The sequence below is a fragment of the Pleuronectes platessa genome, chromosome 15 (genome assembly GCF_947347685.1).
Source record: "Pleuronectes platessa chromosome 15, fPlePla1.1, whole genome shotgun sequence".
In the NCBI taxonomy this organism is placed as follows: domain Eukaryota; kingdom Metazoa; phylum Chordata; class Actinopteri; order Pleuronectiformes; family Pleuronectidae; genus Pleuronectes; species Pleuronectes platessa.
Window position 1 is genome coordinate 740949 of NC_070640.1, and position 67936 is coordinate 808884.

Sequence of the window (67936 nt, forward strand, 5' to 3'; positions counted from 1 at the left end):
GAAACACGAAATTGCTGTAACTTCAGTGTTCATGATTCTATCTCTCTCAAACTACATGTGTGTAACAACAGCCCCCCCCTGAAGATATTCATATGGTTTTAAGAAATGGGCGTGGCAAAAAAAGTGACCAGCGCCCCCTATAGGGCAACCCCGGCACTACGATGGCCGACATTTATACAAATCTATCGGGACATGTGTCGTTTCATAACAAACAAAAAAATATCTTGGATAGGTATGCTTGACCAAACAGGGAGGCCGCCATTTTGGATTAAGTGGCCATTTTTTTTCCATATTCCACATTTTTACTTGATGTACTTGTCCCAGGGCTTTCATCAGATTAACTTCAAATTAAGATCAGTGCCATCACAACAAGATGGAGATAAAAAGTGATTAAGAGATTGACCTTTCGTCACACCGTGTGACCGTGGCGTGGCGTCTTGAGTTTGATTAAACGCCATCAAAACACGAGGTTCTGTATCTCGGACATACATTGTCCAATCGAGTCCAAACTAGACATGTAAGACAAGGGTGCCATCCTGATGACATCTACACAGAAATTATGACTTGAAATTACAGCGCCCCCTGGTGGCTACAGGAAGTGACATGTTTTATACTTTGATGAACTGCTCCTGGCTGATTTACAATATACAGCTCAAATCAGATCAGTCAAGTCATTAGATCATGGTCAGAATTGTGACGTTTCCTCAAACCGTGTAAACATTGATGTGCGGCGAAGGATTTTCCTTCACCAAAGGACACGATGTTATCATAACTCCACTGTGCATTGTCCTATCACTACCAAACTTCTGTCACATGATAAGAGTACAAGCCTGAACAGCTCTATGTGTCAATATTTCCTCAGTGTCATAGCGCCACCTACTGATTATCCATGAAACAGGAAGTACTTTGTTAATCCACACTGCCTTATCCAACCGGCTCCAAACTTCTGACCTATGATCACAATCCTGATCTGAACAGCTCCATATATAAACATTAGTTCAGGGTCATAGCGCCACCTACTGATCAGTGTGAAAATTACATTGTGGTAAAATTTTCCAATTGACACGAAACTGCTCACGCTACATCAGAGCGGCTACTTGAACAGATCTATAAGTCTGTGTGTAATAATAGTGATGGCGCCACCTACTGGCAAACCTACTGCCGCAGAGCGCAAAACGCATGCAACGTGGAGAAGTGCATGCTCGATCGATGATGTGCGCTTGGTCATCGATCGCTCTCTCCACCGACCGCAACAGGCTTCAACGTGCGGGTGCTCGGGCCCGCAAGTGCTACAACGTAGCCCTAGTTATTATTATTATTCAGGCAAACAAATTGGCTTTTTGAGGGCTTTAACATGCTCAAATTCTTACCAAGATTAGCAGAAAGTTAGAAAATGGTGAAAATGTACGTATTCTGAAGGAATTTTCAATGGGCGTCGCAAAATGTCTCAATGGTACCCCCCCCCCCCCGAGACCCCCGGAACGTGTTCACATTGACCGATCTAAACAAAAATCGGTACACAGGTGTATCATGAACATGAATCGTTTTAATTAATAATTGTTTATTATACGTTTATTATTTTAACAATCATATTTTATGATCATTATTAATAAGCCAACATCAAGTCTGCCTATTATTGCACAAAATGAGTGAAGCGGAGGAAGAAGAGGCAGATCCAGTGGATGGCTCTAGTTCCCCTTGACGGTGGTTGAGACTTTTATTCTGGGTTCTGATGTGAGCCTGCCAGAGAGGTGGCATCATGCACAGGATTTTCATATGGTCTCTTTTTCAATATTAATCCATGATTTACTGATCAGCAAATAAGAATAAGTGTCATATTCAGAGCTTCTCTATCGAAGCTAATTCTCGTCTGTGCTGATCTCTCTCTCTCTCTCTCTCTCTCTCTCTCTCTCTCTCTCTCTCTCTCTCTCTCTCTCATGTTTGTTATTCAAACAGAGGGAATCTGTCACAAGTCATTTGTCAAACTGAAATAGAAGCAGGAAATAAAACAACTACAAAGTGAAACGTTTTTCATCCAATAACTAAACAGTCTTTTGCTCACAGATAGTTTCTCATTGGTTTAGTTTCACACCTGGTTTGGTTCAGAGCTTCAGACTCTTCAGTTCAGTGTGAACCTGAACATCAGGTGTGAATGGTTCCTCACAGCAGAAGAGGAGTTTACAGGACAAGTTCAACATTAGAACAGGAAGCTTCTTTTAGCTTCAGTGTGTGAAGCCCAGAGCAGTGTGTGTGTGTGTGTGTGTGTGTGTGTGTGTGTGTGTGTTGGACATGATGTTATCTGCTGTGACATGCAGCTGTCAGTGGAGATAATGAACCAGCTGAGAGTCGGGTTAAAAATGAAACTGGTTTCATTTCAAACTGAAGGTCAGGAGGTTTACATCACACACATACACACATATTTGTATTTCTATAGCTGTGAGGACACTCACCCTCATGAACTGAAGTCTCCACATGCTCCTCACATGTTCCTCACATGTTCTGCAGGTTCTCTATGTGAGAACAAATGTCTGAGTCAGTGTCTCTGGACATGTTCTGGATCTTCTCCTGCAGCCTCCTGGTAACATGTGTGTAACATGTCAGAGTGAGTCCATGTGAGGAACCAGCAGGACAATGTGTGGAAGCTTCCCAGAGAGCGAGTGGACGTGTTGATGAGGTTTCTAACACGTGACGTGAAACCTGAAGAACACAAACATCTCAGGATGAAGAAGAGGAGTCGGACACGTAGAAGATGAAGACGTCCACTTGGAAACACGAGGAGATTCCAGATCTTCTGGTGATGAGGGCCGACTCCGGTGTGGATGAGCTGGAAACAACAACACTGATCTTTCCACAGCAGAGTTTATACGTCATGTCCCGCCTCCTGCTGCTCTACAGGCTCCGCCCCTGCTGCTCTACAAGCTCCGCCCCTCACCTGGATGTCCCCACATGTTCCTGTTTGAACGAGTCGGACCCGACAACCTGCTGCTGCTTCACAGACACTCACTACAGGAAATGAACAGATATGGTTTCACTGAGTTCATGTGTGAAAACAGATTCTTGTTCAACACCAACAACAAATCTTAACCCTAAAAAAATTTACTTGAATTGTCAAATCTGGTCAAGCGGTGGTCCTCATAACGATAGAAAGATGTACACACACACACACAGTGACCTTTGCCCTCTCAGCAGGTAACTTGTCTTCGTGACCTTTCTGTTCGTTCTCAGGATCCAGGATCAGCTTCGTGTTTCTGACGACGAGTCAATTCCGGTTGAAGAAAAACCAGAGAGAGCTGTGATGAGCTGAATACATAAAAAGCATCAGTTATAATAACTAAGGTTTTATTGAATATTAAAAGATGGTTGTTACCGTGTTAGAGTCCTGCAGGGGTCAGAGGTGGAAACGCTCTCAGCTCAGCAGGAAGTGAACATTTTGTGCCTGAAGGTGTTTTGGCTCAGAGAACTCCCATGACCCCCCCCCCCCCCCCCCCCCCCCCTTATTCAGTTATAAGGATTGTGTGATGTTGATCGTTGATCCTGATGATTTTTGTCACAGTAAACAGGAACTACTGACCATCTCCAATGTTGCTGTGGCAGAGTGCCCCCCCTCTCCGCCTCGCACCGCACCCCCCACCATGAAGGTCAAACACACACACACACACACACGCATACACACACATAATTTTAACTCAACATTAACCACACTTCTCTCTCTCTCTCTCTGTCCAGTCAGCTAATTTCTTTGACCAGATGGAGGTAAGAACTGTGTGTGTGTGTGTGTGTGTGTGTGTGTGTGTATGTGTGTGTGTGTGTGTGTGTGTGTGTGTGTTTAAAGAACTTCTAAACCCTGTCTGAGACGAGTGCGCAGCAGTTGCCCTGTTTCCTCCTTCCTTTGATCAAAACCTTTTATAAAAGTTATGATAATTGATTTGTGTCCTCAATGGAACGAACAGACTCTCTCAGTTCTGTCCTCTGTCCTCTGTCTCTGACCCTGATGCAGCAGGTACCAGAGGCTGCAGAGATGAAGGCCGTCCCTCAGAGACAGAAGGCACGTCTGTCCGTCTTCAAGTCCTCACGTCTGTCCGTCTTCAAGTCCTCACGTCTGTCCGTCTTCAAGTCCTCACGTCTGTCCGTCTTCAAGTCCTCATGTCTGTCCGTCTTCAAGTCCTCACGTCTGTCCGTCTTCAAGTCCTCATGTCTGTCCGTCTTCAAGTCCTCACGTCTGTCCGTCTTCAAGTCCTCATGTCTGTCCGTCTTCAAGTCCTCACGTCTGTCCGTCTTTAGGTTCTTTTCATTTATTTGCTCATAAAAAGCAGAGAAGACCTGAAATGAGATTTAACGTCGTGACTGAGACAGTGTCTGTGTCCTCATCAGGTTCATGTGTTTGTATGTGTGTTGAATACACGTGTGTGTCAGTGTGTTACCTCCTTGTCTTTGTCTTTCAGGACGACTACATTCCTTATCCCCGGATTGAGGAGGTGAGACTGAACATCGTCACGTCTGTTTCCTCTGAACACAGACGTCTGCAACGTTCTCACTAAGTCCTCTGTGTGTGTGTGTGTGTGTGTGTGTGTGTGTGTGTGTGTGTGTGGGGTGTGTGTGTGTGTGTGGGGTGTGTGTGTGTGTGTGTTGTGCAGGTGTTGGAGAGGGGGGGGCCGTACCCTCAGGTGATCCTGCCTGAGTTCGGAGGTTACTGGATCGAGGATGCTGAGGCTCCTCATGCTGCGGGGGAGGAGGGGGGAGCGCTGGGAGGAACAGAGGAGGAAGCAGAGACGCCTGCAGGGCATTATGGGTACCGACTGGAGGAGAGGGACGAGGCGGTGCGGGCGTACAGGAAGCACTTCCTAGGCCGGGTGAGGTCAGAGAACGTCAGGAACTTTAACTGAGCAGGAGTCAACGCGTGACATCACTTCCTGGTTCTGTTAGGAGACATGATGAGGTCACAGTCACACTTCCTGTTTGCTTTTGTAGTATATACGTGTTGTTTGTTTACATGTGACTATTTGTTTACAAGTGACTGTGTCTCTCAGGAACATCTCAACTTCTCATGTTCGCTGAGCATTCTGGGAAATCTGCTATTGTCAGTGAGACACGAGGAGGAGAGGGAGCAGGAGTACCTGCACGTTATCATCAGGTACACACACACAAACACACACACACACACACACACACACACACACACACACACACACACACAGTTTGTAAGATGTTCAAACGTGAATGTTTCTTTTGTAATAACTTTGATTTCACTCCCATGTTCCTCTGTTAAACTGTCTCGTCAGGTCTCGACTAAAAAGTGTTTATCAGAGACTGACACTGACCGAACTGACCGACATCCCCAGTGTCCCAGAGCTCGCCAAGGTACACACACACACACACACACACACACTCACACACATACACACACCCACACACACTCACACACATACACACACTCACACACATACACACACTCACACCTTTGTGAGTTTAAACTTCGTATTTATAACGTTGTCTTTGTGGAGAAGCTGTTGTGTGATGAAGCCACAGATCTGAGGTTCAGTCCCGTCCTCTACCCGAAGGTGAGGCTCCACCTCCTGCTCTTTCCTTCCCTGTCTGTCGTCCTCTGACGTCTTCATGTTGGACTGATTCTGTCAAACTGTCTCCAGGCGTCGCAGCTGATCTTAAACTATGACGAGCACCAGGTCAACAACACGTTCAAGTTCGGAGTCATTTTACAGAGATTTGGACAGGTACCATGTGACATCACACAGACATGTTATATCACAGTCAGTGACGTGTGATGAGGACATGTGAGCTGAGCCTGTGATGAGGTGAACATGTGATGAGGACATGTCATGGGGTCCCGTGTCCCTCAGGTGTCGGAGGAGGAGCTGTTCAGGAACACGGAGGAGACGTCAGCGTTCACAGAGTTCCTGCAGCTGCTCGGAGACACAGTCGAGCTGCAGGACTTCAAAGGGTCAGAGTCACAGCCAGATACCATGAAGCTTTAATTAGGATTATTTGATTAATCAGAGAGAATCGTCCTCCTCTCTCTGTACAGTTTCCGGGGGGGTCTGGACGTGTCCCATGGACAGACGGGTTCTCAGTCCGTCTACACTGTCCACAGACAACAGGAGATCATGTTCCACGTCTCCACCCGACTGCCTTTCACCGAGGGAGACGCACAACAGGTAGAAAACCAGCAGAGCGATCACACACAACACAAGTCATTGATGAACGTGACACTGTAACATGTGATACGACAGTGTGACACGGGATAATGTGAAAATAAAACTTCAGCTTCAGAGGAAACGCCACATAGGAAATGACATCGTGGCGATGGTGTTCCAAGAAGAAGCCACGCCGTTCGTCCCCGACATGATCGCCTCCAACTTCCTCCACGCCTTCGTCCTGGTGCAGCTGGACCCGCCCGGCTCGGGCAGCACCAGCTACAAGGTACAAACAATCTGATCAGAAACGGATCTGTTGACACGTAAACAGATACAAACTGAAACACAGTCAGTGACACACAATGACACCGGCTCAGAGGGGACGACAATATGATGTAAGAACACAGGTCTGGACGATTTCAGATTATTTAATGAGGAAAAGTTACAAACTGATTTTTTAATTAAAACATGTCACTGAGATTTTTGTTGATCAGAAACTGTTGTGATTGACAGGTGTCCGTCACAGCACGAGAAGACGTCCCTCCGTTTGGCCCTCCCCTCCCAAATCCAGCCGTCTTTGAGAAGGTGCCATGTGTTTTCATGGTTTTGGTCAAACCTGAAAAAAGATGTGAAACATTTAATAATGAGATGTTTTCCTTCAGGGTCCAGAGTTCAGAGAGTTTCTCCTCACGAAGCTCATCAACGCTGAGTTGGCCTGTTACCAGAGCGAGCGCTTCGCCCGACTGGAGGTGAAGCACCTGAGGACTCATCTGGAGACACTGAATCATTCCTGCAATGAACGTTTGTATTTGTTTTCAGGAGCGTACTCGCGCCGCCCTGCTGGACAGCCTCCACGACGAGCTGCAGAGACGCTCCCAGAGCATGCTGGGTATATCCTCAGGTCTGGAGGAGGACGCTCGAGCGGACAACGGACACCCCCACGGAGGACTGCTGGAGTCCATCAAGGTTTGTACTTTACAGTTTGGTACGTGTCCCATCGGCAAACACAGAGGAGGCAGGGTTTAGGACCTATACTGCATCCAGCCACCAGGGGCGATCCAGAGGATCTGGCTTCACTTTGAGGAGCCTTCACGTTGTTAGAGCTCAGAGAGGTTTGATGCCGGTGTGTCTCTCTCTCTCGTCCCAGAGGGCGATGCGAGGACGGAGCGTCTCCATGGAGACGATGTCACGCGGCGCGGCCGGTCTGCCCACCAGTCTGAGTGGGGGGGGTCTGCCCACCAGTCTGAGTGGGGGGGGTCTGGCACACATGAGCATGGAGGTGAGCAGAGGTCGAAGTCGTCTTCCTCATGATCATGAATGTTGTTGCTTAAGTGTCGGTGTGTGTTAACAGCTGGTGTGTGTGTGTGTGTGTGTGTGTGTGTCTGTGTGTGTCTGTCGTCAGTGTAACGTCCGGTCTCCTGTGAAGCGGCGCTCGGGGCTTTTTCCTCGTCTGCTGAGCATCGACAGCCAGACAGAGAAACACAACCAGCGAGGGTAAAGTTCTATTTGAGACAGAAGCTCCTCCTGAATCCAGGCGTGTCCAACATGTCTGTCCTGTCCCTCAGTGTCCTCAGCGAGCAGAGGAGCTTCGACAGCTGCCAGCCCGCCCCGGGGGGGGGCTCCGAGCTGCCGTCCAATCCCAGCTCTCCAGAGGCGGGACAACGGGACAGGTGAGTGAGAAGCAGGCTCCTCCTCGTTGGATCCTTTCTTCATTTTGAGCGTTTTCTTGCTCAGCAGCTTCATCAGAATCACAATAAGTTTTACTCTCACCTGACCTGCAAGTGGCGGTAGCACGACACATAACGAGCAATGTGCCAACAAAAGCAGTGAAGAAGAAGAAGAGCATCAGCTGGTGAACAAAAAATGGTTTTCCTGGATTTGACTCTAAACACGGTAAACACAAAGACTTCAATAAGGAATCTAAACTATCTTTGAGTTCCCTTTAATTTGTGAGATTAATGGAGGAAACTTTACATTATTGAAGTCATTATTTATTAATGAGAGAGCAAAAGCTACAAATTCAATATTGATTTGATCAACATTAAATTCACCTGTTTGCTCTGAAAGCAACTGCTCACTGACGTTTACACCTTCGAGTGACCGTGAACAGTTTGAGAAGCTTTCAGAATTTGAAAAATCATAAACAATGAGTCTGAGTCTTTGTTAAGGTAAAGTCAAGTTTACAAAATGCAGACAAAGTATTATCTGTAAGTTCCACAGGGCTTCATTTTAGATCCCCCGTTGTTTTCTGTGGACACGCGGCTCATGCTCTGATTGTTTGAGTTGAAGATAAGACGTTAAACTATGACAATAAGTTTATTTTAATGTTTAATTAATATTATTCTTACTGAAAATAAGAATTCCCAAACATGTAGAAATCCGGTCTGAATCCCCGGTGTGTGTTTCTTCCCGGTAGGATTCACGTGAAGGAGAGCAGTCGAATCTCCAGGTCAACGTCCAGCAGCTGCAGCTTCGGTCCAACAGCTGACGACCCCCCCCTGCTGAGGCCTCACAACACCACGCAGGTGAACCACACGGTGGCGCTAGAGTCACATGATCATTACAGCTCCTGTGAAACAGACGGTAGATATTTGATATCTCATGTTTAAGTGTGTCTGGTAAAAACATGAAGCTATGGAAGAACTGCTGTGGATATTGATTGGTCGTTTACATCAGTCAGAAGCTCTGAATGTGCGTCAGCGCCCCCATGTGGCAGAATCGACTGTAGCCAGCAGCTCAACATCTGCTCTCTGTTGTCTAGGACTCTCTTCACCAGCTTCGTGTGCGCCTGTACAAAGGGTTAGATGATGATTAACACGTTTGCATAACGTCCATTTTCACTTCCTGTTCCTCACAGTCAAGGTTCAGTTTTCTGCTCAACACATGAAGTATTTTCACATTAAAGGCCTCAGTATGCTTCTCCGAGTCCGTTGCGGACTGACGGACGGACGGACCCTTTTTGATTTATAGTTCTACGAGCCTTTTTGTTGAGAAAATAATTCACCGCCAGAACAGTAGATGGCGAAACGGAGGTCGAGCTTAGACAAGCCTACCTCATGAGGTATATAGAAGAAGTCCACGCTGGTTTATTTACGTCCTCCCGGCTCCTCACACACAGTGAACGATGGCAACTAACAGAAAAAGGATGTTGATGACGCGACAGTTTAAATAAAGTGACACCCAGCGAGTCAAAAGGCTTTTGTTATCGTGCCTTAGCGCAGCGGTTCCCCGGTCTTGTTTCCGAACTGCGTTGCTAATTCAACAGCTTGAAGCTACACGGAGGCAGCTAGCTCCCCCCCCCCCCGCCCCCCCCCCCAGCTTCCACACACAGTCAGCACGGACACCCGATACTAGCTACTACCAAGTGTTTGCTTCTAACCTGACGGTGTTTGAGAAACAGTGTCATGAGCCGTGGGATTAAAGTCAGCGGGTTGTTGCGCTGTTCCCACCGCAGTTAGCATGGTGGCTAGCCCGCTAGCCCCGTTATCAAAGTTCGTTATAACCTCATGTGACCGTACACACATGCTGTAAGTGCTCTAACCAGCCACCGTCAGCCGGACAACGCCGCTGGCTTAACACACTTGTCACATTAATCATAGAGTCGTAGTTGTGATTTTGGTTTATTGTGATGTAGGGAATGGAACAGGAAGTTTCCATTCCGAAATGCTGGCGTTAGCGGACCAATCACAGCCAAGTGCTATCCGTGGGCTGTCCGTCATTTCGACGTGTAGTTAGAAAAATGAGAGCTGCACGAAAAGCTCTGCGAGGAGCCGGAGAGGCACGGAGAGGGCGTTCCACGTTGGAGAGGGCGGTCCTATCTGTCCGTGTCCGTCAAAACGCAGAAGCATACATTGGCCTTAAGAGCCTGTTACAGTAATAAGAGACAGACTGGAGGGCTTTTAATGTGGAGTGTTCAAAAGTGAAATTACTATTGTTGAATTTTAATTTATTGTTTCTGAGGTGAATTTATTCACAGTACCTGAAACGTTTCAAATGTAAACAGAGAAGATGAAGTTTGTTCTGTTTCTGTCTTCAGGCTGCAGAGGGTCAAAGTTCAGGTCCCCTCATTGTCTGTCACAGCCCAATAGGTAACACACACAAGCACACACAACACTCACACACAAACGCACGCTCACACACTTACACACACCCACTACAAACACAAGCTCACACGCACACAGACACACTTTTCATATGTCTGTTAGTTATTGTGCTTGTGTGTTTTCAGAGACGAAAAACAAAAACTCTCCGAGATCAAATCTCAAGTTTCGATTTGACAAGCTGAGCCACTCTGCTACAGTGAGTGAGACCCCAACACACACACACACACACACACACACACACACACACACACACACACACACACACACACACACACACACACACACACACACACACACACACACACACCAATCATATTCGTACAAAAGGATTCAAACATTTCTCAGAGCTTGAATACAGCTTAGTGACTCATGGGTACAAGAAACATCTCCTACTCCAAACAGCAGGACGACCTAGAGCAGCTGATACAGAGCAGAACTTTGCTAGTTGTTTAGATCGTGTCTTACTAAGTCCTGCCAGTCGTAGTCCATTGACCGAAAGCTTATGGACATGCCCCAGACTTCCAAATATCAATACTACCAGCTTACATGTATAGCCTAGGTCTCTTATTTTAGCAGCAATGGGCTGGTATTTGGTCAACTTGTCAAGGAAGGCTATGTCCATATAGAGGTCATAGACACAGGCTACCTCCAGGACTACTACCTCCCTTTTAACCTTGTCCAAGAAAACAACATCAGGGGTGTTAGGGATGTTACAGAACACATCATCAGACCTGTTGAACCAATCTGGCATTAGTCGAGAGTGTTTGTACATTGACACATTTGGGGGGAATACTCCCTTAACAGTGCTTGAATACTCCATTAACAGTACTTGAATACTCCATTAACAGTACTAGAATACTCCCTTAACAGTACTTGAAATGAGGTCGACAATGCGGTCATGGCGTGCAATATAGAGTCCTTTGTACTTATTACAGCCATTAACAATATGAGCAATGGATTCTAAATGTTGGTTGGGATTAGAATGCATTATACAGTGTGGGTGATGATTATTAGGGTACCACAATGCAAGATTGTATTTAGTTGGCAACACCTGAAGTCTGGCTTTAACAGTAAAGCAGAGGATGTCCTCTCCCACAGAGGCGTTCCTGTACATTGTATGAGAGACAGAGGTCAGTGAAGTCAAGGCAGGCCACCTCTCCCTGCAGTCTCAGTCCAGTGTAGTTCTGTCTCTGCCTGTTTAATGTTCAGGAGGGACTTTCTTGCTGTTGTGTTGTGGAGTGTGTGTTGTGTCCCATTGTGTATACAGTAGCCTCCACATTGACCGCTGGCTCTGTGACAACTGCATCAGATGCGTCTGGTGCAGTGGGTGAATTTCCTTTCACCCATTTCAGTCGAAGTGCCGCTCTGTTGCACAGGTCATGAGGTCCGGCCAGTCTGACCGACAACCGTAACCAGCAGCTTGGGTATCCAGCTTGCCATTACCTTTCCTCCTGAAGCCCAGGAAGTTCTCCTGGCCAGTATTTGCCAAAGGGACCTTTCTCCTCCTGAGGTCCAGTAGGAGGGAGGCTCTGGCTAGCTCTCGAACGGCAGCATCGTCATTATTTAGCATCCTGATGAGGTGTGTCAGCCTTGTAGTGGTGTAGGTCCACTCCACATTAGGGACACCGAGCCCCCCCTCTTTGTGTGAGAGGAAGAGTATATCCCGAGTGGAGTGAGTGTTCAGTCCCAGCCATCTCCTGACAGCTTCCACTGTTTTATTGTTCATGTCTTGTCGGACATTCTGTGGGATGTGGACATTCACAAAGAGATGTTGTATCTTTGCCAGGGCCACTTCTCTGATGGCCTCCAGTTTCATGACTACAGGGAGGGGTGAGGAATCAATTAGATCAATTCTGTTCTTATAGTTACAGGATAGCTTCTGTATTTGCTCACCCCACTCGCCTGCAATGTTGAACTTATGGCCCAGATAGGTGTAAGTCTCGTGACGAGAGTAGACCCTGATTGGTTGACCCATTAGTGTGAAAGTGGGAGGTTTATCTGACTTCGCTTTGTACCAGCGGTTACCACCGCTGCGTCGTTCATAGAGTGTTTTACCTCCAGCTTTGACCAGAGCAGAAACTCATCTGCTCTGCCCAGCATGTTGGTAATAACACTCTCATCCCGAGAGGACATCTCCACATCATCAGCGTACCCCTGGACAGGGTTTGGGGATCTGATTTGTGGTGGTGCACACTGACAGAGCCATTTCAGCCACTGGTTGATGGCAAGAATGAAGTTATCAGCACTCCAGGGGAAGCCTGTTTTAATCCCTACCTGGAGGGGTACAGGCTCTGTGAGCTGGTCTCCACAGATGACTTGAAGATCCCTTGTACACGTCTGTGATGATGTCCACAAAGGGTTGAGGTAGATGGATTTCTTCCAGTGTGCGGAGCATCATATTGTGAGACAGTGTCCTAAAGGCATCTCTACAATCCAGGAATACAGTGTAGAATTTACATGATTCATGTTTGAAGTCATCAATTCCAGTTTTAAGGCAAAACACATGTTCATGCCTTGTCTGTCTATGTAGGCTTTTTGTTTAGGTGAGAGAGTGCCTGTGTCTATAAGCCATGGGAGGATGCGGGCAAGAAGACATTTCATGAGGACTTTGTAAAAAGTGGGGAGTAGAGAAATGTCTCTCCATGTAGATGGATCATTTGGAATATTGTCTTTCTTTGGTATTCTATGTATGAGGGCCCCCTTCCATGAACTAGGTGCCTTTCCATTAATTAGACAGATATTAAATATATTAGCGAGAGTTTGGGTGGACCAGGGTTTTGTGGCTTTAATGGTTTCGTATGTCATCCCATCATATCCACCAGCTGTGTTGTTTGGTAGCTAGGACACAACTTTGTCCACTTTATCAAAAGTGAAGTTAGCTGTGGATGGATAATAGTCTGGAGCAACTGACTCTATGCTATTGGCCCAGGGGGGCGGGGTCACTGATTCAGAAGGGGCTGATTGACATTTGGCCAAATAATGTTTATACACATCACTAGTATCATTAACAGTGGACGGGGGAGAAGGAAAGGTACTATTATTGAGAATTACACACACACACACACACACACACACACACACACACACACACACACACACACACACACACACACACACACACACACACACAGAGAGAAACCCACACTTAGAGGATGATGATGATTTTCTCTTTGTGTTGTCATCAGGGACACTAGACTCAGGAACCTCAGCAGTGGGTCACGAGCTCTGAGGTATAAACACTCTTATTCTGCACGGGAAAATGAAACATAAATTATTTATTTTTATTTGTATTATTATTTGTTCTTTTTGAAATATTTTCAATTTGCTCTGAATTATATAATCTGTCTCATTGCAGTTTCCATCACAACATCGAGGAGGAGGAGGAGGAGGAGGAGGAGGAGGAGGAGGAGAAGGAGGAGGAGGAGGAGGAGGAGAAGGAGGAGGAGGAGGAGGAGGAGGAGGAGGAGGAGAAATCTGATCACAAACGCACCTGTGTGCCGACTCATTCCTGAGCTCATCACATCAACAATAAATATCTGAACCCAACATGTCTTTACAAAGGAGGACAAAACTAAATGCGTCCAAACAGCAGAGAAAGACAGAGACTCAGTGTTTGACAGGAGGCCTGGTCCTGGTCCTGGTCCTGGTCCTGGTCCTGATTCACTTTTTCTTTTCACTGGATTGATTACAGTTGAATTCTAAAGTGTTGTTATTGATTAAGATTAAATTTATTTATCATGTTTAAATATTAATTCAGACGTGATTCTGAACGTATTTAATTCACGAGAATAGTTTTATACTTTTACTTGGGTATTTCTACACTGTGGTACTTTTCCTGAAGTAATCTGAGTACTTCCTTCATCACAGGTTGCAGTCAGTGTAAATACAATAGATTTGTATTAATCACGTTCTTTGTAAAAGTAAACACCTAATGTCCTGTGACATCCCTCACTTGACTTTATTTAAAATCCAGTTCACAACAGAAACAGTTCATACAGATGCAACACAGTGACATCACAGAGCTCCAGAGAACACAGTGACATCACAGAGCTCCAGAGAACACAGTGACATCACAGAGCTCCAGAGTAAACAGTGACATCACAGAGCGCCAGAGAACACAGTGACATCACAGAGCTCCAGAGTAAACAGTGACGTCACAGAGCTCCAGAGAACACAGTGACATCACAGAGCTCCAGAGAACACAGTGACATCACAGAGCGCCAGAGGACACAGTGACATCACAGAGCTCCAGAGTAAACAGTGACATCACAGAGCGCCAGAGAACACAGTGACATCACAGAGCTCCAGAGAACACAGTGACATCACAGAGCTCCAGAGTAAACAGTGACATCACAGAGCGCCAGAGGGCACAGTGACATCACAGAGCGCCAGAGAACACAGTGACATCACAGAGCTCCAGAGAACACAGTGACATCACAGAGCTCCAGAGTAAACAGTGACATCACAGAGCGCCAGAGAACACAGTGACATCACAGAGCTCCAGAGAACACAGTGACATCACAGAGCTCCAGAGTAAACAGTGACATCACAGAGCGCCAGAGGGCACAGTGACATCACAGAGCGCCAGAGAACACAGTGACATCACAGAGCTCCAGAGTAAACAGTGACATCACAGAGCGCCAGAGAACACAGTGACATCACAGAGCGCCAGAGGGCACAGTGACATCACAGAGCGCGTACAGTGAAGTTCACTTCATGATGCGAGGGGCCGAAACCGCTGGTGGTGTGTCACTCACTCTCTTCTCACACTGAGTCAAGATGTGATGTCACATAAGTGTCACACACATGATGTCATCTTCACATTGCTCTCTATCGTTCACTGGTTGTAGATGTTTTTTTCCGCTGGAACAGATTCACACGATGTCTGAACATTAAATGTCTTTGTCACATGTCGACTGAGACTGTGTGTTGTGTCATTACCAGGTTTGATCCACATTCAGAAAGCTGAAAAAAGAAACCGCAAAAAACTGATGTTTATTTGCACTAAAACGCTAAATACACACACACATACACACACACACACACACACACACACACACACACACACACACACACACACACACACACAATACAAAAATGTACAAACCTTTTGATTAAATTGTCTTTTGAAAGCACTAAAATCACAAACTATGTTTCTCTTCTGAATTGGGATCTGAAGTTAGAGTTTCTGCAGGACTTTGTTTCACTTACTGCGTGTGTGTGTGTCTGTGTGTGTCTGTGTGTGTCTGTGTGTGTGTGTAAAGGTCTGCTAGTATGTAGATGTGTATACTGAAATAATATTTAATAAATATACATGTCTAATACTTTATTACATAGTAGTTAAGTACGTTTGTGGTTGAGTACTTATACTCACCTGCAGCACTGAGTGGCGCTGCTGCTCCGAGGGGCCGGATCTCACCACCGCAGCACCGACGAAGAAGACTGTGGAGAGAGAACCGTTTCCGGGTTCAATCCACAGCTGCAGCCGTTGTTTGCAGCGCCATGGCGGCCGTACGCAGCCTACGGGTGTCGGTGAAGTCGGACAGTGGCTCGGAGCACTCGGACTCGGACTCCGAGTCGGACCGAGATGTTCGCGATGCGGAGCCGATGGAGGTGGAGGAGGGGGAGCTGGAGGACGTGTCGGTGAACCGCTCCCTGAAGGAGCTGCTGCCGGTGAGTGTCCGAACAAGGCCCCGCGGACCGGGGGCTGGCGTCTCCGGCGGCCGCCACATCCGCTGCAAGAGTCGGCGTGTGGCAGCTGTGCGTCCCGGCGGGGACCCGGAGGTCGCGGGGAGCTCCGCGGCTGCTCCGGCTGGTCACGCCGGGTTCAGCGCCTGTGACGCGGCTCGTGTGCGCGGTTCTGTCGCGGAGTTAGTTTCAGTCACTTGTTGAGCCTCACGCGCACTGACCGCACGAGACCCCGCTCGATAAACAGGAAGTAGAACCGAGGACCGACTGTTGATGTTCTGACCGGTTCATATTGAACTCTGCGCGAGAAATCAGCTGATTCCTTTGATTCCTTTGATTTAAATTAAACGCATCTGACTTACAGGGGTGGTCTCCATGACAACTCGGTGTCTGTGGGAAACTGTCTGTAGGTCAGTGATTGGTTGAAGTGGAGACTGACGTCACCGGGTCTGAGCTGTTTGTGTTATGAGGTTTTCTTAGTTTGACTTGAGGAGGTCGACAAACTGTGATGATCGATTTGTGTTTCACAGGACACGAGTCGCAGGTATGAGAACAAAGCTGGAGCCTTCATCACCGGGATCGACGTCAACTCCAAGGTACCACACACACACACACACACACACACACACACACACACACACACACACACACACACACTGTGGGAGCTGAACCTCTGGATGTTTTTAAATCAGGAGGCGATTGAGAGAAAAGAGAAGCGAGCGAGACGTTTTCATTTCCATGCAGAGGAGAGCGATGGACAGAGGAACCTTCTTCTCGACAAAGACATCCTGAAGAAAGGTAAGAGGTCACGTGACTGCTGGATGCAAACCCACTGATTGTGTCAGACCCAGTTGTGTGTTTGCTGACCCTGTCGTTGTGTTCCTCTGTGGCGCTCAGCCATCCCCGATCTACGCATGGAGGCGATCTATGTGACCGGCGTGGACGAAATGAGCACGCAGGACGTCTTTGGATATTTTAAGGAATATCCTCCGGCACACATCGAGTGGATCGACGATGCCTCCTGTGAGTACGACACACACACACACACACACACCTGTGTTTACCTGACGCAGGCGGTCAGTCTGATGGCGGGTTCAAGTCACACGTTTCAGTTTGATCAGACGAAGTCGATCGCAGCTCTAGTGTTGCTCAAGGCCAGCCCCTGTCTCCTAGGTAACGTGGTTTGGCTGGACGACAACACGCCCGTCAGAGCGCTCGTCCACGGCAGCCGGGCGCCAGGCGCCGAGGCCGTGACCACGGAGACACACGGCACCAAAGAGCCGGCCGAGCAGAGCGAAGGTCAGTGTGTGAACAAAGACACAAACTCACGCAGAAGGTGATTTGAAGAGAAACAGCTGACTTGTGTGTCACAGTTTGCCAGGGTCAGAGGTCAGATGAAGAGGAGGAGGAGGAAGGTGAGGTGGACGAAGACGAGACGGCGAAGAAGAGTGGCGAGGAGATCGAGGGGAAGGACAGTGACGGAGAGGTGGAGCAGAAGACAAAGGAGGAGGGCAGTCAGGTAGAGTCTCACAGGAACTGATCAGATCTATTGATCTGTCCCAGATACTCTGTGATCTGAGTGTGTGTGTGTGTCTCTCAGATAAAGGACCTATCAGGAGCAGAGAGAGAGTCTCTGCTGAGGAACGACCTGCGGCCGGCGATCAAACCGTTTAAAGGAAACAAAATCCTCCTGCGCTTCGCCACGCAAGGTCACTCACACAAACTCTGAGAAAAGCTTCATTCATATCATCTGAAAATACTAAACAAGATGAAAATATTCAGGTGATAACCTAACACAGATGTGACTGTAAATACATTTTTTGTTTGTAGAAGATAAGAAGGAGCTGGGCGCCGCTCGCCGCAGCAGGTACTACATGAAGTACGGAAACCCAAACTATGGAGGCATGAGGGGAATCCTGAGCAACTCCTGGTGAGCCTCAGACCAACGACCTCTGACCTGAACTCTGTCCTCAGAAGACGTCTTCAGAGGGTTTTCTTCTGTTTGTCTCTCGACAATTTGTAGCATCATGAGTCTCGTCTGTTTCAGGAAGCGGAGGTTTCACAACCGGCGAATCCAGCGAGACGTCATCAAGACCAAGAAGCCTCTGATCGGAGACAGCATGGGTCACACGCCGCCGTACACACACCGGCACTCAGGTGACCCTCGAGTTCAGAAACATGGCTCCAAGGTTTATGTCTCTTCAGTTCCGTCTGATAAAATCCGTTGGTAAAACTCCACGTCTCATCTTTTATGTGTTTTTGAAACCTAGAGTTTAAAACACAGGTTTATAAAGTGAACGTGAGTTGGAATCAGAGGACAGAGGTCGACTGACTCACGAGTTCAGTGACCAATCAGACGGAACTCTGTTTAAAATCTCTTGTCAGATTTTTACCTGTGTCGATTTGTGCTTGAAAAGAACGAAGGGTTTCATCTCTGATTTAGAGCTCGACCCATTTAGATCTGTACTTAAACACTAGCTTACTGGAAATCTGTATTTGTTCCTCAACTCTGACCGGAGTGAGAGCAGCTCTTTGTAAGATCTGTGATATAATCCAGTTGACTTTTCATGGAACCAGAGTGAAACCCACTTCATTACGTAAACTATTAGAACTGTGATTCAGGATCAGTTTATTAATCTGGATTGACCCCACCCCCTCAGCTGACCTGGTCAACCTGCCAGAGGAGCCAATCAAAGAAGAAGAAGAAGAAGAGGAGGAGGATGACTACGGCGGTGACGAGGACATGGACTCGGACGACAGGGTGGTGGAGTACAAGGAGCGAGGAGAAAAGAGCGCCGCCTCGCGCTCGCCGGGGGCGGGGCTTCGCAGCCGGGCGGAGCGCTCTCCGTCTCCCTGGTCGGAGTCGGACGAGATGGATTACGACCTGGAGCTGAAGATGATCTCCACGCCGTCGCCAAAGAAGAGCAAGAAGATGACGATGTATGCCGACGAGCTGGACACTCACCTGAAGAGCATCCGGTCAGAGCCGCCGCCATTTTACTCTCTTGTGTTTCACATCAACAATCTGATGTTTTCACAGAACGCCATTTTGACAGAAACCAAGAGATGAAGTCAGTTTCCTCCTCTCGCCCGATTCATTAACACAATCCGTTTGTCTTCTTCCTGTGAGCAGGAACCGTCTCGGGGAGACCGGGTCTCAAAGCAGGACCGAATCCCCGTCGCCCCCAAAACTGACGGACGTGCGACAGCTGCTGGAGGAGAAGAGACAGGGACAGAGACCGGGACAGAGACCGTCCCCCCCGGTGGCCAGCGCAGGAAAAACTGGTGGGACACATTGTTGTGTTCTTTTTTTGTTTCAGAGAAAATACAGTTTGTTAATAAAAACCTGTTCACAGATGTTCGACAGAGACTGGGCAAGAGACCACGCTCCCCCTCCCCCGTCTCCCCCAGGGAAACCCCACCAACCAGAGAACCAATCAGAGACATTCACCGCAGACTGGGCGTGGCCAGTCAAGAAACCAGAAGCCTGTTCTCTGACTCGTCCAAGGACAGGAAGACAAGTAGGACTCTCTCTCCCCCTCTGCCTGTCTCTCTCTCTCTGTCTGATACTGCATCATTAACGTGGCTCCGCCCCCTCTCATCAGGTGGCCTGTGGAGCAGACTCGGCTCCGCGGAGGATGACAGCGGCTCCGGACGTCACGACCACAAACCAAGCAGCCGCTCACCGGGCCTGTTCTCCTCGTCCTCTGGGCGGAGCGGCGATGGTGGTCAGGTGAGCCGAGGAGACGGAGGGAAGGAGGACAAGGAGGAGGTGGAAGAAGACGACACCACGCTGCAGAACGTGTGGGGCGCCATGATCAAACAGAAACAGGAGCGAGTGTCCCACAAGATGAAGAAGAGCCGACTGGACAACCTGCCGTCTCTGCAGATCGAGATTAGCCGTGACAGCAGCGACGACTCCGACGCCTGAACGGGGGGGGGGGGGACACCTTCTGAACTCTGTCTTTTGCGATCATCTAAAGACATGAAGCTGTGGTGGGTTTTTACTTTGAGGAGACGCTCGTACCGATGATGACTTATTTAGATTTTAAATTAAAGTCCCATTACGCTTTAGCGACAGAGCTCAGACTCGGCTCAGCTTCAAATTGTTCAGATGAACCAACGAGACCCTCTGGTTTTTGTTTTGAAATGTACATCATGTGCAGGTGAATATTAGAATCTGATCATCTAGTGATAATCAATAACCAGTTTCTTCCATCAGGATCGGGGCCAAAAACACTCGTCTGGAACATGTTTATTTGATGCCTGAGTTTGCAGCTGAAAAATATGAATTTCTTACAAAATGGTTTCCAGTGTTGAATAACAACCCAGATGATGCTGAGGCTCCGGTTGATGTTTAAATACGTGTGTTGATATTTAACTGGAAAACCCTGCATCCTCTGTCAGAATGTAACAAAGCATCATGGGAACGTCTGTTTTGTCAGTTAGTCATTGATGCATTACCGTGGAGATACCACACCCCCCCCCCCCACCCCCCCACACACACACACACACACACACTTGGGACCATTCTTCGTGACACACGAACTTAACAGGACAAAACTTCATTCCCCTGTTTATGTGTGTGTCTGTGAGTGTAAGGACATGTTTGTCAAGTTGGCTGATTATCCATTTTACTCAGAAACACGTGTCTTTTATCTGTAATACACAATCTTACCACATCCAATTCTGTGTGAAGGATTTAGTGACATCAGGTGTTGTACATGTGAAGACAAGTGGCCGTACACAAATATTCTATTTCCAGACATTTTCCTGCTGAATTCTTACATTCTACAGACATCTTACTTGGGGTCGGGGGGGGTCCTGAGACACTGACTCAGACTTTTGTCCTCACATACAGAACACGTCAGGAACATGTGCAGACTGCAGTTCAGGTCTGAAAATATCTATAAAATCCTGAACAGTCTTCTGCGGTGTCTGTCCTTTCTGGGCCTGTTTCTTTTCCCCACTGAACGACTTATTTATTTAACCTTTCATTATTAATCACATTTTATTGGGGCCCGAGCAGCGACAGTGCCAAAGCCCTATTGCTTTTCATTCGATTAGTCAGGAAAGAGCTTTGATCATGAGCTTTGATCATGAGCTTTGATCTTAACTCCTGGTAGATCAGAGCTGCCTCAAACTGAGCGCTCGTCACGGTTTGATGATTCTCCATCCCGACACGAGGTGGTTGTATCTCGGACATCAATGGTCCAATCTACTTCAAACTTGACATGTAAGACAAGAGTCCCGGACTGTTGACTTCTACACACAAATCCTGACTTAAAATGATTGCGCCCCCTGGTTGCAACAACAAGTAGCTCAATAGCGCCTCCTCAAGAGCAGCCCTAGCACCACGACTGACAGAAAACCGTCTTGGATCGAGATGCCAAACCAAACAGGAAGTTGGGCCTTTTGAATTAAGTCGCCCTTTTTGACCATTTACATTGTATTTAAACAAACTCCTAGAGCTTTCTTCTGATCATCTTTAAAGTGAGTGTCATCTCAACTTCATGGAGAATAAAAGTTGGTAAAAGTTTTAAAGTGTGTCACGTGGCGTCAAAGTTTGATGATTCATTACATTATTATAATACATGTTATTTGGCGGACGCTTTTATCCAAAGCGACTTACCTTTAGTGCATTCGACATCTATGAGGGGCAAAAAGGAGGTTTTATTTGAACTCCTCTGTAAATAGTCATCAGCATCGAACATCTTTCACACATCACAGTCCCGCCCTGAACAGATTCTTATGTGAATATATATAGTAGCCCCAGCGCCACCTGCTGGAAACAGGAAGTGACATGTTGTATACTTTGATGCACTGCTCAAATGAGCTGAGGTAAGTCATACGACTATGATCTGAACTGCGACGTTTCCTCAAACTGCAAACATTTAGGATGTCATTACTCCACGTTGCATTGTCCAATCAGCACCAAAGTTCTGTCACATGATCAGTGTCTCGGCCTGAACAGCTCCATATGTCAATATTATCTCAGGATCATAGCGCCATCTACTGATTTGACATGAAACACAAAGTATTTTGTAACTCCACTGTGCATTGTCCAATATGCGTCTATTAAGTATAAACTGATCTAGCTATGGCAAGCTAATCAGAAAAGAAGCTATCTAGTTAACACCTAGTCAGTATTGAACATATTCCTCTTTCTCACTAGTAATGGATTGTAAAACAAGACGTACATGCATCAGATGTGCAAAAGCAGCTGTGGAATGATTGAGATGTGTTCTGTAGTGAATTCATACTGTACGGGTCATTTTGACCTATGTGTGTAAACGTGATGTAGAAATACAAGGTGTAGGTTTGTTTATAAAGTACGAGAAGAAAGGGGACATTTTGATTTGTGGTATGAAAAATAAGATATTTAATGAATAATTAGTACATTAAATAATAAAATACATTTATTTAAATAAATATAGCAAACAAACATTCATGCATGAAATAACACAAGCAATTAATATGGGTCATGGTGCATTAGAAGGGTAGTAATAAAAAAAAACCAAAATTGTTCAAAAAGTAGAAAGAAAAATGGTAAATGGGGAATACCTGACAAACTGAATGAAGAAATTCATTCACTACAGAGATAAAGAAAATAAGTCGAAACTTCACCCAGACTTTATATTAATGAGCACGTCACTGGATTCATTAAGCAAAGCCTTCCTTTAGTTTGCTGTGATGTCAGACTGTCACGGTCATAGATGATGTGTTGTTGCAAAGATGACAGATTTATACGATCTGAAGAGAGACACCCTGAACACACAATTAGTCAATGTAGGGATGGCAATAGCGCCACCTACTGTCAAAAGGAGGTCAGCCTAGTTTTAAAACCTTAATTCGATTTACATTAAATGTTCACAGTGTGGTCTAAACGTAATGTTGTGGAGCGTAATGCCTGATTAGTGATCATGGTCCAGCTCCACGTGATGGAAGCAGGAGGTGACATGTTTATACTTCCCGCTTTGCACAAAAAGCACGCAACACGGAGCCGTTTCGACCCAGTTAGTGTGAACATGATGTGTAACATGTATGTAACTGATCACATGTGACACCTCATGTGTAAGTATGTTACATATCATGTGTAACATGTATGTAGCTGATCAGACGTGACACCTCACGTGTTAGTATGTTACACATGATGTGTAACATTTATGTAGCTGATCACACATGACACCTCATGTGTTAGTATGTTACACATGTGTTTTAGTATGTAGCTGATCACATGACACCTCATGTGTTAGTATGTTAAACATAATGAGTAACGTGTATGTAGCTGATCACATGTGACACCTCATGTGTTAGTATGTTACACATGTGTTTTAGTATGTAGCTGATCACATGACACCTCATGTGTTAGTATGTTAAACATAATGAGTAACGTGTATGTAGCTGATCACATGTGACACCTCATGTGTTAGTATGTTACACACAATGAGTAACATGTTAAAACCTCTAGAACACGCTTCAGCCTCATGTGCTCCTTTATGTAATCAGAAACTCACCCTGCTTTAAGCTGATTCGCTCATCCGTGAGTCTGTAACTCCACTCAACCAATCAAATTCAAAATCCCTGCCCATTCGTCTTGAAACCCGCCAATGGGGCTGTAATGACGTAGGGGCGGTTTAACGCGCTTCCTGTGACGTCGCGGGTCTTCAGTCACAGTCGCCATCTTGTCTTCGTCGAAAAAGCTCCGAGAACAGCGACGAGCCGCAACAGAGAAACAAACGTTCAGCCCGGTGTTGTGAGCGAGCTGCCCGGGGCGGAGGGTTGTGTGTTCGGGTTCATGAACTGTGTTGTCCCGGGGCTATGGTGCTGAGCCAGCCGCTGTAGGTTTCCCGGGTCTCCGAGCTCAAAGATGGAGGACAGCGCGGCCAGAGAAGACGCCTGCCGGGAGTACCAGTCCTCCCTGGAGGACCTGACGTTCAACAGCAAGCCGCACATCAACATGCTGACCATCCTGGCCGAGGAGAACCTGACCTTCGCCAAGGATATCGTCGCAATAATTGAAGCTCAAATCAGCAAGGTTTTTATAAATATAGATCCTTCACCTTTCAGATGCTTTCTGTGGATGTTAGTGGTGTCGCAGGCCCAGGAGGCGCTAACATGGCGGCCAGCGTCGTTACGACATGTCCGTGTCTCTAACCCCGGAGCTTCGTTAGGAAACGCCTCATTCTGATCGTGACTAATAAAGAGAAATGTTTTATTTCACACGCGTCCAAACTCGCATTGATTTAAAAAACAGATTTAATTCAAATTTAACGGAGTGAAAATCCACCGTAAAGTGATTTAAACACTGAAGTGAATGTGAACCAGTTAACTCAGGGTTAAAGTGTTTCTCTCCAGGTTAACTCAGGGTTAACATAGTTCATATCCATGTAATATCAACACCCAGGTTAACTCTGGTGAGAGGGTTATCTGAGGTGGTTTATAACAATGGATTTTAACTGGAGTCTGTGAAATCAGAAACAAACGTTGAGGTGAAAACCGGAAGTAACAGGAGATAGAATCAAACATTACGAACTAAGTTCAGAAAAGAAAAGTGACCGTCATCTTTTAATTAGACATAATAAATGATCTTCTGATTTTAATAGTTCCCTGACAGTTCTCCCTGTGGAACGTGTGAAGCACCAGCTGCTGAGACGCTGTGTAGACACTGTTATTAATAATCACATTTAGTCTCACTGTGTAAGTGATTTAAACAATAGAAGATGTTGGTCTGTCAGAATCTTAAATCTGCTGCACAACAGACTATTTACTGATCTGACCTCGTGCTCCAATCACTACACACACATGTAAATGGTTTCCACACACTGGACCAGTTACAGAAACTTGTATAACAAATGTGAGATGTCCACTGGTTACACAAACACTCCCACAGATCCCTGCGTCTCCCCTCCAGGTCAAAGAGACACCAGTGTACTTCACGCTGTAGGCAGCTGTGTTTCTGTGCTGGTTACTGAGAACATCTGGTTGGTGACTGGTCCACTCACTCTCGTGGCTGTGGGTCGTTGGTCTGTCCAGTCACTGCTCGGCTCAGACCACACGACTCTGATTGGTTTGATTGTTACAATTAAAGATTTGAGACCCTGCTGCCGTCATTCAGATCCTGTCTGTTAACCCGTCACACCACAGGATCACGTGACCAGATGATCTGTTCGGATCGGGGTCAGTGACAGTTAGTGAGCAACAGACATCACATTCTCACATTCACTTTGTTTACGGCGGGTTTTCACTCGACTGGCTCCGCCCGTCACGTCTCTGCTGATCGAGGCCGGCTCGCATCCCTGTGTTTAGAAGAGGTTCCAGTCTGACCTGTTGTTAATGTCTATCTGTCGGGTAGTTCTCCGCCGGCGCCGCGGCTCTATAGAAATGATTCTTACTCAGCTCCATGTTTCATCCTGGTCAACCAAAGAAGTTTATCTGCTTAAATTCACGAGTGAATCTTGAATCACTGAACTGTCATTGAATGGTTAAAATGTTTATAATAAAAAATGTGAAATGTGCTTTTTGTCATTTTTTTATTTCCAGTGTAATTTATTGGTGACTCATTTACTGACACTTGTGGACTTGGTTTAACAAACAAGTGTTTCACTTAGCTGACGCTGCAGTTCAGTAACGAGACTCGAGTGCAGAGTTCACATCTAAATGTTCTGGTTCCTCACTGGTTCTTCACTGGTTCCCAGTGTTCTGAACAACGAGGAGTAAAGCCGTCTCCGGGGTAAAACTTTGAAAGAGTGTAAAGCTCAGTGGGAGTGGAGGGAACCTCACGACTTTTCGGCAGGGTAATGTACAAAGAGTGGTTCGTGGAGAAAACCCTCTTTGGAGGTAAACCAGAGAACTTTTTAAACCCTGGTGCATCATGGGACTTGACATGAGACTGAACTGATTGACTTTTGAAGATGACCAATTTTTTTCTGCCTTTTTTTTTTTTTTTTTTTTTTTTTTTTTTTTTGATCAATCAGAACTTTATCAACTCGTTTCCCCCCCGATTGATCCAGACTGAAGAAACCACCTCATGAACTTTTATTTTTCGGACTCTTTTTGATTTTTCTTCACACGGCGGGGGGTGAAATGGGAGGGCTGTCATCCCCTGTTTTTTATATAAGTTGTGAATAATAATTTGTTCTGAATTGTTGCTTTAACCCCTGTTGTTTTTCTAAACTTGTTGAGTTCTCTATCGCTCCAGGCCCCCGCTGCGGAGAAGCTTCCAGTTTTGTACTTAGTGGATTCCATAGTGAAGAATGTTGGAGGAGAGTACCTTGCTGTGTTTGCTAAAAACCTAATCACTTCATTTATATGTGTCTTTGAAAAGGTACAGTTTTCTTTGCTGCTGTTACAAATTATTCATAGTTTTAGCAGCTCACTTCCTTCCTGTTTGACTTGTTGTGTTGCTTCTTATTGTGCGTTGTCAGGGGTTGTACATGTCGGGGACGGGTCCCTGGACTTACCTCTACGACATGTACAGTCCCTGCAAAAGCCACAACCTGGGTGACTGAGAATATTACTACTGATGCTTTAACATAATCCTGTTAATAAAGTGTGCATGGGAGGGTGAATGCTGAGCTTTAAGAACTTTTTTCACATTATCTATTACTTTTGCATTAAAGTGACATTTTTAGGAGTGTTGTGTGTTTGTAGCCATGGACCAAGTCATGTCCTCTGTTTGTAGGTGGAGGAAAACACCAGAAAGAGTCTGTTTAAGCTGCGCTCTACATGGGACGAGGTCTTCCCCCTGAAGAAGCTGTACGCGGTGGACGTGCGTGTCAACTCGGTGGACCCGGCGTGGCCTATCAAGCCTTTGCCGCCCACCGTTAACGCCAGCATTCATGTCAACCCCAAGTTTTTAAAGCAGGTGCGTACGGGCAGCGAACACCACACCTGACCTGGATTTAAATGTTTAGTTTTCTATACCTTAAGAAGTTATCTCAATGTCACACAGAGAAGGAAGTTCAGGGACGTTTCTGGAATTCGATCAAGTAGAAAAACATTTTAAGAAGCAGAAACCAAAGACTTAATAATCTTTTATATTCTCAATGTCTTTAATATTCAATACACAAGTATTTATAGATAAGGTGAGAGGTCTAGTCTACAACTCCAGTTGCAGATATTTATTTGAATTTTCTTGTCTTAGACAAAACAAAGATTAGCTGTTTTCAGACATGAAATCTTAACGTGTTCCTCACATGTTCCTGACATGTTCTTGTGGATCTGTCTGAGAACTAATGTCTGAGTCAGTGTCTGCGGACATGTTCTGGATCTTCTCCTGCAGCCTCCTGGTAAAGTGTGTGTAACATGTCAGAGTGAGTCCATGTGAGGAACCAGCAGGACAATGTGTGGAAGCTTCCCAGTGAGCGAGTTGACGTGTTGATGAGGTTTCTAACACGTGACGTGAAACTGGAAGAACACATACATCTCAGGATGAAGAAGAGGAGCCGGACACGTAGAAGACGAAGACGTCCACTTGGAAACACGAGGAGATTCCAGATCTTCTGGTGATGAGGGCCGATGTGTGGACGAGCTGTAAACAACAACACTGATCTTTCCACAGCAGAGTTTATACGTCTCCTGCTGCTCTACAGGCTCCGCCCCTCGCCTGGATGTTCCTCACATGTTCCTGTTTGAATGAGTCAACAACCTGCTGCTTCACAAACACTGACTACACAACATGTCAGGACAACATTCTACACAGTTCATGTCTGAAAACGGCTACAATAATAAATGCCTGTAATGAAAGGCCTCTCTGAGCAGGTTATTGATGTTTTCTCTCAGTCTGAAGCTTCATGTGTTTGTTTCTATCTGAACCGGCTGGTTTTGATTTCACGGCAAAAGTGTTTTCACTCTGCAAACAAACAGACCATGGTTCATCCAGACCACCGTGTCACAGCTGATATTTAGCTCCAGACTAAACGTAGAAGTCTGAAGGTCTGAATCAAACGAGGTGCAAAAGAATCCTATAACCCACAGATGATTTGTTCACTGTGACAGAAAACTAGTGTAAATCTGCATCCTCTGGGAAATCTTAATCAAATGATATGCTGCAGAGGATGTATTAATAATCAATAAAAAAAATATTTCGGCTTTAGACTGTCTTTCTTTGAATAATATCTAAACTTTCTTTGTTTCCTCCGTCCCTCCTGCGACCCTCTGTGACATCATCGTGTGTCCAGTCTGAGGAGGCCTCTTCTCCGCAGCCAGCTCCCTCCCAGCCCCCGGCGCCGCTGTCAGCCGCGGTGGTGGCGCCTGCTCCCCAGCCGGTCCCAGCGGTCAGCCAGTCCAGCGTGACCCAGGAGCAGCTCATCCGACAGCAGCTGCTGGCCAAACAGAAACAGCTTCTTGAGCTTCAGCAGAAGAAGATCGAGCTGGAGCTGGAACAGACGAAAGCTCAGCTGGTAGGACAAACACATTCAATCTGATCCCAGATCTGTCTGACACAGATATTCTGAGTTTCATATAAGAGTTTCTCTAGTCGCAGCTGCTCAGCGATCAGGGCAGAAGCTGTCGTTGGTTTGTTTCTGTGTCCTCCTCCACTCGGCTCTCACTGGAGCTGATACACACTCATTACTAGTTCTCAGGACCTGATCAGCACAGGAAGTCACAGAGTGTTGCTTTGTTTATCAGACTCATTCAAACATCATGAATATGACTCATCAACACAAGGCGCTCACACTCAGGACTCAGTGTTAAAACGAGCCACAAGCAGAAATGATCCGACTCGATCGATTCAGAACCAAACACAGGACCGGACGTTTGTCACCTGAGTCATAACCATCCTGTTTACAGCTGGTAACATGAACCCAAAGCCAAATGTCACTTATCATATCTGGGACAATATATCATCCAACAAAATGTCATGACAGGCTTACCTTACTATGTTAAATCAGAGGTTTCCTTCAGTTTACAGCTTTAATTCTCCATCCTTAACTAAATCTATTCAAGTTGAAAAGAATCCTTAAAGTAACAAATGTAAAGTGCAGAATAGCAAATTTTAGAATGATATGAAAGATTCTCAGTTACACGTTGCATCTCCGAGGTTTTCTAGTTTTACTCTTGAGGGTTAAGCACAGAGGATGTTGCACCTTGTTAAGATCTATGAGACAACAACACTTGTTTGTTATGTCTGCAGGCCGGAGGATTCACATTACCCACAGCGCCTCCAGCCTCCTCTCCAGCTGCCCCCACCATGACGCCAAAGGCCCTCAGCCAGAATGCCCCTGTGGTCCGACCCTGGATCCCTCCCCAGACTCAGTCTGACACCAAGACGACCACCAGGGACCCTCGTCTGAACCGCATCGGCCCCCCAGCTGCGTCCCAGACCAAAGAACAGCCTGCTGGGAAAAAAGACAGTCTCCAAAAAGGAAGTCCTGCCCTGACGCCTGAGAAACGGCAGCCGGAGAAATCCTTCAGACCGGAAAAGACCAGAACCCCAAGGAAAGAGACGTCAGAAGAGAAGATCAAGTCCAAGTCTCTGTCTCCGATGACCAAAAGCATCCAAAGCAAAAACAAACAGGCTGAGGCTGAAGGTCAGAAATCATCCGACGGCTCCAAAAAAGATCCACGGCTGAGGAAACGCACACAGGTCAAGAGCGGAGAGAGCAAAGACGAAGAGCTGAAGGAGAAGAAGAGATGCAACGACAAGAAGGAGAGAGAGGAGGCGGTACTGGGGGCGGAGCTGCAGAGGTTCAGCAAAGGGAAGCTGGCGAATGGGTTCGTCATCAAACACGAGCGCGAGGAGGCGGAGAAGGTCGAGTTCAAAAGTGGAGGCAACGCCAGAACACATGCCAGGAAGCGGACACGCTCCAGGTCTCGCTCGCCCACCTCCTCTCCGAAGAGGAAGGATAGGCGCTCGCCCAAAGGCAGAGCCAGGAGCAGCTCGCTGTCCCCGTCACCCTCTCACAAACCGGTGAAACCCCGGAGGGTCCGTGTAGATGAACCGCTGCATGGCAAGCCCGGCCGAGATGACCGGGTCACACTCAAGAAGAGCCAATCAGAGAGCAGGAGGTCGAAGAGACCACAGGACGATCGACACTCCGAGTCCAGAGACTCTCACTCGCCCCGAAGTCATGATGGAAGTGGGAAGGAGACGAAGGAGGCTCCTCATCGCTGGAGGAGCGGCTGGCAGGAGAACAAACAGTGAGTCTAACCAGTCGTCATCATATAGATTTGTATAGTTAATGTACTTTAATACTAATGAGTGATCATTGATAATAATATTCTATGTTAAACTGATGAACAGTGAGAACAGCAGCAGGATGTTGTTTTTATTCATTGATGACTTTGTTTCTGCTTCTTCAGTTTGAAGTTGCCAGACGACGCCTCCATGAAGCCTGGACCCCAGAGACACAAACCGTACAACCCCCCGACCCGCCCCCCCACCCCCCGAACCCTGAAGCACCGCCTCAGCGTGGACGCCAACCTGCAGATACCTGAAGCCCTCAACGCCGCCTCCAAGAAGGACCTGCTGAGGAGGGTACGTCACCAGGCTTCACCTGGAAAGCTGCAGATCAGCAACTGTTCGATCATTTATCTCTTTTAAAATCATCAGATCAGTTACAAGTGTTCATCTTTGCATTTGTCTGCAGGCCAGTAAACGTCTGGAGAGCGGGGAGATTTCTCAAGAGGAATTCCTCAATGTGGCGCACCAGCTCAAACATTTCTTCCAGTACCAGGAGGAGAAGCTGCAGCGCTCAGAGAGCTGGGACGGCTCTGGTAACTTTGCCAAGAAACAGCCGCTGCTGGCCCCCCCCGCCTCCGGGCCCCGCCCCGATGCCATGGACGCCGCAGAGCTGTCGTACTACGAGCACAAGTCCAAGCTCAGGAAGACGCAGGTCACCCACCGAGTGGCCGGAGAGGAGTGGGAGGGCGAGGAGAATGTGGAGGATGTCGATGTAACAGACGTAGGCGAGAAGACAGGTGGGGGCCGGAGCATTGGAGGACACCCACCGCCACATAAATACAGCCGAGCGCCACGAGACAGACAAGGTTAGGGGAGCTTGATGTAGGAAGAGAGAACTGAACACGATCAAACCACGGCTGCACTGATTCATGATTCATTTATCCATCATTGAATCATTTTAAATACATTTGACAGTTTAAAGGTTCATGACATTAGATTAAGATATAATTTGATGAATTGGTTCTTTTAATGTGAATCTGTGTTTCACTTCCTGTGTCACTGACTTGGTCCGCTGGTTTGTGACCTTCAGGTGAAAGACGGAGTAAAGAACGAGAAGAGTCGCGGCCTCCGCTCGGCCCCATGATCGAAGAGTACAACCACGGCAAAGAGTTCCCCACCCTCAAGTCTCTGCCGGGCCTTCGCTTCCGGAGACGAGCCGACCCCCGAGACTCCAGTAAGTCCTTCAGTCCTTCATGTGTCCCCCTGTGGCTGCCTCTACCGTCAGAGCTCCGGGTCGCTGAGTCTCTTTTAAATGAAAACACTTTTTGGTTTGTTGTTTCCAGGTGAGAGAGAGTGGAACTCGCCGCTGACCGAGCGCCAGCGCGAGGAGCAGAAGAGCGGATACGACGCTCCACGGAGGTACACGCCCTCTGTTGACCCCAGACATCCTGACCCCCGGAGGCCGGAGGGGCCCCTTCCCTCCGGCACAGTGGTTCACAGGAACTGTCCCAGTCCGACCGGTCCGGACGCCCCCATCCCGAGGTTCGAGCGTGAGCGCCTGTCACCTCTACACCAGAAGGACTCGGCTGAGATGAGCCCGGTCCCGCGCTTTGAGAGCCCCAACAGTGAACATTCTGATGAAGGGCCCCTCAAACCGGATGTCCCCCCTCCACAACCTCCCCTTCCCCCCATCCTCAAGGCCCCAGCGCGTGTTGGACCCCTGTCGTCTGTCCGACAGCAGAGCAGCTCGCCGGGACACACCCCTCCTCACGAAGCAGGGCATCCGCAGTCCAGGTATGATGGCCCAGAACACATAGCCCCCCCCAGACCCCACCCTCTCGGCTGGTACGATGACTCCTCACAGTTCGAAGGGCCTCAACCCCAGGGGCCAGTCAGGTTCGATGGCGGCAGACCACATCACAACATACCAGAGAGGTTTGATGGCCCAGACGGAACCCACCTGCCCCACGGTCCAATGAGAGGCGGAGACGGGATGGGGAGGTTTGATGTTCACCCCCACCCTCAAGGCCCCGGGAGGTTTGATGGTGCCATGGGCCAACAGCCCCCAGTGCGATTTGTGGGTCAGGGGCCGGGACATTTTGAGGGGCCAATGCAGCACTTTGAACCACCAAGACGCTTTGACAACAACATGGCCCCTGGACCAATGGGCTTCCAGCAGCAGCAGGCTTTGCGTTTTGAAGGCCCTCCAAACCAAATGGGCCCCATGAGGTTTGACGGCCCCAATCACGGGTATGACATGCCCAACGTACCCCATCAGGGTGGACACACACACTTTGAGGGCCCCCCTGGGCATCAGGGGCCCCCCAGGTTCCCTCCCCAACACAACATGCAACCACCCATGAGGCCGATAGCCCCGCCCATTTACGACAACCCAATGAACCCCCAGCAGAACTTCAACATGGGCCCTCAGTGTTTCCCAGAGCCCATGAACCCTCAGTTCCCTGCGGGGCCAATGGCGTTCCCGGCGCAGACGGTGAACTTTAACCTGCAGCCGCCATTCACCCAGCCGGGCCCCGCCCCCTTCTACAACCCTGCCAACCCCGCGATTGGCCTTCAGCAGCCGGTGAGTGACACCTGTCAATCAGGTTCCCTTAGTTCTATTATAATCAATGAAAGTAAATTTATCAGCGTAGACTTTTCTTTCTCTGTCATTTATTTGCTCCTGTTGTTTTCAGGTGAACTTGTTGGGGAACATGAATCAACCGTTCCTGCCTCAGAACTCGGTTCCATACAGACCTCAGAGTAAGAACTCACCGACGTCATTAGAACATGTTTCAAACATGTAAATATCTAAAGCCATGTCAGTGAACCTCAGACTGACCTTTAACCTTCCGTCTGTCTGCAGCGCCGCAGGTCGTCCCTCCAGAGAACCACTTCGGTCAGGTGGACGTCAACGAGCTGCTGACCAAGCTCCTCTCCACCGGCATCATCAAACCTTCACAGCCCGATGCTGCGCCGGCCGCCAGCACCGGTGAGCCTGCTGGGGCTTCATGCAGATGTTGTTATGGAAACATCACTCTCAAATAGTTAAAAATAATATGTTTGTTTTTCCAGAATCTTCGACCGTTGTGGCGCCGGCGGCTCCGCCAGCGGAGGAGGAGGAAGAGGAGGAGCAGGAGGTGGAGGAGGAGGAGGACATCCCGGACCTGACCAGCTTCACCGTGGATGACATGAAACCGTAAGTACAGTCGAGCCAATCAACTGCTCTCTCACCACTGGTCGCACACCCGTCTAACCCCCCCCGCCCCCCCGCAGGCGTTATGAGTGCGTGGTGATGAAGCTGTACTCGGGGAACCAGTGTTGTCTCTGCAGCATGAGGTTCACCACCATCCAGACGGACCTGTACGCCGACCATCTCGACTGGCACTTCAGACAGAACCACGCCGGGAAGGTCGCCAGCAAGAAGATCACACACCGCCGCTGGTACTACAACCTCAAGGTGAGCACACACACACACACACGCACACGCACACACACACACACACAGCTGCTGGTACTACTGCCCCATGGAGAAAACACACAAATACACATATTCACTGCAAACACTGTGTGTGTGTGTGTGTGTGTGACAGGACTGGATCGAGTTCGAGGAAATCGCCGACCTGGAGGAGCGAGCGAAGAGTCACTTCTTTGAGAAAGAGAACGAGGAGGAAGTTCAGAAGAGTCAGGCAGCGGCAAAAGAGAGAGAGGTCCAAATCGTCAGGGCGACCAAGGACCAAGTGGGAGAGGTGAGAGAGCGGCTGTTCATCAGCCAATCAGAAGCTAACTGACAGAGAATCTTGTAGTAGTCAGACACTGTCACCCTCACTGTGATTGGCTGGTACAGAGTACGGTGTAAATCAGCCTCACTGTGATTGGCTGGTACAGAGTACGGTGTAAATGACCCTCACTGTGATTGGCTGGTACAGAGTACGGTGTAAATCAGCCTCACTGTGATTGGCTGGTACAGAGTACGGTGTAAATCAGCCTCACTGTGATTGGCTGGTACAGAGTACGGTGTAAATCAGCCTCACTGTGATTGGCTGGTACAGAGTACGGTGTAAATCAGCCTCACTGTGATTGGCTGGTACAGAGTACGGTGTAAATCAGCCTCACTGTGATTGGCTGGTACAGAGTACGGTGTCCTGCAGGGACTAACAATTTGCTTTGTTCTGCAGTCATGTGAAATCTGTCAGGAGCCGTTTGAGACGTACTGGGTGGAGGAGGAGGAGGACTGGTTCCTGAAGGACGCTGTCAGAGTCGATGACAAGGTGACGCACAACTCAACCACACAACAAGACAGAAGTACACAATGACACAACAAAACACAACGTCCTGGTGACTGACATGTTTTTTTTCTTCCTCAGAATTTTCATCCAGCATGTTTTGAAGATTATAAAAATGTGAGTAATGGCCGACGATCAAAATGAAAATGAATCAAAAGTTGAATGTGTAATAACTCCACTGCTCTTTCTCCAGACGTCTTCGTATCTGGACGTCACGCCGTCGCCCAGCAAGCTGCTCACCGAGCACCCGCTCAGCACCTTCCTCGAGCCCAAGGAGGAGGAGGAGGAGGAGGAGGAGGAGACTTCCTGCTCCAACGCTGCCGCCTCGGTCAAACAGGAAGTGGAACCCGAGGCCGTGGAGCTACTCAACGTGAAACAAGAGGAGGCGGAGCTTTTAATTGACCAAGTGCAATCAGAAGAGAATGTGTGACACGCCTCCTCTGCCGCCGCTGCTCTCAGCCTCCGTCACTTTCTTCCTTTTTGGAGAAGGTGTTTTTAGCGAGCGGAGGTCGAGTCGTCAGCGACGCTCGTCAATACATTTTTGTATTCGGATCCAGCCCGACCCTTTAGGTCGTTTGTTTGTGAACGCCACGTCTGTTTGTTTGACTCAACGCTGTAAATGATTTAATTTATAATTAAAGTATTTTTTGAATCTCTGGTGTTAAAGTGATTGATGATCAGCTGTTGCTGTTAAAGTCTGTTATCGATCTTTGGGTTTATTGATCTGTTTATTGGTTGATGAGTAGTTTCAGGTGTTGAGTTGTTTCCCGCTGCATTAAAGGTAAGCCAGGTCTGATTGGACGACTGGAGGCCCCGCCCACTCTTCAGGATCGGTTCCCGTCAAGGATCGGAGTCGCTGTCTTTAGTTTTTTTATGATTTTCAATAAACGAGTGAAACTTGTTTGTTCTTGTGTGATTCTGATTTAATAAAGTTTTATTGTCGTTCAGTTCAAAAATAAAGTTCCAGTGAATTTAAATGTTTTCTCGTCTTATTACTTTACTAAGTATTTTTATGAGATTTTCTATATTTCAGAGAAATTAAAAAAAATTCTGACAACTTAATTGTTAGTTATTTTACAGAGACTAGTTCAAATTACATTACTAGTAACTTAGATTTCAGATGCTTAAAATACTGATTAAATGTTACAGCGCCCCCAAGTGTTAAGGTTGCAAATTATTTTTTTATATATATATTTTTTATTGAGCACTCATATCAAAGGAGTTGTCCATGATAAGAGCTTTAGACAAATGCTCATATCATTTTGTATTATAATTACCCCCCCCCCCCCCCCCTCCCAGAACATACATTCCAATGTAATAAAATTCTTCTACGTGCCAGCAGTGTTGTAAAAGCAATGATGTTTTTATATCTTTTCCTTATTGTACAGTATCTTCTATCAGTAGTACCAAATATGGACATTACTGCACTGGGCTGTAGATCAATATCAAGAGCCTCTGACTCTGTTTTAAAGATTGCAAACCAATAGGATGTTAAAACTGAGCACGACCAAAACACATGGGTTAAGTCTGCAGGAGTGTTTCCACACCTGTCGCAGCTTGCATCGTGTTAGGGTATATTTTAACAAGTCTGGCTTTGGAGTAGTGGAAGCGATGTAAGATCTTAAACTGTGTTATGCTTAATCTGGCACATGAAGAGCTGTCATTCACTCTTAGTAAAGCACTGTCCCAAATGTCTTCTTCCAAGTCCTCTCCCAGCTCATCCACCCAAGCTGCCTTGATCTTTGCAAGAGTTGTATTTTTAAAAGAGGATATACAGTTATTGATTCTTGAAATAAGTCCTTTAAAGCTGATGGTAGTTTCTAACAGATCATCTAAACCAGAAGGTGATGGTAAATATGGAAAGTTGGGGTCATGATGGTGAAGGATGTGGCGGACTTGGAAATAACGAAACAGGCTAGACCGAGGGAGGCCACATTTATGTGATAAGTTATCAAAGCTGGCAAAAATACTGTTTATATACATATCTTTAAATCTGTAAATGCCTTGTCTTTGCCAAAGAGTAAATTCAGAGTCTAATCTAGCTAAAAGAAATGCAAATCATTTTCCTCTAAAAAATAGTGATGTACATTTAATAAAAAATATTGTGAAAAAATACTTCACTATAAATAAAAGTACATGAAGCTGAGAGTGCTTGCGTACTTTCACTTTATTAAACCAGCTCCAGGTCTTCACCTCCACAGTCTGTAAAAGCCGAGCGCGAGGGCGAGACACGAGAACACGGTCGCTGAGGAGGAACAGGACAACTATTACTTACTGAAGTTACTCTGATTACTCTGATTACTCTGATTACTCTGTAAGTTACCTGCCAGGTAGGTGACCGTCTCCAGCTTCAGAGACTCCAGCAGAGTTTTGAGTGACGCCACCTGCAGGTCGATCTTCTTGTTGATCTCCATGTTGTCGTTTTCCAGGTCAACTTTCTGAAGAGTGACACGAGGAGACGTCCGGTCAAAGTAGTTTAGAGTATAACCGAAGTATTTCAGTATAATAGTCATATTACAGTAATATTACAGTTGTGTTATAATATTACAATCCGGTGGTTTCACCTTGTGGTGGAACTCTGACGTCGTCTCCATCAGTTTCTTCTCCTGTTCAGTGAACTGACACAAGAACACAGAGTTACACTCATGATGCGTTCACTGACTCGTGTACACGATGCGTTCACTGACCGACTCACCATGTCAGACATCCTGCTGCTCTCCAGGTTGATGTCCAGTTTGGTTTCAGCTCGGACTCTCAGCGTCTCCTCCTGAACAGAGAACAGGTTCATCAGAACAGACGTCTGCAGCTTCCAGATCAATCATCAAGAGTTTGTACCTTCAGTCGGTTCCACAGCTGCTCCAGCTCGCGCTTCATTTTCTGTCCAGCAGGGGTCGCACAGTGGAATTCAGAAAGTGTGTCCATTGTTAGAAATAACACAACAGTGGTGTACAGAGGGTTGTGTCACAGGATACGTTACGTGTTGTGTTACCATACGCTACAGTGTGGTTGAACGTGTTGTGTTACCATACGTTACAGTGTGGTTGTACGTGTTGTGTTACCATAAATCACAGTGTGGTTGTAAGTGTTGTGTTACCATACGTTACAGTGTGGTCGTATGTGTTACCATACGTTACAGTGTGGTTGTACGTGTTGTGTTACCATACGTTACAGTGTGGTTGTACGTGTTGTGTTACCATACATCAGTGTGGTTGTGGTGTTGTGTTACCATACGTCACAGTGTGTTGTGGTGTTGTGTTACCATACATCACAGTGTGGTTGTACGTGTTGTGTTACCATACATCAGTGTGGTTGTGGTGTTGTGTTACCATACGTCACAGTGTGTTGTGGTGTTGTGTTACCATGTTTTCAGAGCGCAGGTTGGCGAACTCGCTCTTCTCCAGGATCACCATGTCCTTCCTGATGGAGTCCAGATGAGCCACAATCTGCTGCAGAGCGATTTCCTGAAAGTCACACGCATGAGAAGATTGACTCTGTACCTGCTCTGACCTCTGACCTGTGACCTGTGACCTGTGACCTGCGTCCTACCTGGTGGGACTTGGTCACCATGTCTCTGTACACGATGTCGATGTTGGCCGTGGTCAGGGTCACCAGCGCGGAGACGATCAGCTCGGCCTGACGCTTCTCAAAACCTGGAACAAAGTTCAGCTCCATGTTAACTGGGATCAGATCCTGTCCTTCAAAATAAAAGCAGCTGAACTGACTGATTGGCTCTCGCTGCATCACTGTGATACATCATCTTTACATCACTAGGAAGTGATGTCACAACAGTGATGTACTTCCTGTCAGTGTGTCCTCACCGCTCTGCTCCAGCTCTGTCACCATGGTGTGGGAATCGAACGTGAGCTTTCGCTGCTCCAGAGGCGTCAGTTCAACTTTTCTCAGGTCAAAGGTCAATGCAGGGGCTGTCAAGTGGAAATCTGTCACACACACACACACACACACACACACACACACACACACACACACACACACACACACACACACACACACACACACACAAAGACACACACACACACACACACGGATATTATTATTTCAACGGAACAGTGTGTAAGTCTAACAGTAATAGATTACTCCAGTACTCCAAGAGAGCAATCAGCTGGAGTCGGACTCACGTCTCCGGGTTCGAAACCCCCACAGGTGGAACCTCCGCAGCGCGTGCATCCCGGAAGCTGCAGTGTTTACAAGTTTGAGCAAAGTGAGAAAAGTGACGATCAGCTGATCCTGGAACAGACCGGAAACACTGTGACGTAACAGGAGACGGTCAGGTCACCCTTCAGGAACACTCGGAATTCTCACTTCACTGCTCGAGCTAATGAGACAGCGTCCTCCAGTGGTTGAAGATATATCTACCCATGTACTGTAGTCGGCCCTTTAGAGTTTACCTAGTAGTAGATATACTACAGTTTATCTAGTAATAGTTATACTACAGTTTACCTAGTTGTAAATATACTACAGTTTATCTAGTAGTACTTAGACTACAGTTTACCTAGTAGTAGATATACTACAGTTTATCTAGTAGTAGTTATACTACAGTTTACCTAGTTGTAAATATACTACAGTTTATCTAGTAGTAGTTAGACTACAGTTTACCTAGTAGTAGATATACTACAGTTTATCTAGTAGTAGTTATACTACAGTTTACCTAGTAGTAGATATACTACAGTTTATCTAGTAGTAGTTATACTACAGTTTACCTAGTTGTAAATATACTACAGTTTATCTAGTAGTAGTTAGACTACAGTTTACCTAGTAGTAGATATACTACAGTTTATCTAGTAGTAGATATACTTTAGTTTACCTAGTAATAGTTATACTACAGTGTATCTAGTAGTAGATATACTACAGTGTATCTAGTAGTAGATATACTTTAGTTTATCTAGTAGTAGTTATACTACAGTTTACCTAGTAGTAGATATACTACAGTGTATCTAGTAGTAGTTATACTACAGTTTACCTAGTAGTAGATATACTACAGTGTATCTAGTAGTAGTTATACTACAGTTTACCTAGTTGTAAATATACTACAGTTTATCTAGTAGTAGTTAGACTACAGTTTACCTAGTAGTAGATATACTACAGTTTATCTAGTAGTAGATATACTTTAGTTTACCTAGTAATAGTTATACTACAGTGTATCTAGTAGTAGATATACTACAGTGTATCTAGTAGTAGATATACTTTAGTTTATCTAGTAGTAGTTATACTACAGTTTACCTAGTAGTAGATATACTACAGTGTATCTAGTAGTAGTTATACTACAGTTTACCTAGTAGTAGATATACTACAGTGTATCTAGTAGTAGTTATACTACAGTTTACCTAGTAGTAGATATACTACAGTTGCTTCTGTTTATTCTCTGAAATACTGTTGTGATTAATGACGTAACAAACATTTAACAGTTAACAGATTTGAACTGATTCAGATCAATTATAATTTAATGATTAATAAACAGGTGAAGTTAATTGACGAACACAGCAGTAGATGAAGGAACTTCAATTAACGACACATTTATCAGGTGCGATGTTAATGAATCAATAATTATTATCATAATTCAACTACATCATATAATGACATATATTGATTAAATGATAACCAATATTACCAATAATAATAAACCAATTTGATTAAATTGGTTAATTGATTCAATACTTAACCCTTCTCTTAACGTTACGTGTCAAAACCAACTGGAGCTAGGACCCAACAGCGGATTTATTGTCACTGTCCTGCACGGAGCTGTCAATAAAGTTGTTTTGAAAGGGAACCTTCCGGGTGTCATGGCGGCGGCGGAGTGTGTCAGCGGCCGCTGGTTTCCTGCTTTAGTGTTTGGAGTTTCTCTGATGAAGAGTGTGTTCATCAGTTCATAGTGAGTCACACACAGACACACACACACACACACACAGAGACACACACAGACACACACACACAAACAGAGACACACACACACACACAGAGACACACAGACACATACAGAGACGCACACAGAGACACACACACACACAGAGACACACAGACAGAGACACACTGATGCACAAAGACACATACACGCACACACAGTGACACACGCACGGACTGACAGAGTCACACAGACACACACACTGAGCAGACACACACACACACACTGAGCAGACACACACACACAGAGACAGTGTTTTATTTCTGATTAGCATCTGGCTAACTGTTCAAACGAAATCTTTATATTTAAATCTCGTTAACAGAGACGTGTGTTTAGATTCTAACAAACGTTAGAACTGTATTAATGTGTTTAGTGTATGTTTGTGTAGATGGAGTTTGATGTGTGTGTGTGTGTGTCAGTCACTCCACAGACTTTGAGGTGCACAGGAACTGGCTGGCGATCACACACAGCCGGCCGGTGTCCAGGTGGTACCATGAGGTCAGTGGATTCACGAGCCTCAGAACTCTTCACCGGCGTCCACGCCTCTTTGTTGTCGTGACGGATCTTGTGTGTTCTGCAGAACTCGTCGGCCTGGACCCTGGACTACCCCCCCCTGTTCGCCTGGTTCGAGTTCGGCCTCTCCCAGGTGGCGCAGCACTTTGACAGAGACATGCTGCAGGTGGAGAATCTGAACTACGCCAGCTCGTGCACGGTTCTCTTTCAGAGGCTGTCGGTCATCTTCACAGACCTGGTGTTTGCTCTCGGTGCCAGAGAGTGAGTAACATGACTTCATCTCTGGGTCCCGCCCACACACGAGCTAAACCAATCAGGAGGTAGTTCCAGCTGTCAATCCAATGATGACAACTACCTAAAATGACAGAAGCCATCTTTGAGAACCATTTATTTTGACTGTGATGTATAACTTCCGTTTGTTGTCCGTGTCCCATCTGCTAACATGGAGCAGGTTTTGATCTATTCTGCAGTAAGCCACCAGGGGGCGATCAGGAGGATTGATCTTAAATAGAATTAACTGTAACAGTAACAGTTTGAAACATTGATTCTGATTGGCTGTGCCTTCGTCCAGGTGCTGCAGGTGCGTTCAGGAGCAGAAAGTCTCTCGGGACGTTCTGAGCCGTCCGTCCTTCGTCCTCGCCGTCCTGCTGCTCTTCAACTTCGGCCTCCTCATCGTCGACCGTATCCTTCAGCTCAGCCGCTCGCTCCTCCCACTGCTCTCAAAGAGTTTGTTCTAAATGTAGAAGATGTTTGTTTATGTTTCTAGGTTTTTATATGTTCAATGTGAAACCTTTAATTTTCCATCGTCACATCCGTTTGTAGAAATGAACTTTGACCCGACACCTCAGACGTTCACTTCCAGTATAACGGCTTCCTGTTTGGTTTCCTGCTGCTGTCGCTGGCCAAACACCTGCAGGTCTGAACATCACGCTAACTAACTCTGTTCATGGTTTTCTGTCATTTTCATCTTTAATATTTTGTTGCAGATAAATCATCGTTTCACTTTGTGTGTTTTTTTATGTTGCAAAAGTCTCAGCACCTACAGGGGGCGCTACTTTTCTCCATCCTGCTCAACCTGAAGCACATCTACCTGTATGTGGCTCCAGCCTACGGCATCTTCCTGCTGAGGAGTTACTGCTTCACTGAGGACAACAAAGGTATGACGGACACACACACACACACAAACACACACACACACACACACAGACACACACACACACACACACACACACACACACACACACACACACACAGACACACACACAGAACCAACTGAAATGACAGAAACATCTTTACAAACATCTTTTTTAGTCTACTTTGATTTTTTTGGTTCGGTCCTTGTCCCCTCTGCTAACATGGAGGAGGTCCATGACGTGTACTGCAGTTAGCCACCAGGGGGCGGTCCAGAGCATTTGGCTTCACGTCATGTGATGTCGCTGAGTGTTTGATCAGGACATTAAAGAACGACTGAACTGAACCGTTTTGTCGTATAAGTAGTAAAGAGAAGTTAGCCTCAGTAAAGGTTACCAACTAGTTTTCACAACATTCAGACCTAAGCTGGATTTCCTGTTCTCCTCACTGGTGGTTCTGCTGTGGTTGATGTTTTTCAGACGGTTCTGTGAGGTGGACGAGCTTCAGCCTGCGGCGTCTGATCGGTCTGGGAACCATCGTGGCGAGCGTCTGCGCTCTGTCCTTCGGTCCGTTTGTTATGATGGTGAGAGTCTCTCAGCTCTCACTCCCTCTCTTCCTACTCTCTCTGCATTTCATCTGTTTGTGCTCGTCGGCTCCGGATCAAACACAAAGCAGCAGTACCAACGGATATCATGGGGGGGCAGTGTAGCCAATCGTTCAAGCGAGAACACCAAGAAATGTCACTGTCCCCATGAACATTTTACTTTGTCGACTTAAACTCCAGGAAGTGTGTGTGTATGACCAGGGATTGATGTGTCGTCACGTGACGTCTGTTCCAGGGTCAGCTGCCGCAGGTCCTGTCTCGTCTCTTCCCCTTCAAGCGGGGCCTCTGCCACGCCTACTGGGCCCCAAACGTCTGGGCCCTCTACAACGTGCTGGACAAGAGCCTGGCGACGCTCGGTGAGACTCCGCCTCCTCATGACGTCCTGTCTGATTGGGTCAGGGTCCGTCTCTCCGTCTTTTCTCTTCACGCTGTTGGATGCAATCAGAAATCCCCCCCGGTCTATAGATTCAGTCGGCCCCCGCTGCACTGGGACGTCCACTGTCCCGGTCTTTAAATCCACCGGCGCAGACTAAGTCCTTACCGGCAGAGAGCAGATTGTCGTGGTGACATCCTGTCAAGCTGCTTTTCACGGTCTCCTCTGCCACCGGGGGGCGCTGTGCACATTCAGAGCGTTTGGCTGCTGTCATCGACCAATCAACATCCACAACAGTTCCTCTACACACATCACGTCTGTTTCACACAGGAGGAAATAAAAGATGTGGAAAATGATTTTCACTAAATGTTTTCAGATGAAGGAAACATTGTTTTGTTTTGAGCTGAGTTTAGTTTGATTTGATTTTGGTTTTCAGGAGTTGGTCTGAAGCTGCTGGACGAGACGCAGCTTCCTCGAGCCTCCATGACGGGCGGGCTGGTTCAGGAGGTTCAACACTCGGTCCTTCCCTCCGTCTCTCCCTCCGTCACACTCGTCTGCACTCTTCTCTCCATCCTGGTGCGTGAGAACAAATGAACTGAGACAGGATTTAAAATCAAGTTTTCATCCGATTCCCCGATTAGTGTACTGTCTGTTCTCAGAGTGTCACGTTTATCTTTTCTTCTGTCCTCTGCCTCTCTGCAGCCGGCGGTAGCCTCCATCTGGTGGCGTCCTCGTGGGGCTCGAGGTTTTCTGCGCTGCCTGCTGCTCTGCGCTCTGGGCTCCTTCCTGTTCGGCTGGCACGTCCACGAGAAGGCTGTCCTCATCGCCATCCTGCCTCTGAGGTCGGCGCCGACTCGTTAGCTGAGATGTCAAACTGTTTTAGTTTGAGTTTTATTTAGTGTAAAGAAGTCAGCCAAACGGAATTTACCCTCGGCTTTAAAATCCCTTCCTACTTGGCCTGGTGTGACCCCCGGTAGACGTCACATGACCACGAGGTCACCGCCCTAAAGCGACGTCACGATGAGGAGACGAGAAGCTGATTGGCTGCCGGCCGGCAGACGCAGAGTTAAACAACTGTTAAACACAAATAGTAGATGAATGAAAACTGAAGTCATCGAAGTCTCGACCTTCGTTTGATCTTTTGTGTGTTTTCCTCCGAAGCATCCTGGCGGTTGAGAGCAGAGAGGATGCTGGGATCTTCCTGGTCCTGATGACCACAGGCCATTACTCGCTGTTCCCACTGCTCTTCACCCCCGCAGGTAAACACAGCCGCCACGCGGGTCACATGACACTTAGACCTAGTGTTGTTAATGGTACATGTTTCAGCTCGGTCAGATTGTGTGTTGCTGTGTGACTGTTGTGCGACTGGTGTGTTATGTCAGGTGACGCTGTTTCCTCCTGATTTTTGTCCGACTGTGATCAAACTGATGTCACTTCCTGTTTCAGAGCTGCCAATCAAAGTCCTTCTGATGCTGATTTTTACCATTTACTCTTTCACTGCTCTGAGGAAACTGCACAGGTAAACACACACACACACACACACAGGTAAACACACACACACACACAGGTAAACACACACACACACACACACACACACACACACACACAGGAACACACAAACACACACACACACACACACACAGGTACACACACACACACACACAGGAACACTCTACATTTGACTGATCAATCAATCAAGCAATGTAGCAGATTCAGTAATCAGATTACTCCCTGCCCCTCAGCGGTCGGGGCTCGGTGTTGCGCCCCCTGGAGGTGGTCTACTTGCTCGGTCTGGTTGCCGTGGCAATCGCCTGCGAAGTCCTCTTCCCTCTGTTACCGTGGCAACAGAAGCTGCCCTTCCTCCCCCTGCTGGTGACGTCGGTGTACTGCTCCCTGGGCGTCTGTTACTCCTTCCTGCGTCTGTACGTCAGTCTGCTGCGTCGGGAGAAGTCCAAACAGTTGTGAGACGGCGTTGTGTACCCGAGAGGTTGCTGGTTAGATTCCCAACACACCTACAAGACACTGACACCAGCTGCTGTCCATCAGTCAGAGGAGGAGACGCTCGTATTTACAAAAACACAAAAACTTGTCTTCCTCTGGAATTTGACCAAACATCATCAGACACGTCTTCAGTGGCTAAAGTGACAAACTTCACAATTCACATCAGCTGCAACTCGCACAATGACACCAAACTGTGTGTGAAGAGGCGTCACTCTGCTCCCCCCCGTAAACGTTCTGTCGTCACAAACTGCAGCAGAGTGAGACGTCTGTTCTCCAGAGGATCACATCGACTGCTCTGATTCGTCAGTCTCTGGATCAAACAGCTGATAATCAATAATAAAGGTCTGTCGGTTGGTCAGGGGTCAGAGGTCAGAGGTCAGGGGTCAGAGGTCAGAGAAAACTGAAACACACAAACGACTGACAACCGGTGACATCATCTGTGACGTCACATCAAGTGAATGAAACAACCTGTCCGTCATGTTTATAATAAGAAGCCACGTGAACCAAAGAGGAAGTGAAACACTGATGATGATGATGATGATGATGATATTTTTCTATATTTTAAATAAAGAAGAAAACTGTCACGTTTGTGTTTGTGATTATTTGTCGTTAGCATCCGATGACGTGTTTGAATGGTTTGTTTAGTTCGATGTCTCGGGTCAACGTTCAAATTAAAGACGCAGTTGGTTTAAAAACTTTATTGATAAGGCAACACAAGACATGATCAGTTAGAATGAACTATTGTACGAAGTGTTAGCGTTGATGCTAACCTGCATGTCCAATGCACACATCGTAAATAAAGATGGACGAAGTATTGGTATTGGTTATAAACCCCTCCTCCTCCATGTCAGCAGATGGGACATGGACCAAACGTTTATTCACTACCGCACAAAGATGGTGAGATGGTATAAGTTTGGAGGAAGTGAAGACGTGTCGTCCATCTTTACTTTGGGTCATTGATTCACAATCTATGCTCAGATCGGACTGTATTGTAACTATTATCAGTTCAGCAGCTGTAAGGACAAAGTGGCCTCGTCTCTTTTCCTCTTCTGTTCCATTAAGTGCGAGTTCTTCATCAGTTCTCACGCCCCCCCCCCCCTCCCCCCCCCCCCGTCCCGTCCCTGTCCCCCCCCCGTCCTGACCCTGTCCCCCTGGTCATCTGATAAAAGTAAGAAGGTCACACTCAAGTGACAGATGAAGGTTTTATCCGGAGGCAGCCAGCGGAGTCTCCTCCTCTTTCGAGCTGCTGGTTGGGGGAACTCCTTCAGACACAAAGTTTTAACTTCAGCTTTGAATTTCAAAGTCTTGGTTGAGTTTGACGACGCTAGGTTTTAAATGTAGAACTTTTATTTGATCAACTAACTGAGTTGAGTCAGAGTTTATCTATTTGTCAGACCTGAAACCATTCACCTAATAATTCAGCTGTTTCTTTAAACTCGTCTTCTTTATTAGGGCTCCCCTGGGCGGCCCTGGTGACCTGGTTTGGCCTGGTTTGGCCTGGTTTGGCCTGGTTTGGCCTGGTTTAGCCTGGTTTGGCCTGATTCCAGAGCAGGTTGTTGAGGATTATTCTGCCCTTGACTTCACTGCTCTGGAAACCAGAGATGAAAAGAGGATTTTCTGCTTATATATTTAAAATGGAGTAAATTATAAAATTAAAGAACTCCAGTTAGATTGTGTTTTGAGGTTCTCGTCCTCCTGCTGCTGCTCTTGAGATGCAAACCTGTGAGGGGCTGAAACTGACTGTAGATCTGCTCCATTACGGCTCAGGCTGCTGAACCTTTTACAGCATTAAGAGGATCAACGCCGACTCCCAGCATGCACTGCTCTTCACTGTGAGAAACACCAACAGCTCTCACAAAGACTCCGTCTGAAACTGATCTGGTCCCTGTGAGAGTCACAGCTCCAACTGTCACAACCAGCTGCAGTGGAAGAGTGAAGCTGAACTGAGATCAGTTAAAAAGACTCAGAAGTTATTAAACACCAGAGTTTATCTCCATTATTCAGCAGGAAACTTTAACACATGAAGACTTCTGAACAGAGGTGGTGGATGTGATACAGCTCTTCAGGTTCAGGAAGCAGAGGATCATGGGTAATATCCGGAGGGACGACACAGTGATTCACTTTGTTCTGATATGAAATCACGTGATCGGACGGTCGATCCCCGTGTGAGAAGCTAACAAGTGACCGAAACAGAACAAACTGAGGAGGCTGTTGTTTTATATCCAGAGACAGAAATTGGAATATTGTCTGCTGCTGAAAGATTTATATGTAGCATGCTGCTAATGCTAACATTAGCTACGTAGCGATAATGCAAACGTACAAATAGCTCCTTTTAAACAGGTTTCACTAAAATCCAGGCTGAAGATTGGGGTCTGGACAGGAAGGGTTCGATGCTGCTGCTCGACGACGGAACCAGAGATAGTTTGATGAATACGATGTTTTTCTACATAACCAAAGGTCTATAATCAAGCTGTTAGAAAAGAAGTTATTATGTATGAATGAAGTCTGGAGTCATGAGACCAGAGAATAACAAACCAATCTGAGAAACTGAGTTCAACTTCTATTCATTTGGACCATGTCCCAGAACGTGTCCGGGCTCTTTCATAACCACGAGAACTGTGAGAGGACAGACAGTTCAGATGGACACAGAGTCTTTAGATATCGTTGTTCCCTTTTCAACCTGACACCTGGGGACGATGAGGACGAGGAGGACGAGGAGGACGAGGAGGACGAAGAGGACGAGGGACAGTTGGATGTGCGGAGTCTGGACAACCACTTCTAGGCCGTCAAAAATGTTTGATATTTTCAGCACCTGTTGCTTCCTGCTGCCTCGTCCAGACCAGCAAACAGCAGAAAGGGGAGAACAAGTCTTTCTCTTCTCGAAGGGGTGAGGGTCCATGGATTCTTTTGGGGGAGGGGTTCTGCTTCAGTCTTTGTGGTCCTTCTGCAGCTCCGGCTCTCGATCTCAACCCGCCCGCCCCTCCACGATGATGAGTAACACTGGCGTCAGGTCCATTAGGTTCTTCAGCATGTCCATTATGTCCTCGTGGTCTCTGGCTCCTTCGATGAACTCCTCAAGCGTCAACTCACCTGGTCAGAGGGTGAAGACAGATGAGGGGTTTTAATGGGCCAGTTTGATTTTTATACTTTTATTTGACTTAGATTTCTTTACCTTCTCCTTTCACGTCTATCTTCTCAAATATGATCGAGACGATCTCCTCTGGGCCGATGTCTCTGTTCCGTGTGATGTCCTGGATGGCCTGCAGGGGGAGACACACAAACGAGACAACTGATCAGGAGGTCCGGCTCTACTTGGTGTTTAAGGTTTAAAACAACTTTTAAATCTCATAATCTGAACTTTATTTTGATGACTTGGGTTTATTGGATCGTTGGGCCAGAATCTCTATTGGACTAAGGAAAGAGAGAACATGACAAAGTCTGGATCCTGGTCCTCAGACCTGGATGACCTCCTCCTCTGGGTTGCAGCTCATTCAGCAGATTAGCGCTTGACTAATTTCGTCCTCAGACTGGACCTTGATCTTCCGACTGGACTCCAGCTCTCAGACTGGGATGACGTCCTCCTCTGGGCTGGAGTCGTTGACTCCTTCCTGAGCTCATTCAGCAGCTTAGCGCTCACCTAATTTCAGAGTTAATCCAGCCCAGTTTCCCGTGGGAGCCGCTTCATTACTGCTGATTCAGCGTGGCTTTACTCAGAGGAGTCGTTTCTGGAGAGAAGGTCAGGTTCAGGGGCGGGCCCTGTAATCTGAACGGACACCTCATCGGAATCAGAATCGGTAAAGTGCTGTGAAGAAGCCCCCCCCCTTTAGGAAATCAACCAAACCCCCGAATTGAAATGATAATTGGCTTCCCTGTGACACCTAGGCTGGATTACTGAGACCTGTTCAATCCAAACTGGACCCTGACAATGTGAAGTAGACTGAAGGTCAAGAAAAGCTTCAGATGAAGCTGCGAACTAAAGAGATTCAGAACAAAGTCCTCGGACAGGATCACACAGTCCCCACTGAGTCTCTGGGAACCAGTGAGAACCTTTTTCTACAAATGGAGAAAACAGTAGTGAACCTTATAGGATCAACCGGCCAAACCCCAGGTGAGCATCTAAGGATCTGGTGAAGGTTCCACAAGGAGAAAGACACTGGTCTCAAAAGGCCTCATGGGAGAGAAACACAACACAACGACTGGTCTCACATTAAAAACATCTGAGTGACCCACAAGACTTTTTGAAACCGTCAAGTTTGTTTGAATTAACGATTCTGCAATCGTTAATTACTATCGATAGAAACCCATGAACAAAGTACAACAAAGAGTTAGCTGAGGTGAAGTGATTATATCTGTTATTTTATCACTGACGTTAATGGTAAAACATGATTAAACAGATTACCTATTTATTTTCTAAAGTGAGAAAAGTGTTGGAAGTATCGTTCTCATGCATTTATATTTTAACAGTTACAACTTTAACCGGAGCCTGTTCTCGTTTGTGCGTTCTGCTCCGAGCCTCCTTACCGAGAAGATGGTCTCCAGCTCGTCCTTGTCGATCTTCCCGTTGCCGTCCTGGTCGAACAGTTTGAAGTACCACTTCAGTTTCTGGTTGATTTCTCCTTTCAGCATCAGACTGACGGCGGCGATGTATTCCACAAAGTCGATGTAACCGTCCTGCAGAGAACCAGGGACGGGGGTTACACTCTGATTCAGGATCAAGGTTCCATCATCGGCCCTGTCTCCAAATCCTAAATGTAATTCTGTCAGACAACTCACGTTTGATCATGTAATATATTTATTACAACAGATTTAGTGTTTGGCGTCTAGGCTCCAACTTAATCACTCCCCCATATGATTACACAGGAATGATGGGAGTGATGAGCAAATACTTGTAACCCCCCGTTGGAGCCTACAGGTGGATGCTGGGGGGGTGGAGGGACTGAAGCAACAGGTAGCCATACTGCAGCAGCAGTGCGAGCAAGAGGGGTTGATGGGAAATGTCCCTCTGGTTAAATAGACCACCTGATAAGGTGGGTGTGTATTATAGATGGTTGTGGAGATTGAGGTATATCACATGATGTATATCACATGATGTATGTCACATGATGTATGTCACGTGATTGGCGCAGCGCAGCTCGAGTTGCCTGCCAGAACTAACTCGCAGGCGTCGCCATATTTCTCATTCAAATAATAAGCAACACTTAGTTTAGGTTTCTCATCACTTCTCTGAGCGCAGAGTGAAAAACGTTTTACCTGCGCTTGACAAGGCTCGTCTCTGATTGGACAACAGAAAGGAAGTGCTGACCAACCCTACTAATGTTTTCATCTCTGACTCTAAAGTATTTAAAACATTAAATCTAAATCTGCTTATGTGGCAGGTTTTGATCCCAACACGTTGATTTCAACTGTCACGACCTGCATGCTGTCCAATGGCAACGAGCTCCAGAACCTCTTCACTGGACCTCACCTCCACGCTCCTGAACCCACTTAGCTCAGAACCTCTTCACTGGACCTCACCTCCACGCTCCTGAACCCACTTAGCTCAGAACCTCTTCACTGGACCTCACCTCCACGCTCCTGAACCCACTTAGCTCAGAACCTCTTCACTGGACCTCACCTCCACGCTCCTGAATCCACTTAGCTCAGAACCTCTTAGCTCAGAACCTCTTCACTGGACCTCACCTCCACGCTCCTGAACCCACTTAGCTCAGAACCTCTTCACTGGACCTCACCTCCACGCTCCTGAATCCACTTAGCTCAGAACCTCTTCACTGGACCTCACCTCCACGCTCCTGAATCCACTTAGCTCAGAACCTCTTCACTGGACCTCACCTCCACGCTCCTGAATCCACTTAGCTCAGAACCTCTTCACTGGACCTCACCTCCACGCTCCTGAATCCACTTAGCTCAGAACCTCTTCACTGGACCTCACCTCCACGCTCCTGAATCCACTTAGCTCAGAACCTCTTCACTGGACCTCACCTCCCCTGAACCCACTTAGCTCAGAACCTCTTCACTGGACCTCACCTCCATGCTCCTGAATCCACTTAGCTCAGAACCTCTTCACTGGACCTCACCTCCACGCTCCTGAACCCACTTAGCTCAGAACCTCTTCACTGGACCTCACCTCCACGCTCCTGAATCCACTTAGCTCAGAACCTCTTCACTTGACCTCACCTCCACGCTCCTGAATCCACTTAGCTCAGAACCTCTTCACTGGACCTCACCTCCACGCTCCTGAATCCACTTAGCTCAGAACCTCTTCACTGGACCTCACCTCCACGCTCCTGAACCCACTTAGCTCAGAACCTCTTAGCTCAGAACCTCTTCACTGGACCTCATCTCCACGCTCCTGAACCCACTTAGCTCAGAACCTCTTAGCTCAGAACCTCTTCACTGGACCTCACCTCCACGCTCCTGAATCCACTTAGCTCAGAACCTCTTCACTGGACCTCACCTCCACGCTCCTGAACCCACTTAGCTCAGAACCTCTTAGCTCAGAACCTCTTCACTGGACCTCACCTCCACGCTCCTGAACCCACTTAGCTCAGAACCTCTTCACTGGACCTCACCTCCACGCTCCTGAATCCACTTAGCTCAGAACCTCTTCACTGGACCTCACCTCCACGCTCCTGAACCCACTTAGCTCAGAACCTCTTAGCTCAGAACCTCTTCACTGGACCTCATCTCCACGCTCCTGAACCCACTTAGCTCAGAACCTCTTAGCTCAGAACCTCTTCACTGGACCTCACCTCCACGCTCCTGAATCCACTTAGCTCAGAACCTCTTCACTGGACCTCACCTCCACGCTCCTGAACCCACTTAGCTCAGAACCTCTTAGCTCAGAACCTCTTCACTGGACCTCACCTCCACGCTCCTGAACCCACTTAGCTCAGAACCTCTTAGCTCAGAACCTCTTCACTGGACCTCACCTCCACGCTCCTGAATCCACTTAGCTCAGAACCTCTTCACTGGACCTCACCTCCACGCTCCTGAACCCACTTAGCTCAGAACCTCTTAGCTCAGAACCTCTTCACTGGACCTCACCTCCACGCTCCTGAACCCACTTAGCTCAGAACCTCTTCACTGGACCTCACCTCCCCTGAACCCACTTAGCTCAGCATCACCCCAGCCAGCAGGGAGGAGAGCTCTTCATGCTAACGCTGTAAGCCAATTAGTCAGGGAGCCAGTGGGGTCAGGTCAGCCATGTTTGTTCTCGATCACACCTCCACAGCACAATCCAAACCAATAAAGGAAATTATCTATTTATAGGATAATATAAGATTAAAAATAATATGATTTAAAATCTAGACCAGAAGAAAAACATACAGTATCTTACATCAAAGGGATCAAAATTAGGGTTAAGGTTAGAGGCTGTCTCAGCTTGTTAAAGCCCTATGAGACAAATTGTGATTTGTGAATATGGGCTACACAAATCAAATTCGAATATTGATTGAAAATAAATGCACAGAATTTCAGCATAAAGGTTTTTGTTGTTTGGTTTGCTTGTTTTTAACAGAAGCTTTTGGTCACATGTCACTGACATCATCAGTTCACATGTGAAAACCATGAGAAGTTTAAAAGTGAACATGTGTTTAATGAAGAGAAACGTTTTAAGTTGATCGATTCATTCATATTCTGCAGAATAGTTCAAATACTTTGTATTTATAAAGATCTTTTCTAGTCTTGATGACACTCTGCAGCTCAGCTGCCATCACACATCCACACAGTGCATCATGGGAGGCAGCGGGGACCATTCAGGGCTCAGCATTTGGCCCAAGGACACTTCGGCATGCAGATGGGGAAGCTGGGCTCGAACCACACACCTTCTGCTTGGAGGATCTATCCTTCAACCATTGCGATATTATTGTGCTGATAATACTTAAAAGCTATTTTTACTTTTACTCATAGAAATGATGTGTTCTAACTCCAGAGTAGAAATAATCACGTTAATCTGAATAAAAAAATAAGATAAATTTAGATTATCTCAAGTAAAACTTTAAATCTTCAGTTTGTTGTTTTGAAGTTTGACTTTGACTTTCTGATCATTAAACCGTCGCTTTGCAAAGATAATGATGGGTTTATGTAATGAGTGTTAGTGGGCGTGGGCCCCCGGGGGCCCCTGAGCTTAGGTGCAGCCCTGGAAATGGAGCTGGAGACGATAAGATTCTTATGAATCTGATCCAACAAAGAAAAAACTTAAATAGTCATAAATATTAGATTCTTCTGGTTCTGTAGAAATGTCAGAGCCCAACAGTAGTGAAAAGATCAGAGGTCAGAGGTCAGAGGTCAGAGCTCCGTCAATCCATCATCAAGCCTCATGAAAAGTTAGGGATGATTTTGTTACTTTGTCTCCAAACTATGACGATATGATTTTTGCTGTGAAGCACAAACGTTTGTGTCGCTCATCAGACGTGTGCGGTTGCTTCGACGACATCATGTGACGTTCAGTCAGAACCGTTCAACACGTGTTGAGTTGGATTTGATAAAGACTCTGATCTCTCTGATCTGTTGACTAGTGTCCGTCCCGGGAGACGGATCCTCACATGTGTCTCTGAGGTTTCTACCTTCTTCACCTTCTGCACTGACCTGTGTGTGTGTCTGTGTGTGTGTGCTCATGTCTATTTATAGGTATGAGGACATTTTGTCTGGTCCTCACAAATTAAGTTGGCTATTTGAGGGTTAGGACTTGGCTTGAGGGTTAGAATCAGGTTGGGGTTGGGGGTTAGGGAAAGCAGTATGTCAATGAGTGTCCTCACAACTATAGAGAGACGCACATGTGTGTGTGTGTGTGTCGCACCCCGTCCATGTCGAAGGTGAAGAACACCTGGTCCACGTAGCTGCTGGCGTTCTCGTTCATGCCCTTCAGGTCCAGAATGGCCTTCAGCTCGAACAGCGTGATGAGTCCTGACGGAGACTCTCTCATGAACTTGTTGTACCAGTGGTGCATGTCCTCCGCCAGGATGTCTTCCAGGTTCGAGCCGTGGTTCCCCATGAGTGTGGTCCGACGGGTGCAACCGAGGCGAAGACGGACAAACCCACAAGGAAAAGGACGAAGACGAGATCCTGTCACTTTGAGACGAGGTTTCAGAAAAGTTGACGTCCTCAGATCCTCAGTGGTGGATGACAGGAGACTCAGAGCTGTTCTCTCGTGTCCTCAGCGGGAACAGAGGAGAGGGAGCGGGTGAGATATCCGTGGTGGCGGCGGCGGCGAGGCCACAGTCTTCAGCAGCAGGCCGGCCCACATCCAGGCTGCAGTGACTCTGCAGACTGAGAGCAGACCTCAGGACTCTCTAACCCTCTTAGGACCTGGAGGAAGAATCAAGGAAGCACCCAAAATAAACAACCTAATGAGATCAGGCCGCTCTGCTGCAGGGCGCCGCTGCCAGAGGCCTCAAGAGGCTTTACCTGCCGGCCCGGAGATGTTATATAACCAACCTGTGAACCGCACTTTCACTTTTTACACCAGAATACTGAGAATGATCCTTTCAATGAAGTTAGTCATTAGGCCACAACACAGACTGTTAATAAAGGAAGAGCTTGTAAAGCCAATTCATCTGGGATCGCCCTCTGGTGGCTGTCTGCAGTATAGGTCATAAACTCCTCCATGTTGGCAGATGGAGCATAGACCAGACCACGGCTCCACCCACTACCTCACAGAATCTGACGTAAATGATGTCAACACCACAAGAAGACGTGTCAGCCATCTTTAGTTACAGGCAACAGGCTCAGAGCTGCAGGAAGTGAACCAGTGGAACATCTGCAGAAGAAAACTAGAGTCTGATGAAGAAACAATGGAGTCGGACTCGGACGTGACCCTGAATCATCCTGACGCCTCAAATCACAGCTTCACAAGTAGCTTCAATGTTCCCACAGGGATGAAGGTCTCCACTGAGCCCAGGAGTCAGTCACTGAACAACTTCCACCTCAAGCTCCTGAGCTCGGGGCTGACAAATGGATCAGCTGCTAAAATGTCTCCAGCGGATGTTTCAGCCAGACGCTGTGGACACATCGTGCAAACGTCATCACAAGGACACACGAGGACATCGGTCCAGGTCCAGCCTCTTTACAGCTGCTCACAGACGCTTTATCAAACAGACGCCGGGTCCAGAACCTGAAGCCAATGTGGAAGTGTCTGAATCCTGTCTTCTGTATGGACCAGCAGGGAACTCTTATTCAGGCTCCACCCCCTGCTCCTCCATATATGGTTACATCTGGTTCAGAAAACCAAGATGGACAGCAGCTCACAAACCGACCGGTGGCGTCACGGTGGGTCGATGCTGATGACTCATCATGTGACAGGACGCAGACTGAGAAGCTTTCATCTTTAACCTTTGGTACTGAAACCTCCGGCTCCCCCCTTATATGGTTATATACAGCAATGCTTCCTGGGATTTGTAGTTGTCTTCTCAGCTTCACCTCAGTAGGACAGTAGTTTCCCAGCATGCCTCTGGACTCAGGATGCTGGTTGTTCTGTCAGCAGCCGCAGTGAGACTGGAGGTTTATCAAACTGATCCAGATGTAGATGTGTTTGCTCTTCCTCCTTCCAGATCCTCCTCCTCAGTCCTCTGCAGATTCACTGTGAGTCGTGTGGAGACGGGCCAGCTGTGAGAGATCATGTTCATCACTGATTCACCTTCTGTGAGGACGCCCCCTGCTGGGTCCTCAAGGGACGCTGCGTCTCCAGCAGGATTCTCCTGCTTCAACAAATGGAACCAACTTGATCAACCGTGTGTTCAGGAAACAAACACCTGTGTTACTGGAGGATTCCTCTAGAGGGCCCCACGGAGAGAATAACAGCAAACATGCTAACATTATTATTTCATGTCAATTGGTCAAATTCAGTTTCCTGCTCTGGTGGACGTTTCCATCTCAGCTGTGGCTTCTCACTGCAGTCACACAGGGCGGCTGTGGCTCAGGGGCTAGAGTGGTTGTCCTTTAACCAGAAGGTCGGTGGTTCGATCCCATCTGCATGCTGAAGTTTACAGCAAGATACTGAATCCTAAAATTAATTAATCTTTCAACCTTCCTGCTCTACACTGCCCCCTAATGTCCGTGTGCATATTAAGTCTTTCTGAGGACGTGCACAATGTACAAACCAATGATTGTTACTAAAGATGGACGACAGGAAACATCTGGATCTCCCTCTGGTGGCTGGATGCAGTACAGGTTATAAAACCCACCCCTCTGTAAATAGTCATTGTTCTTTATTCAGCTTTAAATTGTTCTTCTAAAATGAAGAGTAGAAAAATGAGAATTAACTTCCACATCCAACTTGAAATCTGAGGGTTTTTCTATCTCTCGTTGTTAAGACGCTCTGATGTGATTGTGTGATTGTGTGTCGCTGCCTCACGTTAGTGTTGCACTGACCAAAAACACAAATCTACCGTCTACTCGATAGGGGAGAGCGGGGTAATGTGGGACATTTTTTTACATTTGCTCCCCTCTAGCGAGCTAAAATGATATATCAGTAAAATTTACACATTTCCCATTAATTCAGGATGTTTTCTAGCAATGGAAATGATGAGAATGTCTTCAGGACAAAGGGAAGTGAAAATATGAATTAAAAAAGTGGTCTTGTGTTGTGCAATAGTAGGAGTAGAATTGACGTTGGCTAATTATTAATAATCATGAAATATGATTATTAAAATAACAATTATTTCTTAAAAATAATCAAAAATGATAAAGCTATTAATTAAGAAATGTAACACATTTAATTAGAAATGATACGGTTATCCATTAATAATAGTTAAAATAATTAATGAAAACAATAAAATTATCAATTAAGAATAATACAAATCTGTAATCATTGCTTATTGTCGCGGGGCACCACCCTGGTTACAGGGACCAACAATTCAATCTTTAAATATCAGTCTCAATGATATAAGTTATATTAATAATCTCAATATTTTAGTATTAATGATTATATAATAAACAATGAAGGGTTTTAAGTTCGAGCACAGGCAATCATAATCCAGCTGCAATCACATACATATGCACAAATAATCACAGACTACAGATACTTTAATTACAAAAGCATTTATTAAAAAGGGGAAATAAAGTTATAATGTTATTCAATGATTCATCATTTTAACAAACTCCCATATTTCAAAGATAAACACAGCAGCAGCACTTATCACAATTCAGAAAGTACATGTAAAACCGGCGGTCTACCTATGTATGTCTGTCTCGGTGTGTGTGTGTGTGTCTGTGTCAAAGTGTCTCTCTGTGTGTGTGTGTCTATGTGTATGCATGTGAAATAAAGTTAGTGTTATTTAATGATTCATCATTTTAACAAACTCCCATATTTCAAAGATAACAACAGCAGCCGCTTATCACAATTTAGAAAAACACATGTATTCATCTATGTGTATCTGTGTGTGTGTATCTGTCTGTGTCTATCAATGTGTCTCTGTGTCTGTGTGGGTGTGTCTGTGTGGGTGTGTCTGTGTGGGTGTGTGTGTGTGTGTGTGCGAGAGCGAGAGAGAGAGAAAAAGAAGGGGGCGTGGCGATGACGCAGTCACGTGGTGACGTCACATCTAAGATGGCGGCCGATCATGATTCGTGGAATCAAGGCCTAAAAACTCTCAAAATGGCGGATTGACTACAAAACAAGATGGCGGAGCCGTTATGAATTTAGAGCCAGAATGGGAGGAGAGGGAGAGAGGAGGCGTGGCAATAATAGATTCAAAAATGGTGGTTTAACTTGCGTTATTCAAAATGGAGTCTATGTTAATGACACCATGTGGCCGGAGCTCACACTGGTGGTCGTCACATGAATTACACAAAGGGATTTTCAGACAAAGAGAATTCTTTGTCTCTGCTTTGGCGTTGTGCCGCATGGCTTCCAGATGTGTCCAGCCTCTCTGAATATAGATTTAACTATGTTACATGAACTGTATTCTAAATACAGATCGGATGTGTGTATAAACAGGTTTAGGAGAAAAGAGAAAGAGAGAGAGAGAGAGATCAGGAAACATCGTCAGAGACAACTACTAGCGAAGCAGGCAGTCCAGTTACGTGAGATTTATCTTTTAACAGATGTAAATCTCCGCACAATATCTCTGACGGTAACACGTTAAAAGGAAGCGACGGCTCGTTACCGCGCGCTTCTCGAAAACACAGTAGACAAAGGAACCGGATGTGACGTCTCGGTCCGCCGTGTAACGGCTAAAAACAGATCAGCGATCTACAAACAAACATACAATCAAACAAATGACACGCTAAGTATTTAAACTAGTCTCTGCCCAGACAATAAAGCCTCTTACTGTGACCTCCGCGGTGTTGCTTGCGCGTGGGGAGCGGATTTCCGGGGGTCCAGTGAATGTCTCGTTAAACCTCAGGATGCGTGCGAACGGGCGGATTCCTGGAAAACAAAATCAGTGTCCTGGCCTCTTAAGCGGTGCTCCGGTGGGTCTCATGGTTGCAACGGAGATCAGCGCTGGGCCGAATCGAGCGAACTTCTCTGGTTCTTGGAACGGAATTCGGCTTCGTCTCTTCTGCAGGGATGAACAGCGGTTGACGCAGCTGTGGATTCGGAAAGAAAGTCTCTGAGCTCGGCCAGCGAGCGAGCGAGTTCCTGTGCACGGCCTTTTCAAGTTAAAAACAAAAATAGTCTCTATCAAAGTAAGATCAAACTTAAGATAAAAGACAATGAAAGAAATGAAAGAAAATAACTCTGGTTGCCCCCTTTAGCAACTAAATCATCTGGAAAGACCCGGAGGGGTCTGGTGACGTCTTCAGAGCAGGGAAAATGGCTGATAAACTAAAAGTTAAAGTTGCCCCCTTTAGCAACTAAATCAGCTGAAGACCCGAAGGGGTCTTGTGATGTCTTCAGTGCAGGGTAAATGGCAGCAATTATTGGGTTGCCAGGGCTTTTATTAACTTGTGGAGGCCCAGCCTCCTTGAGGTGTGGTCATGGGATGATGCTGGCTTTAAGCCAATTGAGTGTCAGAGGTCAGATCAGAGTGGGAACGGCCAGGAGCAGAGCAGGGGTTTCTGGGAAAACCCCAGGGAGGAAGTTACCCCCAGAGGAGATGCTATCTCCATGCTTGATCTTAGCTGGAAACTTTAGAGCTGGTTTCATCTTGGCTCACAGGCCTTACTTTTACGACTGTGTGGATCCCACCACATGGCCAGTTCAGCAGGGACTCTTGCCCAACACTTGTGTCCCACTTTACCCCGGCTATGGGGGAAAGTGGTCCACTTACTTTTTCCACTTTAAAACTACAATAGTTAAAATCCCGACAGCTAGATTGACAACCACTAATATCGGACTAGTAGCCACTAAACCACTAAAACACAGCCACCGTTTTAGACAAACAACATCTTTTAGCACTTCAGGCTAATCTTCAGCTAGCATCAATCATATGGTTTTATATGTTGGAAGTTCATCAACATGTATGATATAAGTTTTTCTACCTGATTCAATTTGTTTTGACACAACAGTTGATTAAGTTCAAAGCCAAAAAAATTACTTTTACATGGAAAAAACATACTTTTCACAGCACCTGCACCAACTTCTCCTTCATGGCAAGGGGGGGGGGGGGCTTGAAAACATGACCACAAATGTGTTCCGTTGGTGTCTCACATCACCCCGCTCTCCACTACTTTAGTTAAAGAAGTCATAAGGAAGTCAAAAATCAAACAATCTGTAATTTAGCAAAAATATGTATTTTAATTTCACGTTCAGACTTTAAGTCACAACTTGACGTCTGCAGTTTTAAAATGAATAAAATGTTTACTTTCAGTCGTGTTAAAAATGAGTTAAAAAAATAAAACTTCAGGTTTTCCCTCTGAGCAAAAAACAAGATAATTTGTTAAAAGTTAAACTTTTGTACGAAGGAAGAATTCAGCCTCGTTCTCCTCGTCGTCATCGATCCAGAGAGAAAACATCAGATTCAAATGTGTGAGTTCTCTGTTAATGTACAAGTTCCCTCAGGTCGTCTTCACGTCACAGATAAAGAAACACGTTGGTCTCCAGTGTTCAGGCCTTTTCCATCACCACCCGATCAGCCCAACATCTTCATGGAGCTGAAGGAGAAAGAAACAAGGTTCACGAGCTCCTGAAGAAAGTCTCGAGGACACAGTCATGTGCTCTTCAGCGCCACCTATTGACAAAGCACTGACAGAATGAGTGTCCTTTAGGCTGGGTCGTCTTTTAACCTTAGAAGTTAAAATTCGTTTGAATTGACGATGCTCCTGTTTGTCTGGATGTGTCTCTCTTGTCCCTTTGAGAGGACACGTTTACTCCTGTATATTAATTTCTACTTGTTTATGTAAACGCAGGCACCATCGTAAACGAGAGCTCTGCTCTGATTGGTTCATCCCTGAACGAAGTGATCTGTCTATTTCTGTATCTTTGAGGTTGAGTGAATAAATGATCAGAGCCTCACCTCGTTCTGTTCTTCTTCTTCTTTTTCTACCGCTCCTTCAGTCACATCTTCTCAGCTTCTTCCTCTTCTCGTCCTGATGAAGGTGTGTCTTGCTCGTCTTCTCCCATCCGTCCATTCACTCGCTCCTTCTCCTCCTCCTTGTCTTCTTCTCTGGTCTTTGATTCATCGTCTTTGTCTGATGGTTTTTTCTCAGGACACGTTGAAGCATCAGTTTTATCGTCTGTCTTAAAAACGTCTTCTCCTCCTGCTGCTGCTTTGTCTGCTACGTCATCAGTGACTCCGACCTCGTCCCCGCTGCTGGACCCCCTGTGGCGGCGGGAAGGAGGGCGTCGCCGGAGGGAGAGACGAGCTCGGCCCTGGACCAATCAGGGCAGAGAAAGTTAGTTGTTAGAAAGTAACTATTACTTTATCTATTCACTGATAAACGAATGTGTCTCTTAGTGGTGGTGTTGTGTCTCTTAGTCTTTTTTAAATCGGACCTTGTTGATACTGGACAGGATGGACCCCTCCTCCACCGTGGGAGGGGCCTCAAAGGAGACGGGGCCCTCCTCCTCAGTTCCTGGTGAAGCCCTAGTGGGAGGCGCTGTGGAGGAGGTGGTCAGTGTGGTTACTGGGGCGGAGCCGGGGGATGGGAGGGGGAAGGCGGGGGGCAGCATCCGGAAGGCGGGGCTCTTCGGTGACGTCAGCTGGGCCGAGGGAGAGAGAGCGAGCGAGGCCTACGCAGAGAGAGAGAGAGACTTCAGAGTGCATCCTTCTGTACACACCAGCAGGGGGCAGCACTACTCACCTGAAGCTTCTCGATCAGGGCAGAGTTCCTCTTGGTTTTGGCAGAAAGAGGTGAGGTGACACCTGAAGGCTGCACACACAAACACACACACACACACACACACACACACACACACACACACACACACACACACACACACACACACACACACACACAAACAAAACAACTTGTGATGTTTCATATTGTTTGTTTCTCAAGTGATGAAACCGTTTACGTCTGATTTGAAGGAGCCCCCCCCCCCCCCCCCCCCCCCCCTCACCTCCTGGTCGTCTCCGTGTGTTTTCGGCAGCTGTAGTGAACGAGGAGGTCGACGTCTCACCGGCTTCTCCTGGTGACACAGAGTAACACTGGGGCTGAAACTGGTTAAAGGATCAATCGTGAGTTTGTGTCTGAACTGACGTTGAACTCACTGGATCATTCACAGCGCCACCATGTGGAGGAGCTGGGTCTCTGAACCGTCCTGCGAGTTCAGCCACCGAGCGCTGGGAGGCAGCCTCCTCCTGAGAGAGAGAGAGAGAGAGAGAGAGAGAGAGAGAGAGAGAGAGAGAGAGAGAGACAGATAGAGAGAGACAGATAGAGAGAGACAGAGAGAGAGAGAGAGAGAGAGAGAGAGAGAGAGAGAGAGAGAGACTTCCTGTCAGTGACTTGTCACCATCACTCTGTAGGAGGGCGGGGCCTTTTATATGTCAGTGTCAAGGAGCCGTTGTGTCATAGTGTGTCCACCAGGAGGAGAAACCACAGCCTGAACAGCCGTTACAAAGAGGGTGGTGCGCCCCCGTGTGGCTGTGTGTGTGTGTGTGTGGGTGTGTGTGTGTGTATGGGTGTGTGTGTGTGTGTGTGGGTGTGTGTGTGTGTGTATGGGTGTGTGTGTGTGTGTGTGTGTGTGCGTGTGTGGGTGTGTGTGTGTGTGTGTGGGTGTGTGTGTGTGTGTTAGTGAACACATGATGAAGGGTCAGAGAGACATTGATGACTTCATTGTAACAAGATGTAGCAATATCACAGGCCACGCCCACTGTAATACAAGACTGTTGAGCCCTCCCCCCCCCCCCCCCCATCTGTGAATAAACAACACGACGGCTCCGTTAAGTGAAGCCCAGTCATTCTGATCGCCCCCTGGTGGCTGGCTGCAGTATAGGTAATAAAACCCTCCTCCTACATGTGAGCAGATGGGACATGAACCAAAGAAAGAAATTAAATCAGTAAATCAAACTAATATAAATTCATTGATCGTCTTTACTACATCATCCGTCACTGGCTTCATCAGTCCACACACACACAGATACACACACAGACACACAGACACACACACACACACAGACCACACACACACACACACACACACACAGACACACACACACACACACACACTAACAGCTGTGGACGTGAGGTTGATCCATGTCTATTTCAGCTGAAGGTCTCACATTGCTGACATTCAACAGATAATGAAATCACATCGCTACACACACACACATACACACTGTCAAACACATACTCACACACACACAAATATTGTTTTGAGTCATCCAATGAACTAAAGGCAGCAAGTGAGGGAAAATCCGTTTAACCACTTCCTCTTTCTGTGTGTGTGTCTGTGTGTGTGTCTGTGTGTGTGTCTGTGTGTGTGTCTGTGTGTGTGTGTGTGTGTGTATGTTCGGTGTGTGAGAGTTCTCTGTGTGTGTGTCTGTGTGTGTATCAGTGTGTGTATGTGTATGTTCTGTGTGTGAGAGTTCTTTGTGAGTGCGTGTGTGTCTGTGTGTGTATCTGTGTGTGTGTATGTGTCTGTGTGTGTCTGTGTGTGTGTGTGTGTGTGTGTGTGTGTGTGTGTATCTGTGTGTGTGTGTGTGTGCGTGTGTATCTGTGTGTGTGTGTCCGTGTGTGTGTGTGTCTGTGTGTGTGTGTGTGTGTGTGTGTGTGTGTGTCTGTGTGTGTGTGTGTGTGTGTGTGTGTCTGTGTGTGTATCTGTGTGTGTATCTGTGTGTGTGTGTGTCTGTGTGTGTATCTGTGTGTGTGTGTGTCTGTGTGTGTATCTGTGTGTGTGTCTGTGTGTGTGTGTGTGTGCATGTGTACCAGCTGCTGTTCACAGTCTTTCACATATAATTATGAAAAATTACATTTCACACAGGATTTTCTTCAGCTCAGTTTCAAATTGTAGATTCATGAGAATCAACATTCATCATATTTCTCCCTGAACAACTACATCTCCCATGAGCCTTTGCTGTCACACTCTGAGTGTGTCTCTTTAAGATAAACAACTGTTGACATCACTTGACCACGCTTTAGTTCGTACAGTGTGTAAAAAAACAATAGTGTCGTCACTAGGTGGCAGCACCAGAGAGAATGTATTTCATAACCAGTATAAGAACTGGGAAGAAACCAGGAAGCCATTTTTTTACGTTATTGCAAAGATGACGCTTTCTAAAGTTTCATGTCCAGGAGGTTTGATATTTAACATTTTAAGCATAAATAAAAATAATATAAATATATTATAAATAACAATAAATAAAAATACAACTGAATATATAGAATGAAAATATAAACATATCTACACATCTTTTCTACTTTGTTTATTCTGTAAAATGAAAGTTTTCCTATTGTCATGAACCAAACGCTCTGAAATGTTTGTCAAAGACTCAACGAATTACATTACATTACATTATATTACATTACTTTATATTATATTATATTATATTTCATTTAGCTGACGCTTTTATCCAAAGCGACTCACAATAGGTGCATCAACCCCGAAGGTACAGACCCAGGACAACAAGAATCAAGAAAGTAGAATTAGAGGCCAACATCATTTATATCATTATCAATATATAATATTATTTGGATTCTATTTTTGTATTCGAATTATTCTAATCAAACTTTTCTGCAGGTGAATTTAAATGCTTTAAAATGGAAACACGATGATTCAATGCTCCATCAAACAGAATGTTTCACTAAACTTATTCTTTATCCTTTGGTTGTTTTTTCCGCTTCATGAACTTGAGCTTCGTTTTAAAGTTTCAGATCATGACTACGAATGAAAAAAAACTCATTCAAGTCAAATATCTGTAAAATATAATCAATTCAAACGTGAAACGTGACCTGTCGTAGTGTTCCTTTATGAATCACGTTGTGCAGCTGTGACCTGTAGTAACCTCCAGGTCAGAGATCACATGCTGCACTAAAACACAAATTAAAATACTTTCTGCAGATGTTTATTAATGTTAAAAGTGAAGAAACATTTTTGTGTTTTGCTGACGAGGAAATAAACTTTAAAATGAGAATAGAATTCGACGTTAGAGTGAGAAACGTTCCTGATCCACAAACTGCTGCTGAACGACCAGTGAAACACAGGAAGTGATCGAACACGTTAGTGGAATCACAGCTTCAAACTAAAAGAAACAGAAAAACATTTTACAACTGACCGTCGCTCCTTCGTGTGTTTCGACCTCACAACATGATCCACATTACACACACACACAGACACACAGACACACAGACACACACACACACAGAGGCACACACACACACACAGACACACACACACACACAGACACACACACAGACACACACACACAGAGACACGGTGAATAGCAGCAGTACACAAGTTAGACGTTTTACCTCCATCCTGCTCGTCAACTCTGTGGCCTCGTTTATGTCAAGTGTGTGTGAGAGAGAGAGAGAGAGAGAACGAGAGGGAGCGAGCGAGCAGGCCTGTAGGTTAAATATAGAACCAGAGTCACTACAGAGAGAGAGAGATAGAGAGAGAGAGAGAGAGAGAGAGAGAGAGAAAGAGAGAGAGAGAGAAAGAGAGAGAGAGGGAGAGAGAAAGAGAGAGAGAGAGGGAGAGAGAAAGAGAGAGAGAGGGAGAGAGGAAGAGAGAGCGAGAGCGAGAGAGGGAGAGAGAAAGAGAGAGGGAGAGAGAAAGAGAGAGGGAGAGAGAGAGAGAGAGGGGGGGTGTAGCTCATGTTCTGACATGTTGATCATTTCTCTGTGTCGATCTACAGTTTCATGTTTATTCAAAAACAAATAAACTTGAGTTACTTTGAAAATAAAAAAAAACTTAATTCATTGAATTCAATTCAAAAAGTATAATATTTATTTTAGGTCAATTTAATTCATTTATTTGAATTCACTTATGAATGAATAATTCACCAATAAGTGTTTCCTCACACTTTGTCTCGATAGACCACAATGCACTGCAGCACGATGGACCTCTGGGAGCTGCAGCTCTTTCTCACTCGTCCTCATCGGACATGAAGAGGAACCTGTTGTCTTCAGTTTGCTGGAGGAAGTTGAGTCACCCGAGCAGAGAGAGCGTTTCTTCTTTCATTTCTCCTTTTGGGTTTCTTCACTTCTGCCTCTTCCCCTTGTTGCTTAAACAACAGAGCCTCAAACCCACGGTCATGGTGAATGAGACGGATGAACAAGGCAACACAAACCGTTTGATGGGTCAACAACTGATTTGAAAGATTAGCAGACAAACTGAACACGATCAAAAGATCTGATGTGAAACGTTTTCAGTTTATCTTCGACCAAACAGCATCGAGCAGAGACACAGGAAGTGGTTGGAGGGGAGGAGCCGCGGTGAAACGTTGGCTGCATCGTGAAGGAGTAAACCGTATAAGGTTTGATGAGTGCCACCGGAAATGTGACCAGAAACGTTACACAACTGTCAACAAACCCACAAACCCACAAACGTTTTGCCAGAATGAGAAACATTTCACCTGACGCACAAACCACTTGTTTGTAAGAGACTAAGACCCGAGTTTTGAATCTGATGATTCCTGCAAAAACACAATGTGACCGAACCACTGGTCCTGTTTCACACTGGCCCAGTTTCACACTGGTCCTGTTTCACACTGGTCCTGTTTCACACTGGTCCTGTTTCACACTGGTCCTGTTTCACACTGGTCCAGTTTCACACTGGTCCTGTTTCACACTGGTCCTGTTTCACACTGGTCCTGTTTCACACTGGTCCTGTTTCACACTGGTTCTGTTTCACACTGGTCCTGTTTCACACTGGTCCTGTTTCCCACTGGTCCTGTTTCCCACTGGTCCTGTTTCACACTGGTCCTGTTTCACGTCCTGTTTCACACTGGTCCTGTTTCACACTGGTCCTGTTTCACACTGGTCCTGTTTCCCACTGGTCCTGTTTCCCACTGGTCCTGTTTCACACTGGTCCTGTTTGACACTGGTCCTGTTTCACACTGATCCTGTTTCACACTGGTCCTGTTTCACACTGGTCCTGTTTCACACTGGTCCTGTTTCCCACTGGTCCTGTTTCACACTGGTCCTGTTTCCCACTGGTCCTGTTTCACACTGGTCCTGTTTCCCACTGGTCCTGTTTCCCACTGGTCCTGTTTCACACTGGTCCTGTTTCACATTGGTCCTGATTCCCACTGATCCTGTTTTACACTGGCCCTGGTCGAGCACAACAATTATAAACTGTAAACTTATAAATAAATTATTATTAGTGTTTTTGGCTGTCATACAGATGCTAAATTAATTGGAGATTGATAATTTCAATATAGCATATACAGTAGATATAAAATTAAGGTATGAGGCAAATTAGCTACATTAGGCATAATGGCGCATAACCTTAATTTAACACATTTTCCAGTCTCTGGTATGTAGATTATTATATTGATGCTGCTTTTACTTGAAATTGAATAACAACATATGTTTTCTGTACAATCATTGCTGTTCCATCATCACAGTATTTCAAATACAGCCTAATACCTCAAACTAACTTTGCTGCACAGTCCCAAGGGGCTAGTATGTATTTTCCACTCCGACCACTAGATGGCGGCAGAGTGCTTCCAATACCTTCCTTGGTATGTGTAGTATTTGCACCATCAGGCACAATCGTCACCTCGGCGGCATTAAGACCGGAATGGGGTTTGAGGTAAATTCGCGACATTCGTCCACAAGGGGTTAACGTGCAGCACAGAAGCGGTTTTCTTTCTGACCCGTGTGAACTATGTGACCTGATGAAGTTCTGACGGCTGCTTTCTTTAAACGACATTCATCTTGGTTCAGAATAAATAAAGTTAACAAACATCCTGCCTCAGACACACATACAGGCTGATTTATTACCTTGTTTGTGTTTAACAATAAAAATCATACATTTCCGCTAGAGGTCAAAATCAAACAACATGACGTCAGTCTCTAGTTTCATGATGGTGATGTCAGTTCACTGATTGTTGGAAATCTAACGTTATAAAAAACCTTCAATTAAATTAAACATGATGAAAAACTGTCAACAAAGATGATGACACGTTTCCACTTCCTCCTGTTGTTCAAAAATGATACCAAAATATCTCAGATATGAACGCTGCCCTCTTGTGGTGATTTATTTAACGTCTACTTTTTAAACTTCGATCCACGTCCCATCCGTTAACATGGAGGAGTGGTTTCAGTGATCCAGATGATTTGGCTTCACTTTTGGGCGCCATCATGTGATGTGTCTTTATTTACACCTTCCTGAAAAACTACTGGACTTGAGCTCGATGTTCACGAGGAGACGATCACCAACATGTACAGATTGTGAGATGGTTGATTTACAGGAAGCAGAAATATGATCTCAAATAAACCATATTAATGTGGACACACACACACACACACACACACACACACACACACACACACAGAGCTCCCTAAAGGGCTACCCTTCAGTACAGTCAGATAGACAGGAGAGTGAGACAGACAGGGACAGTTCAGTTGGCAAGAGACTGAGAGACAGACAGGTGGATAGAGACAGACGGGTGGATAGAGACAGACAGGTGGATAGAGACAGACGGGTGGATAGAGACAGACAGGTGGATAGAGACAGACAGGTGGATAGAGACAGACACGTGGATAGAGACGGACAGG

General features: G+C 46.3%; 7 protein-coding genes across 11 annotated transcripts in view; 4 read left to right on the top strand and 3 right to left on the bottom strand.

Annotated features, from left to right (window-relative positions):
* LOC128456776 (rap1 GTPase-activating protein 2) overlaps positions 1-13644 on the top strand; it is a 48813-nt gene extending 35169 nt beyond the window's left edge. The window contains exons 3-25 of the mRNA XM_053441129.1: positions 3554-3638; positions 3727-3753; positions 3998-4045; positions 4443-4475; positions 4635-4850; positions 5028-5131; positions 5280-5358; positions 5505-5558; positions 5646-5729; positions 5856-5956; positions 6041-6170; positions 6280-6435; positions 6663-6734; positions 6812-6898; positions 6969-7115; positions 7297-7428; positions 7552-7643; positions 7715-7819; positions 8566-8674; positions 10186-10237; positions 10378-10448; positions 13438-13482; positions 13608-13644. Coding sequence (XP_053297104.1) covers positions 3554-3638; positions 3727-3753; positions 3998-4045; positions 4443-4475; positions 4635-4850; positions 5028-5131; positions 5280-5358; positions 5505-5558; positions 5646-5729; positions 5856-5956; positions 6041-6170; positions 6280-6435; positions 6663-6734; positions 6812-6898; positions 6969-7115; positions 7297-7428; positions 7552-7643; positions 7715-7819; positions 8566-8674; positions 10186-10237; positions 10378-10448; positions 13438-13446 — 1993 coding nt within the window. The 3' untranslated portion in view covers positions 13447-13482; positions 13608-13644. The remainder of the gene's footprint in view (positions 1-3553; positions 3639-3726; positions 3754-3997; positions 4046-4442; positions 4476-4634; positions 4851-5027; positions 5132-5279; positions 5359-5504; positions 5559-5645; positions 5730-5855; positions 5957-6040; positions 6171-6279; positions 6436-6662; positions 6735-6811; positions 6899-6968; positions 7116-7296; positions 7429-7551; positions 7644-7714; positions 7820-8565; positions 8675-10185; positions 10238-10377; positions 10449-13437; positions 13483-13607) is intronic.
* Positions 13645-15724: 2080 nt separating this feature from the next.
* Positions 15725-21484, top strand: ncbp3 (nuclear cap binding subunit 3). 2 transcript variants are annotated; one of them, XM_053441126.1, is made up of 13 exons: positions 15725-15925; positions 16471-16536; positions 16633-16738; positions 16838-16963; positions 17114-17239; positions 17314-17459; positions 17541-17649; positions 17771-17870; positions 17988-18097; positions 18601-18919; positions 19074-19225; positions 19297-19461; positions 19546-21484. In XM_053441126.1, the coding sequence occupies exons 1-13, from the start codon at positions 15755-15757 to the stop codon at positions 19869-19871; spliced, it is 2022 nt and encodes a 673-aa protein (XP_053297101.1). In that variant the 5' UTR covers positions 15725-15754; the 3' UTR covers positions 19872-21484. The 2 variants fall into 2 exon arrangements, with proteins under 2 accessions (XP_053297101.1, XP_053297103.1); XM_053441128.1 differs by lacking the exon at positions 15725-15925 and adding an exon at positions 16275-16350.
* Positions 21485-23584: 2100 nt separating this feature from the next.
* Positions 23585-35331, top strand: pcf11 (PCF11 cleavage and polyadenylation factor subunit). 2 transcript variants are annotated; one of them, XM_053441120.1, is made up of 17 exons: positions 23585-23978; positions 26142-26267; positions 26625-26807; positions 28123-28344; positions 29079-30085; positions 30248-30422; positions 30535-30934; positions 31159-31302; positions 31412-32652; positions 32765-32831; positions 32935-33060; positions 33144-33267; positions 33345-33528; positions 33662-33817; positions 34247-34339; positions 34436-34471; positions 34548-35331. In XM_053441120.1, exons 1-17 carry the CDS (start codon positions 23811-23813, stop codon positions 34782-34784), a joined length of 4689 nt encoding a protein of 1562 aa, XP_053297095.1. In that variant the 5' UTR covers positions 23585-23810; the 3' UTR covers positions 34785-35331. The 2 variants fall into 2 exon arrangements, with proteins under 2 accessions (XP_053297095.1, XP_053297096.1); XM_053441121.1 differs by having other exon boundaries at positions 30535-30865.
* A 941-nt stretch (positions 35332-36272) lies between these two features.
* On the bottom strand, positions 36273-38650 carry ccdc90b (coiled-coil domain containing 90B). Its single transcript, XM_053441158.1, has 9 exons — positions 38491-38650; positions 38173-38292; positions 37901-38004; positions 37714-37815; positions 37190-37231; positions 37050-37121; positions 36919-36972; positions 36678-36792; positions 36273-36599 (listed from the first exon to the last, which is right to left on the bottom strand). The coding sequence occupies exons 1-9, from the start codon at positions 38537-38539 to the stop codon at positions 36544-36546; spliced, it is 714 nt and encodes a 237-aa protein (XP_053297133.1). The 5' UTR covers positions 38540-38650; the 3' UTR covers positions 36273-36543.
* Positions 38651-40139: 1489 nt separating this feature from the next.
* Positions 40140-45477, top strand: alg8 (ALG8 alpha-1,3-glucosyltransferase). Its single transcript, XM_053441130.1, has 13 exons — positions 40140-40241; positions 40691-40769; positions 40852-41045; positions 41356-41465; positions 41633-41700; positions 41815-41941; positions 42395-42498; positions 42755-42875; positions 43329-43468; positions 43595-43734; positions 44054-44151; positions 44339-44411; positions 44635-45477. The coding sequence occupies exons 1-13, from the start codon at positions 40153-40155 to the stop codon at positions 44855-44857; spliced, it is 1566 nt and encodes a 521-aa protein (XP_053297105.1). The 5' UTR covers positions 40140-40152; the 3' UTR covers positions 44858-45477.
* A 1751-nt stretch (positions 45478-47228) lies between these two features.
* On the bottom strand, positions 47229-53885 carry guca1d (guanylate cyclase activator 1d). Its single transcript, XM_053441163.1, has 4 exons — positions 53691-53885; positions 49415-49564; positions 48066-48153; positions 47229-47983 (listed from the first exon to the last, which is right to left on the bottom strand). Exons 1-4 carry the CDS (start codon positions 53883-53885, stop codon positions 47859-47861), a joined length of 558 nt encoding a protein of 185 aa, XP_053297138.1. The 3' UTR covers positions 47229-47858.
* Positions 53886-59544: 5659 nt separating this feature from the next.
* dub (duboraya) lies at positions 59545-64943 on the bottom strand. Of its 3 annotated transcripts, none has more exons than XM_053441153.1 (7): positions 64682-64943; positions 61483-61572; positions 61332-61400; positions 61073-61141; positions 60765-61001; positions 60286-60641; positions 59545-60000 (listed from the first exon to the last, which is right to left on the bottom strand). In XM_053441153.1, exons 1-6 carry the CDS (start codon positions 64685-64687, stop codon positions 60327-60329), a joined length of 786 nt encoding a protein of 261 aa, XP_053297128.1. In that variant the 5' UTR covers positions 64688-64943; the 3' UTR covers positions 59545-60000; positions 60286-60326. The 3 variants fall into 3 exon arrangements, with proteins under 3 accessions (XP_053297128.1, XP_053297127.1, XP_053297126.1); XM_053441152.1 differs by having other exon boundaries at positions 59545-60014; positions 64682-64942; XM_053441151.1 differs by having other exon boundaries at positions 59545-59923; positions 64682-64938.
* Positions 64944-67936: the final 2993 nt, after the last annotated feature.

What these genes read in the sequence shown, in the direction of transcription:
- ncbp3 (XM_053441126.1), top strand. Translation starts at nt 15,755, where the DNA reads ATGGCGGCCGTACGCAGCCTACGGGTGTCGGTGAAGTCGGACAGTGGC. An exon ending in CCTGCGCTTCGCCACGCAAG is followed by an intron (nt 17,650 to 17,770) that starts GTCACTCACACA and finishes TTTTGTTTGTAG; the next exon opens with AAGATAAGAAGGAGCTGGGC. An exon ending in GGCCAGCGCAGGAAAAACTG is followed by an intron (nt 19,226 to 19,296) that starts GTGGGACACATT and finishes ACCTGTTCACAG; the next exon opens with ATGTTCGACAGAGACTGGGC.
- pcf11 (XM_053441120.1), top strand. Translation starts at nt 23,811, where the DNA reads ATGGAGGACAGCGCGGCCAGAGAAGACGCCTGCCGGGAGTACCAGTCC. An exon ending in TTGAAGCTCAAATCAGCAAG is followed by an intron (nt 23,979 to 26,141) that starts GTTTTTATAAAT and finishes CTATCGCTCCAG; the next exon opens with GCCCCCGCTGCGGAGAAGCT. An exon ending in AGCGCCACGAGACAGACAAG is followed by an intron (nt 30,935 to 31,158) that starts GTTAGGGGAGCT and finishes TGTGACCTTCAG; the next exon opens with GTGAAAGACGGAGTAAAGAA.
- ccdc90b (XM_053441158.1), bottom strand. Translation starts at nt 38,539, where the DNA reads ATGCACGCGCTGCGGAGGTTCCACCTGTGGGGGTTTCGAACCCGGAGA. An exon ending in TGGTGACCAAGTCCCACCAG is followed by an intron (nt 37,816 to 37,900) that starts GTAGGACGCAGG and finishes TGTGACTTTCAG; the next exon opens with GAAATCGCTCTGCAGCAGAT. An exon ending in GACGGTCACCTACCTGGCAG is followed by an intron (nt 36,600 to 36,677) that starts GTAACTTACAGA and finishes GTTCCTCCTCAG; the next exon opens with CGACCGTGTTCTCGTGTCTC.
- alg8 (XM_053441130.1), top strand. Translation starts at nt 40,153, where the DNA reads ATGGCGGCGGCGGAGTGTGTCAGCGGCCGCTGGTTTCCTGCTTTAGTG. An exon ending in CTTCACTGAGGACAACAAAG is followed by an intron (nt 41,942 to 42,394) that starts GTATGACGGACA and finishes GATGTTTTTCAG; the next exon opens with ACGGTTCTGTGAGGTGGACG. An exon ending in CAAGAGCCTGGCGACGCTCG is followed by an intron (nt 42,876 to 43,328) that starts GTGAGACTCCGC and finishes TTTGGTTTTCAG; the next exon opens with GAGTTGGTCTGAAGCTGCTG.
- guca1d (XM_053441163.1), bottom strand. Translation starts at nt 53,885, where the DNA reads ATGGGGAACCACGGCTCGAACCTGGAAGACATCCTGGCGGAGGACATG. An exon ending in TCACCTTCGACATGGACGGG is followed by an intron (nt 49,565 to 53,690) that starts GTGCGACACACA and finishes GGTTCTCTGCAG; the next exon opens with GACGGTTACATCGACTTTGT. An exon ending in AGCTGGAGACCATCTTCTCG is followed by an intron (nt 48,154 to 49,414) that starts GTAAGGAGGCTC and finishes CTCCCCCTGCAG; the next exon opens with GCCATCCAGGACATCACACG.
- dub (XM_053441153.1), bottom strand. An exon ending in GTGGCGCTGTGAATGATCCA is followed by an intron (nt 61,401 to 61,482) that starts GTGAGTTCAACG and finishes CTGTGTCACCAG; the next exon opens with GAGAAGCCGGTGAGACGTCG. An exon ending in CCCTGATCGAGAAGCTTCAG is followed by an intron (nt 61,002 to 61,072) that starts GTGAGTAGTGCT and finishes CTCTCTGCGTAG; the next exon opens with GCCTCGCTCGCTCTCTCTCC.